The 72,089-nt window shown below is 43.7% G+C and overlaps 1 protein-coding gene across 1 annotated transcript; it reads left to right on the top strand.

Annotated features, from left to right (window-relative positions):
* Nucleotides 1-37,107: 37,107 nt before the first annotated feature.
* Nucleotides 37,108-60,008, top strand: vstm2b (V-set and transmembrane domain containing 2B). The gene is made up of 5 exons (XM_038969503.1): nucleotides 37,108-37,180; nucleotides 37,916-38,103; nucleotides 38,945-38,974; nucleotides 39,696-40,095; nucleotides 59,920-60,008. Exons 1-5 carry the CDS (start codon nucleotides 37,108-37,110, stop codon nucleotides 60,006-60,008), a joined length of 780 nt encoding a protein of 259 aa, XP_038825431.1.
* The last annotated feature ends 12,081 nt before the right edge of the window (nucleotides 60,009-72,089 follow it).

Here is a 72,089-nt window from a genome sequence, read left to right as displayed (position 1 = left end):
CAAGAAGTTGAACGTGTTTTACAAGCCTTGTTCTGATATATGAACATAGGAGTGTCGATACAGCCATCACTCGGGCTGCGGTGTCTCTCTCCCTGTCTCTCATCGACATCACGATTAATTAATAAAGGTTCATCAATTACCTCTGTTATCCACCCAACTGTAGAGTGCATCAGCATATATTCACAAGACTTAAACTAGGCAGAGCAACTTGTCAACTGTTATTATCATGATTTTGTATTGGTACTGGAAAGCAAATGTCTGTATTAGACAAGAAAAAACAAATGTATTTTCAGAACAAGCAAGACCTTTTAGTGTGGCGCTACAAAATGAGGCAGAATAACAATTGAAACCCCAAAAGTGAAGCATTTTTTTCTCACATTCCTAGACATACAGCTTTTCATAAACGTTCCTATTGATTTCTTTTTTTCGCCAGTGAAATACCTCATTTGTGTGTCAGAGCATCCTTGAAGAACACTTCTTTGTCTTTTTAGATGATTGTAGTCTAGGTAAGCTGTGAATCCTATCTTTTATAGACGTGGACAGGGAAGCAACTGGGAGCTCTGTGGTTGAGACTTCCTGGAGTCTTTTCATGGTCTCTTGAAGAAGACTTAATAGTACAGAAACCTGTATGTGAGAAGAGAGTGAAGATTTGTGAAACATTAGCACAGCTCTTTACAGTACTTACGGATCTTATAACTAACTTCACTTTGGCCATTTCGTACTGGACCTTTTCCATACCTTGTCCCATACCATGTCCATATTAGCTGACGAAGCATATTCACAGGCAGTATGAAATGTGTTCACGTGTTCAAGTGTTCACACTTCAAAGTAACGTACACATTCTGTATCAATGTTAGGGTACAGTATGAAAACAATTCCTCTCATTACGTAGTCTGTACACTTCAACGGTTGCAATGTACTCATTCCCACAGGTCCTGGTTATAGACTAAGTGCACAGGATGGAAGGACTGAAATCAGGTCTTATTTATGCAGTCGCTATATCCACCGGCCATTGAGTGGAAATGCACCAGCGGCGGGATCACCGCTGTTATTCCTTTCCAGGTTTATCTCAGAAGACACTTTTCATTCTCCGCAAGGGCCTTGATTTACCCCGCAGTGGTTAGCCGCCAAGAATGATGGGTCGTGCATGCAAATAAAGCTGCGGTTTAAAGGTGACCAATTGAACCCTCTCTCTCCCTCTCTGTCTTCCTGGTTAGAACAGAAGGCACGGCTCGTTAGTTCTGCAGCCTGCCTGGACCCATTTCATTCAGGAAACTGCTCCGTTCCAATGACAGAAAGCAAAGGATTGATGGATGGGACATATGACAGCTGGGGACCATGACTGTCCAGACAAAGAGAAAGAGGGAGACTGATGCAGTTAGACCTTTTAACAAATATCTATGTATTGTACTTGTACTATCTCTCTAAATGTACTCGTGTTCAATTCGTAGAATTCATAGAAGTCTGAATTACTCAAGGACCCTACTCACACAGCCTGATTCTTTTGACCGTTATAATCAATATGTCTATTTGTGGTGCTCACTTCACTTAGGGGCATGGGCTAATGGTGTTGCTAGTCTTTCCTGATTACGTTGTCCCACTCAATTGCGAATTTCTGTAAAGTGCTTTTTATTCGCCACCACTAGCATACTGTTGAAACCTGCCTTGAATGTGTCATGAATAGGTGATTTTCTGTATGCAATGGTAGTTTATGACATATAAAACGTATTACAAAGCTTTAATTACTTGCTATTATTATACAAAACTATACACCCATACACGCCCACACACAAGGCTGCTTGTGTTACTCCTTAAAGCCTTGAGGTTCTGCGTGTACTGTCAGAAAGGCAGCAGGCCCTGACCTAGCAAGGCCCTTCTGTGCGGAGAGGAACCCACACACATTCCTCAGACACCACACAAGCCTCTGTCCTTTTCAATTACCTTCCTCGCTCAACCTAGCACATAGCCAGCCAAGCGGAGCCATACAGGAGAGATTATGATGGCAATCTAATTGTATCTCAATCTTTTCTCTCACCCAAAGCAGAGGTGGAACAAAACAGAGAAGAAAAATGGCAGTAACAAAGCACTGTGGACTAGGGGAAAATAACTGGATATCCATATATGTGTGTCGGTTGTGTGTAGTGAGGAGAATGTCTGAGTGAGCTGTGGGGTATTCGGAGGGAGGCTGCTAGGGAAGAGAGACGACCACTGATGAACTGTGGTGTGTGACGGTAAACTTGAAGACACCTCGCTGAATGTATACAACATTAAGGAGGAAGAGAGCAGGAAAACCTCCCTGGCAGGTGAGAGAGATTACTACGGATGAAACAGGATCGAGACTTGTGCAGAGGTGACGCTTGCTACGGTATTTGAGTGGTTATGGGTTGTTAAGGGTTAGCCGCTGCAGTGAGATGTAAAAAGGGGGCATGCCAGCTTGGACTCTACAATGTTGAGGGTATTGTCGGCCATTTATTTGGACATGCAGGGGGTTGATTTGCCATTATCCTACTTCATCTGCATATTATACCTCAGGTTGCGACTAGGATCTTGTACTATATTGAATAGGTAATGCTACCTTTACACTGGTACAGGGAACACTTCCTGTGCTCTCAACAAACTGAGATATTATCCAGCTTTCTTATTGTCTACAGTACTACAAATGTCATTACAATTTCTTGCACATCCTACGAATAGACAGTTACAGTACGGCATGTACTTGGCCGTGTATTTGGAAGTTTGGCCAAAATTATAGACTGAACAAGGGAGTAACTTTGGGTGGCCAATGTTGGTTTACTGTGAGGAAAATCAATAGCCGTGAGTCAATGTCCAGTAGCTTTGAGCGGTCATGGTGTTTCACTTGACCTTTAACCTCTCAACAGTCCAAAACCTCTGGCGTCATTTACATCTCTATTATGAGATGTCACAATAGCCTAGGGCTGTGACCCCTCCTCATCTCAGAGCAACAGTGTTGACCAAAGCATTATCTATAATGGGCAAATATTTGAAATTCTCCGCCCCCCTCATGTTTGAGAATCAGATAAATGAGATTAGTACTACGGCTGTACGTGGAGCTGGAGGAGCTCAGGGAGATACAGTCATTTATCAGAGTACTACTATATTATTAGCCTATTGCTTCATGATTAATATCTACAACCCCTCATTAAACAGGATCAAAATATCCCCTCTTCTGTTCCAGAAAACGCACGTGTAGCCAACCAATGTTCAGGCAACTCCAAGTGTGAATTTACAGTGTAGCTTTACTCCATTAACAATCATCATTAACCATGTGAAGAAAAAAAAACATCACTGACCTCCAGACCAGAAGCACTGGGTTCTGTTAGTTCTGAAGTACACAACAGCAAAATAGAAACTGTATTCTGTTTGGGTTTATCTAGTTGCCTGTTTGACTCAGAGCCTGAAGACAACGAGTAAGAAAGGCAAACATTGAGATCATTTGGATGACACAAACCATGAAGGAGAAGAAATTAGATTTTTATTCTGTGCAGCTATGCTTCTAAATACTCATCTTTATGGTAATGTGTGCCTAAGCCCAAGTACCTCCGTTTAATTAAGAACAGACAAAGGTGTGTTGTTTTGCATTCCTACATTTTCCTTACTATGGATGTTTTTAGTTTCCTTTGTTTTCTCATTCAGATATGGATCAACTTTGTGGCGAATTCAAGCATGACAGATAAAATAACAATGTCTTTTTAAGACACGGTTTCTTATCCTGGTCCTTGGGACCTACATGGGTGAACAATTTTGTTCTTACCTATGCAGCACCTAAACATTAAACTGATCATCAATCCCTTGGTTAGCTGAATCAAGGATGGTTCGGTAACCCTTCATTTTACAGCCCGGTAATTACTAGGTAATAAATAGGCAAATACCTAGTAACAAAAATGTAAAACATGGTAACTATTTCGTCCCAAATGTACTTATTAGGAACCAAGCAAGTACTACATACTTACTTTGTAAATACAAAGTAACAAAATGTAAATATATAGCATCTTTTTAGTCCAAAATGTTAGTATTGAGGACCTTATAAGTAAGGACAAGGTACTTACTATGTAAACACCTAGTCACAACATCTGTGATATTTCATTTATTTATTACCACATACCTACCACATAAATACCTTCAAGTCAATCATCCTGATAAAGAGTGTTAGTTGACCTTCAAGTATCTGGTATTTACATGGTATTAGCAACCGCTTCATTGTTAGTAGGTATTTATCTAGTTGTTACCTAGTAATTAGTGGGCTTAAGGGTTACTGATGGTTCTTGTATTTTCAAGAGTCCACTAGATGCATCAAAATCATTACATTGTGGCCGTTGGATCATATTCAAATCATAGGCTATGGTTAGGACACTTGATATGAGGTCTCCTTGCACAGCGTGTGATATTTTTGCAGACAATACCAATAATTAACTCTCTCTACTTAGAAATGTTAAGGCAATTGAGAAATTCTGATGCAACATTGGGCAACCTAGTGGCACAATCGCGCAGCAAATTAAGTTACATCATAAATTTAGCATAGAGCAGCCAAACATAATTAAAATGGTTCAAGTTAAATACTTTTACCCGTGTTTCTCACATGTGTTACACAGCTCCACGCATATTCAGACCAATTCCAGAACACAAAATGCCTCTGGCCATTACGATCCGTGCAAGAATCTCAAAACAAACATCTTAAAGTTTGTTCAAAAACATGTTTTGGACTTTTTAACAGTAAATATGCTTCAATGGGATTCCAATTAGCACAGACTTTACTGGGTAGAGTTGGCACAGCCTGGGCAAGAGACACCCAAACCAAAGCAAATCCATAGACACAACACCATCCCAGTCATAAATGGGGTAGGTGGTGGGTAAATTTGAACTGGAGTGACTAATTCAACATTGTATTTTTTATGGAATGATTTACATAGCTAAATCGGGTGGATTGATTAGGAGTGACAGGTTACCTGAGATTTGTTATGCTTTCTTGAACTTGAATTAAGACTTGAGAGAATAAGTTCATTGAAAGGGAAAATGAATGTAAAATGTGTGTATTGGTAAGAGCAAGAGAGCATTTAACAGTGAAAACCTTTCCATCATATTTACATGACATCATCTGTCAGAACACGACTTCAAAATAAGTAAGAAATGGAGATGTGGTGAACAGCTAAAAGGTGTGCCTTTCCAAATGCAGTATTTCCATGTGCTGTCAGAGACCATCAGGGATAGGTAAAACAAAGAAAGCAATTAAACACATTTAAAATGCCTTTAGCGATTCACTGGATTCTCTCCCCTCCACTACCTCTCTCTTCATTTCCAGCACACAGACAAGCACCAGCTTTAAATGTAGATAGCGCCTTGGTTCCAGGATACAGTACATTCAAAACCAAGAATGCCTTAGATAACTGCAAGCTCTGTGTCACTGTTACTACAAACTGAGAAATCAGAGCTGAATTACATGTATTATGAGTCCTGCATTATGTATGGTATGTATGAGTTATATATGAGTTATGATGAATCAACCCGGATTATAAGCAATGCTACAAGTTCGTAAAATGATAATGTCTTGAATCGACAGCGTTTCCCGTTTTCTGTTGTGTTGCATACATAGATGTGCATCTCTTAACCAGGCTCATTATGCCCCCATGATTACTCTATTTATCATTACCTGTCACACTTTATAATGGCAAAAACCCTTGCTCATAATCGAACCATGAAAGAATTTAGTAATATCTTCATGTAAACTTGATCAAATGAGACCAGGAAGTTTCGCAAAATCATTAACCTCTTATGGCTGAGATCGGCTAAGATCCCGTTAACGGGATCAATTTGACAACAGCCAGCGAAAGTGCAGGGCGCCAAATTCAAACAACAGAAATCTCATAATTAAAATTCCTCAAACATACAAGTATTTCACACCATTTTAAAGATAAACTTGTTGTTAATCCCACCACATTGTCGGATTTCAAAAAGGCTTTACGACGAAAGCACACCAAACGATTATGTTAGGTCAGTACCTAGTCACAGAAAAACACAGCCATTTTTCCAGCCAAAGAGAGGAGTCACAAAAAGCATAAATAGAGATACAATTAATCACTAACCTTTGATGATCTTCATCAGATGACACTCATAGGACTTCGTGTTACACAATACATGTATGCTTTGTTCGATAAAGTGCATATTTATATCCCAAAATCTCAGTTTACATTGGTGCGTTACATTCAGTAATGTTTTGCCTACAAAACATCCGGTGATTTTGCAGAGAGCCACATCAATTTACAGAAATAGTCATCATAAACTTTAATATAAGATACAAGTTTTATGCACAGAATTAGAGATATACTGCTCCTTAATGCAACCGCTGTGTCAGATTTCAAAAAAACTTTACGGAAAAAGCAAACCATGCAATAATCTGAGTACAGCGCTCAGACAACAAAACCATGTTGGAGTCAACAGAAGTCAGAAATAGCGTTATAAATATTCACTTACCTTTGATGATCTTCATCAGAATGCACTCCCAAGAATCCCAGTTCCACAATAAATGCTTGATTTGTTCGATAAAGTACATCATTTATGTCCAAATACCTCCTTTTTGTTCGCGCCTTTAGCCCAGTAATCCAAATTCATGAGGCGCGAGCAGACGAAAAGTTCAAAAGTTCCGTTACAGTCCGTAGAAACATGTCAAACGATGTATAGAATCAATCTTTAGGATGTTTTTAACATAAATCTTCAATAATGTTTCAACCGGAGAATTCCTTTGTCTGTAGAAATGCGATGGAACGCAAGCTAACTTTCACGTGAACGCGCGTGGTCAGCTCATGGCACTCTGCCAGACCCCTGACTCAAAGAGCCCTCATTCCCCCCTCCTTCACAGTAGAAGCATCAAACAAGGTTCTAAAGACTGTTGACATCTAGTGGAAACCTTAGGAAGTCCCACTGTATATTCGATAGGCGATGAGTTGAAAAACTACAAACCTCAGATTTCCCACTTCCTGGTTGGATTTTTTTTTTTTGCCTGCCATATGAGTTCTGTTATACTCACAAACATTATTCAAACAGTTTTAGAAACTTCAGAGTGTTTTCCATCCAAATATACTAATATGCATATCTTAGCTTCTGGGACTGAGTAGCAGGCAGTTTACTCTGGGCACCTTATTCATCCAAGCTACTCAATACTGCCCCCAGCCATAAGAAGTTTTAAGTTGACCAATTATTTTGACCAATTACAAAACGGCATAGAAAAGTGAGTAAAGCCCATGTTATTTTTTTCACTGCACATAGATCAACTTAATCCGGATCAACTCTCCTTCTATTGAAATAGATGTAAAGGTATTTTGTTTGAGTTAGCCTTTATCTTGCTCAGGTCTCTGCCTCCAATTGGCCTTTTCAGCTTGAGTACCTCTGAAACAATCAATGAAATGGACAGATTGAGGGGAGCATGTCGATATGGAAGGTGGGTGGACCAGGGGCTGAACAACTCAATGAGGCAACAAGACTAGCCATCAGCCATCACCTTCACATACTGTACACCAGCAAGAAATACAAAAAAAGAAGATATTCTCAAGGTGTGTGTATTGTCAACCATTTATGCCGCAATTTACTTTTGTTTGTCAAAATATAGGATATTGTTTAAACTCTCAGACGACTGTGGCCTTCTGTTTGATTAAGAAAATATTAGCATCATAGACAATACTGCTAGCATTGAGCATTGCATGACATCCACGCTCATATCTTCTTTACACGGTACTCCTATCAAGTGTGTCTGGAGAAGAGAGACATAATAGCATAATATAGTTTAAACCATTTTTCATAAACGCACATGCAACCATATTCAGTTTGGCGTCTGGCAGAAAGGACTATATTATCCACTTTTGCAATCATGACTAGACTGAAATGATTGCATCTTCTGGAGAGTTTCAATTGTTTCTGCACCATCCTCTATGCAAAGAGCGTTCAATTGCCTTCAGATCTTTATTTGCAATGCGCTCTGTGTGCTGTAGCTAATACTTCCTTTGAACAAGAGCAAAGAATATTTGTCTTTTAGATACATTTTCAGGACATCGGAAAGTTGTGTCAATTTTAGACTATTGTGTGCGTTTGTAATACATAATCCTTGTCACCTGCAGAGTTTTTATATTTACTTAATTAAACAACCATTATTACTATCAAATGAAGAAAAGCATAGTTTATCTTAATTTTTTTTTTTAAGTTGTTGCCTGTTGCTCCAAAAAGTCCCTACCCTCCTTCTATCCTCTCCTCTATGCATGGATGCCGACATTCTACAGTAGGTGACATACAGGAAAGGTTTCTGATGGGGTAGGGGGGAATCTTTTGTGAGATTAGGGATGCAATTACAGTTGAGGCCCTTGCTGTGACATACACACATATAGCGTAGTGGAGTGACAGCAGGGTGGGGGTGCTGACGCGGTGACAAATGAGCCAGCCACAAAAACTCTCGCTCACAGCTAGTAGCAATAACCTGGAATAATGAAGGATGACCTTAAAGCTCTCACCCTGAAATCTTCACGTTGATTACGCTAGCAGAGAGGCTAAACTCAGTCGGCGCTGATGCGTCAGCCTCACTGAAAAAACATTGCCTCACTACACTACTGTAAAAAAAAGGGAGGTAAGCCAGAAGAACAAGAGGTTGTTTCAATTTTACATTGTTGACTCATGTATTGTCCCATTACGGGCTCTTTATGCACTGTATTGTCCTCCATTCAGTCCTAAAATCGACGCTGTTATAGGCCTACTTCCTAGCTGCAACTTGCTTGGCCCAAGAACCAACCAGTGTGAACCGAATGTTTTTAAACCTCAATGAATGAACAAATTGTTTGGACTTTCAGAAGTTGGATATGCATGACATGTTTTGACGAAATCTGACATCTCATTTATGTTGTGTAATGGTGGTACCCTGCAACAAAGATGAGTCATTAGGATGTCACAAAATGCTTACCTAAAGTCGTCAGGACGTTGTGTCATGGTCCAGAGGAAGTTTTGTCTCCTTCTCAGTTTGTTCCGGGACGTCCCCAAGGACAATATTAGGACGTCTCAGGACTTTTTGTCATGGTCCACCCCCCCCATAATAAAAAGATTACCATCAAAATCCGTCAGTTTAAGATAGAGACATGGGCTGCTTCTCAATACACCATATCCGCCTATGTCGGCCTTCCACCGAGCTACAGCGGTGTTTGTCAGACTAAGAAACATACCAAAAATTGGTCTTCTCACGAAAATGTCTGTAGCATACCAACATCGGCGGATGCGGTGGTTTGAGACAGCAGCCCATGCAAAAAAAACGGAAGTCTCTAGCTTAAACAGACAGACTTTGATGCAGTTTTTTTCATTATGTTAGTTAGATTGCTTGAATTGGGTCCTAAGCCTTTAAGTGAGACTACTCTGAAAGATTAGCTAATGAAATGCATTGTGTCGATGAAGAAACAGTAAAGCTCAAACTTTCCTCAGATTGCTAGGTGGTGCCAGCAGGTAGAGAGCCCTCTTCTCAGCAGCTTTCCCAAAGAGCCGTGTTTTATAGGAAATGGGAGTGGAGAAAAGAGACAGTACTAAGCAATGCAGTTAATTCTCTTCAGGGTTTATTGCTCGACCTCATTAGAAACAATAGACCTTTTAAAGGCTTTTAAATGCCCAGTTAACTGGTGATACAAATGATCAGTGTCAAATATCTCAATGAAAAGAGGAAAAATCTGCTGATTAAGACTAGTGATAGATTCTGAGTAGAGGAAAGGAGAATACAGAGGCTGAATACAGAGTGCACAAAGGGAGGAGGAGAGTAAGGTGAAAGTGAATTGGAACTTTGGTGTAGAAAGGAGACAGGGACAAGTAAGGACCTTCTTTAGAAACAAGGAAGGACATTCTGTATCCACAACAAAGAATACACCGTGGGTATTTTCTAACTGTAATTCACAATATTTCACCCAAGGATGACTCCAAGGCACACAGACCAACATGTTCACGTCCTTTTCACCACACGGTGAAATGTTGAGTCAGCCTTGCCTTGCCTTGCTGAGATGTTCGTCCCTGAGTGATAATGTTAGCGTGAACATGTAGAGGTTGAGTTCGTTTTGGCGTGAGGACATCCTGTCAGGTAGCTGTATATTTAGCTCGACTGTCACAATAGAAAAGCTTATTTTTACATTTTGTACCAGAGATGAGCTTCTGCTGACCGGTGCCAATGTGGCAGGGCCGGCATTGACTCACAATCGCCTCCCGACGTATAACTATCTAGGAGAAATATTGAATATAGCAGGGTACTGCTGGAGACCAGCCTGCCCACAACAGATAGAATGATCTAATTGGAAAAATGTGTAGAAAGATAGACAGATGTTGAAGATCAAATAAAATGTTATTTGTCACATGCTTTTTAAACAACAGGTGTAGACTAACAGTAAAGTGCTTACTTACGGGCAAGGGTGTGCCGAGTACTCGGACAAAACGAGTATTGTAACAGATATGGAGAATTTTCCAAATACGATTATGACACAAGTATTTTTTTGCAATTATCTGTATTCGGGGAAAAAAAGTTATTTTTAACTGCCAGAACGCATCTCTCTTTTCCTCAAACTGTGTGAAGCACTGTGTGCTCCAAACAACTATGGGCTAGTTCTGGTAAAGAAACTGGCGAGGTTTCAGTTGGGCCTGCTGCAACGATTGGATTAGAAAGAGCCACTCTCCGTCTGCTCTCATTTCCCAAGACAGACACATGCGCATGGCTGTTTCAGACACTCACAGTCACGTCTCAGGGCACAAGTCACCCCTTCTCCAAACATCATGTACGAATCAGAACCCGTATCTCATCATCTAGTTCTTTTCTGTAGACTTTCCTGAGGCCATTTGGTTGTTTTTGTCTGTCTACTTGGTGCTGTTCAGCAGGCCTACATTGTCTGTCTACTTGGTGCTGTTTAGCAGTCCTACTTTCTCTGTCCGTATAATTATTCCATTGCTGACGACGTCTGTCGTTTTGTAGTGATCCAAGCCCATGCTTCTTCCTATTATTATTTCTTCTTGCATGTTTACAGAGCAACAGATCATAAGAAAATAAAATTACTTATGTAGATAGTTTAGTTTGATTGTACAAATGTTGTGGCATAAGTGTCGGGAGAGAAACATTTTGCTCCTCTCGAAAGTGAAACAATATATTGGGCAAGTGAATTAGCCAATCTTCATCTAAATCTGTGTCTGGAATAAATGCAGGCAGTAGTAGCCAGCCATGCATTAGGGTATATATTAATCTATTCCATTGATAAGTAGGCCTGCGCGGACCAACTGGCAAGTGGCTTCACTGACATTTTCAACCTCTCCCTGACCGAGTCTGTAATGTTTCAAGCAGACCACCATAGTCCCTGTGCCCAAGGAAGAAAAGGTAACCTTCCTAAATAATTAACACCCTGTAGCACTCACGTTTGTAGCCATGAAATGCTTTGAAAGGCTGGTCATGGCTCACATCAACAGCATCCTCCCAGATACCCTAGACTCACTCCATTTTGCATACCGCCCCAACAGATCCACAGATGACGCAATCTAAATCGCACTCCACACTGCCCTTTCCCACCCGGACAAAAGGAACACCTACGTGAGAATGCTGTTCATTGACTACAGCTCAGCGTTCAACACCATAGTGCCCACGAAGCTCATCACTAAGCTAAGGACCCTGGGACTAAACACCTCCCCCTGCAACTGGATCCTGGACTTCCAGATGGGCCAGTCGTGAAGACAGTCGTGAAGAGGGCACGACAAAACCTTTTCCCCCTTAGGAGACTGAAAATATTTGGCATGGGTCCCAAGCTCCTCAAAAGGTTCTACAGCTGCACCATCGAGAGCATCCTGACTGGTTGCATTACTGCCTGGTATGGCAACTGCTTGGCATCTGATCGTAAGGCGCTACAGAGGGTAGCGCGTACAGCCCAGTACATCACTGGGGCCAAGCCTCCTGCCATCCAGGACCTACAGTTGAAGTCGGAAGTTTACATACACAGGTTGGAGTCATTAAAACTCATTTTTCAAACGAAAATCAAAAGAAATCAGCCAAAACCTCAGATAAAAGATTGTAGACCTCCACAAGTCTGGATCATCTTTGGGAGAAATTTCCAAATGCCTGAAGGTACCACGTTCATCTGTACAAACAATAGTACGCAAGTATAAACACCATGGGACCACGCAGCCGTCATACCGCTAAGGAAGGAGACGCATTCTGTCTCCTAGAGATGAATGTACTTTGGTGCGAAAAGTGCAACTCAATCCCAGAACAACAGCAAAGGACCTTCTGAAGATGCTGGAGGAAACAGGTACAAAGTATCTATATCCACAGTAAAACGAGACCTATATCGACATAACCTGAAAGGCCGCTCAGCTAGGAAGAAGCCACTGCTCCAAAACCGCCATAAAAAAAGCCAGACTACGGTTTGCAACTGCACATGGGGACAAAGATCGTACTTTTTGGAGAAATGTCCTCTGGTCTGATGAAACAAAAATACAAACTGTTTGGCCATAATGACCATCGTTACGTTTGGAGGAAAAAGGGTGAGTCTTGCAAGCTGAAGAACACCATCCCAACCGTGAAGCACGGGGGTGGCAGCATCATGTTGTGGGGTTGCTTTGCTGGAGGAGGGACTGGTGCACTTCACAAAATAGATTGCATCATGAGGAAGGGAAAGTATGTGGATATATTGAGCAACATCTCAAGACATCAGTCAGGAAGTTGTAGCTTGGTCGCAAATGGGTCTTCCAAATGGACAATGACCCCAAGCATACTTCCAAAGTTGTGGCAAAATGGCTTAAGGACAACAAAGTCAAGGTATTGGAGTGGCCATCACAAAGCCCTGACCTCAATTCTATAGAAAAGTTGTGGGCAGAACTGAAAAAGCATGTGTGCAAGGAGGCCTACAAACCTGACTCAGTTACACCAACTCTGTCAGGAGGAATGGGCCAAAATTCACCCAACTTATTGTGGGAAGCTTGTGGAAGGCTACCCCAAACGTGTGACCCAAGTTAAACAATTTAAAAGCAATGCTACCAAATATTAATTGAATGTCTGTAAACTTCTGACCCACTGGGAATGTGATGGAAGAAATAAAAGCTGAAATAAATAATTCTCTCTACTATTATTCTGACATTTCACATTCTTAAAATAAAGTGGTGATCCTAACTGACCAAAGACAGGGAATTTATACTAGGATTAAATGTCAGGAATTGTGAAAAACGTAGTTTAAATGTATTTGGCTAAAGTATATGTAAACTTCCAACTTCAACTGTATATAATAGGCGGTGTCAGAGTAAAGCCCATAAAATTGTCGGAGACTCCAGTCACCCAAGTCAAATAGTGTTTTCTCTGCTGCCGCACAGCAAACGGTACCGGAGCACCAAGTCTATGACCAAAAGGCTCCTTAACAGCTTCTACCCCCAAGCCATAAGACTGCTGAACAATTAATCAAATGGCTACCGGAAGATTTACATAGACACCTCCCTACTCGCTGTTTATTATCTATGCATAGTCACTTCACCCCTACCTACATGTACATATTACCTCAACTATCTTGTACCCCCGCACACTGACTCGGTACCGGTACCCCCTGTATATACAGTGGGGCAAAAAAGTATTTAGTCAGCCACCAATTGTGCAAGTTCTCCCACTTAAAAGATGAGAGAGGCCTGTAATTTTCATCATAGGTACACTTCAACTATGACAGACAAAATGAGAAAAAAAATCCAGAAAATCACATTATAGGATTTTTTATGAATTTATTTGCAAATTATGGTGGAAAATAAGTATTTGGTTACCTACAAACAAGCAAGATTTCTGGCTCTCACAGACCTGTAACTTCTTCTTTAAGAGGCTCCTCTGTCCTCCACTCGTTACCTGTATTAATGGCACCTGTTTGAACTTGTTATCAGTATAAAAGACACCTGTCCACAACCTCAAACAGTCACACTCCAAACTCCACTATGGCCAAGACCAAAGAGCTGTCAAAGGACACCAGAAACAAAATTGTAGACCTGCACCAGGCTGGGAAGACTGAATCTGCAATAGGTAAGCAGCTTGGTTTGAAGAAATCAACTGTGGGAGCAATTATTAGGAAATGGAAGACATACAAGACCACTGATAATCTCCCTCGATCTGGGGCTCTACGCAAGATCTCACCCCGTGGGGTCAAAATGATCACAAGAACGGTGAGCAAAAATCCCAGAACCACACGGGGGGACCTAGTGAATGACCTGCAGAGAGCTGGGACCAAAGTAACAAAACCTACCATCAGTAACACACTACGCCGCCAGGGACTCAAATCCTGCAGTGCCAGACGTGTCCCCCTGCTTAAGCCAGTACATGTCCAGGCCTGTCTGAAGTTTGCTAGAGAGCATTTGGATGATCCAGAAGAAGATTGGGAGAATGTCATATGGTCAGATGAAACCAAAATATAACTTTTTGGTAAAAACTCAACTCGTCGTGTTTGGAGGACAAAGAATGCTGAGTTGCATCCAAAGAACACCATACCTACTGTGAAGCATGGGGGTGGAAACATGCTTTGGGGCTGTTTTTCTGCAAAGGGACCAGGACGACTGATCCGTGTAAAGGAAAGAATGAATGGGGCCATGTATCGTGAGATTTTGAGTGAAAACCTCCTTCCATCAGCAAGGGCATTGAAGATGAAATGTGGCTGGGTCTTTCAGCATGACAATGATCCCAAACACACCGCCCGGGCAACGAAGGAGTGGCTTCGAAAGAAGCATTTCAAGGTCCTGGAGTGGCCTAGCCAGTCTCCAGATCTCAACCCCATAGAAAATCTTTGGAGGGAGTTGAAAGTCCATGTTGCCCAGCAACAGCCCCAAAACATCACTGCTCTAGAGGAGATCTGCATGGAGGAATGGGCCAAAAGACCAGCAACAGTGTGTGAAAACCCTGTGAAAACTTACAAAAACGTTTGACCTCTGTCATTGCCAACAAAGGGTATATAACAAAGTATTGAGATAAACTTTTGTTATTGACCAAATACTTATTTTCCACCATAATTTGCAAATAAATTCATTAAAAATCCTACAATGTGATTTTCTGGATTATTTTTTCTCATTTTGTCTGTCATAGTTGAAGTGTACCTATGATGAAAATTACAGGCCTCTCTCATCTTTTTAAGTGGGAGAACATGCACAATTGGTGGCTGACTAAATACTTTTTTGCCCCACTGTAGCCTTGTTATTTTAATTTTATTGTGTTACTTTTTTATTATTTTTTACTTTAGTTTATTATGTAATTATTTTCTTAACTCATCTTGAATTGCACTGTTGTTTAAGTGCAAACACCGGGGCCTCGCTGCGGTGGCGGTCAGCACTGGCCTTCTGCCGCCCTTCGGCCCATTTAAGATACCCGTGGGCGGCCTCCCAGGTCTCCCTTGAGCGTCTCACCCAATCGTCCACCACAGGAGCCTCGGTCTGGCTCTGATGCCATGGTACCAGGACCGGCTGATAGCCCAACACACATTGGAAGGGTGACAGGTTCGTAGAGGAGTGGCGGAGTGAGTTCTGGGCCATCTCTGCACAGGGCATGTACTTCGCCCACTCCCCTGGCCGGTCCTGGCAATACGACCGCAGAAACCTACCCACATCCTGGTTCACTCTCTCCACCTGCCCATTACTCTCGGGGTGAGTAAAAAGGCTGACCGAGACCCCCAAACGTTCCATGAACGCCTTCCACACCCTGGACGTGAACTGGGGACCCCGATCAGAAACAATGTCCTCAGGCACCCCGTAGTGCCGGAAGACGTGAGTAAACAGGGCCTCCGCAGTCTGTAGGGCCGTAGGGAGACCGGGCAAAGGGAGGAGACGACAGGACTTAGAAAACCGATCCACAGGATCATGGTGTTGCCCTGTGACGGTGGCAGATCCGTCAAGAAGTCAACCGACAGGTGTGACCAAGGCCGCTGTGGAACGGGAAGGGGTTGTAACTTCCCTCTGGGCAGGTGCCTAGGAGCCTTGCACTGAGCGCACACCGAGCAGGAGGCCACATAAACCCTCACGTCCTTGGCTAAAGTGGACCACCAGTACTTCCCACTAAGACATTGCACCGTCCTACCGATCCCCGGGTGACCAGAGGAGGGGGACGTGTGAGCCCACCAAATTAGCCTGTCTCTAACCTCCAGCGGAACGTACACCCGTCCAGCTGGACACTGTGGTGGAGTAGGCTCAACACGCGATGCTCGCTCGATGTCTGCATCCACCTCCCACCTCACAGGTGCCACTAGACAAGAAGCCGGGAGGATGGGCGCAGGATCGATGGCCCGCTCCTCTGTATCATATAGTCGAGACAGTGCGTCTGCCTTAGTGTTCTGGGAGCCTGGTCTATAAGAGATGGTAAACCTAAATCGGGTGAAAAACATGGCCCACCTTGCCTGACGAGTGTTCAGTCTCCTCGCTGCCTGAATGAACTCTAGATTACGGTGATCAGTCCAGATGAGAAAAGGGTGTTGAGCCCCCTCAAGCCAATGTCGCCACACCTTCAGAGCCCTGACAATAGCCAGCAGCTCCCGATCCCCCACGTCATAGTTTCACTCCGCCGGGCTGAGCTTCTGAGAAAAGAAAGCACAGGGGTGGAGGTTCGGTGGCTTACCCGAGCGCTGGGAGAGCACGGCTCCAACCCCAGCCTCGGACGCGTCCACCTCCACTATGAATGCCAGAGAGGGGTTCGGATGCGCCAGCACGGGAGCCGAGGTAAAAAGAGCCTTCAGACGACCAAAAGCCCTGTCCGCCCCAGCCGACCATCCCAGACGCACCGGCCCCCCCCTTCAGCAGTGACGTAATGGGAGCAGCCACCTGCCCAAAACCCCGGATAAACCTCCGGTAGTAATTGGCAAACCCTAAGAACTGCTGCACCTCCTTTACCGTGGTTGGAGTCGGCCAATTACGCACGGCTGCAATGCGGTCACACTCCATCACCAACCCCGATGTGGAAATGCGATACCCAAGGAAGGAGACGGCCTGTTGGAAAAACAAGCATTTCTCAGCCTTGACGTACAGGTCATGCTCCAACAGTCGTCCAAGTACCTTGCGCACCAGAGACACATGCGCGGCGCGTGTAGTGGAATAGACCAGAATATCATCAATGTAAACCACCACACCCTGCCCTTGCAGGTCCCTGAGAATCTCGTCTACAAAAGATTGGAAGACTGCTGGAGTGTTCTTCAACCCGTATGGCATGACGAGGTACTCATAATGGCCGGATGTGGTACTAAACGCTGACTTCCACTCATCTCCCTTCCGGATACGCACCAAGTTATATGCACTCCTGAGATCCAGTTTTGTGAAAAAACGTGCTCCGTGAAATGACTCAATCGCCGTGGCAATGAGAGGTAGCGGGTAACTAAACCCTACCGTGATGGAATTTAGACCTCTATAGTCAATGCACGGACGCAGCCCTCCCTCCTTTTTCTTCACAAAAAAGAAACTCGAGGAGGCAGGTGAGATGGAGGGCCGAATGTACCCCTGCCCCAGAGATTCAGATATGTATGTCTCCATAGCCACCGTCTGCTCCTGGGACAGGGGATACACGTGACTCCTGGGAAGTGCAGCGCCTACCAGGAGATTTATCGCACAATCCCCTCGTCGATGAGGTGGTAATTGGGTCGCTTTCTTTTTACAGAAGGCGATAGCGAACAGGGAGAGGAGTTACCTTCGGTAGAAGTCGTGACAAAGATGAACTACAAAACTTATTGTATGACCTCTAATACACTATATTAGGCCCAGCCTTTGGAACATTGGTTTTCCTAGATATGGCTACTATATTGTGATCACTACATCCAATGGATTTGGATACTGCTTTAAAGCAAATTTCTGCAGTATTAGTAAAGATGTGATCAATACATGTTGATGATTTCATTCCTGTGCTGTTTGTAACTACCCTGGTAGGTTGACTTATAACCTGAACCAGGTTGCAGGCACCAGTTACAGTTTGAAGCTTTCTCTTGAGTGGGCAGCTTGATGAAAGGCAGTCAATATTTAAATCACCCAGGAAATAAACTTCTCTGTTGATATCACATACATTATCAAGCACTTCACACAAGTTATCCAGATACTGACTGTTAGCACTTGGTTGTCTATAGCATATTCCTACAAGAATGGGCTTTAGGTGAGGCAGATGAACCTGTAGCCATATTACTTCAACATTATTTAACATGAGATCTTCTCTAAGCTTTACAGGTATCCGATTCTGAATATAAACCTCAACACCTACACCATTGGCATTTCTGTCTTTTCTGTAGATGTTATAACCATGTATTATTACCACTGTATCATCAGAGGTATTATTTAAGTGAGTTTCAGAGATAGTCAGAATATAAATGTAATCTGTTACTAGCAAATTATTTATGTAATGAACCTTGTTTCTTCAGCTACATATGTTAACGTGGGCTACTTTTAGCACTTTCTGGGATGCTTGATTGTATTCGTTGCTTTACTGGGAAGCTTAGCAGAAGTAGACATGCTTATGTTTTTTTATGTTAGTGCAGGGTGAGCTGCACACAGTGGACTTCCTACTAGGGCACACCACCTCAGTGCTAACAGTATAACTTGGGTTCATAGGCACATGATTACTGCATACAATAGCTGTAGGATCAGCAGAGACATTCAGGGCAGTTAGGTTACTTACATTGTGTCTTCCAACGCCCCTGGGTTAATGTACAGTACATTTGCTAAACTATTATGACAACTCAGCGACACAATGGTAGGGATTAACTGAGCTGGGCTTGGGTAATTGATAAGTCATTGTCTCAACGCAGCCTTCTAATGCTGTGAATGGATCCAGGAACCCACATTATTTGGGTGGATCCTATCCTCCTTATAAAATGAGCTTTTTTTCCAGAAGGTATCAAAATTGTCAATGAATGTTACACCCACAGAGCTGCAATAGTTCCGTAGCCAGTTATGGAGGGCTAAACGTCTGCTGAAACATTCAATGCCACGATTTAGGGAGGGCACAGGGTCAGATATTATGGGGTGTGTGTTAGTGTCAAGCAGAGACCCAATCAGTTCTTTAAAATTCATCTTTAGCTGTTCTGAGCTGCCCTTCATAATGTCATTGAATCCCACAATTATCCCGGACAAGAGCGTAATAAACACAGCTTCAACAGTGCTGGATACTTTTGTTAGCTATTCCAGGCGAAGCAGGCTCCATTGCAACCTAGCTAATTAGCTTGCTAGTTGGTAGCAGGTTTTGAAACAAACACTTATGAGAAAAATACCAAATGAAACAAAATAAAACTTTTGAAACAACAGCCCGAAACATCAAGTTGAATTGCAGGAGGTATCCGAGCTTGTGACAGTAAAAATAACATGGCTATATACAGGGAGTATCAGTACCGAGTCGATGTGAAGGGTTACGAGGTAATTGAGGTATCTATGTACATAGACAGTAGGTAGGGTTAACGTGACTAGGTAACAGGATAGACAATACACATTAGTGGGTAGCCATTTGATTAGCTATTTAGCATTCTTGTTTAACAGTCTTATGGCTTGAGGGTAAAAGCTGTTCAGGGTCACATTGGTTCCGGAGTTGGTCCACTGTTACTGCTTACTGTGCGGTAGCAGAGAGAATAGTCTACAGCTTGGATGACTGGAGTCTTTGATCATTTCTTGGGCCTTCCTCTGACACACCTGGTATAGAGGTCCTGGATGAAAGAGAGCTCGGCCCCAGCGGTCCAGTGATGTACTGGGCTGTACTCATCACCATCTGTAGTGCGTAGCGGTCGAGTGCCTTGCAGTTGCCGCACCAAGCGGTGTTGTTGCCTACCCCCCTTCCCCCCTCCTCGTCAAGAAGTCCAGGATCCAGTTGAAGAGGGAGGTATTCAGTCCCAGGTACTGGAACTTGGTGATGAGAATGGAGGGGACTATGGTGTTGAATGCTGAGCTGTAGTCAATGAACAACATTTTAACATAGGTATTCCTTTTGTCCAGGTGGGTGAGGGTAGTGTGGAGTGCATCATCTGTGGAAATGTTGGGGCAGTATGCGAATTGGAGTGGATCCAGGGTGTCTGGCATGATGTTGAGGATGTGAGCCATGACCAGCCTTTCAAAGCATTTCATGGCTACAGACGTGAGCGCTACCAGGCGGTAGTCATTTAGGCGCTTTTGAGCACGGGGACTATGGTGGTCTGCTTGAAACAAGTTGGTATTACACACCGGGTCAAGGATAGGAGGAAAATGTCAGTGCAGACACTTGCCAGCTGGTCAGTGCATGCTCTGAGTATGTGTCCTAGCCCCTTGCGAATGTTAGTTAACCTTTTTAAAGGTCTTACTCACATCGGCTACGGAGAGCGAGATCACGCGGTCGTCCTGAACAGCTGGTGCTCTCATGCATGGTTCAGTGTTGCTTGCCTCGAAACAAGTTTAGAAAGCATTCAGCTCATCTGGTACGCTCGTGTTGCTGGGCAGCTCATGGCTGGGTTTCCCTTTGTAATCCGTGATAGATTGCAAGATTGCAAGCACTGTCTGATTTGCCAAAGGGAGGGTGAGGGAGGGCCTTGTATGAGTTTCTGTGTGTGGAGTAAAGGTGATGTAAAGTTTTGTCGCCTCTAGTTGCACAGGTGACATGCTGGTAAAATTGAGGTAAAACAGATTTTAGCTTCCCTACATTAAAATTACCTGCCACAAGAAACGCCGCCTCCAAATGAGAATTTTCTTGGTGGCTTCTGGCCCTATACAGCTCGTTGAGTGAGGTCTTAGTGCCAGCCTCAGTTTCTGGTGGTAAATTGACAACTACGAAAAATATAGATGAAAACTCTCTTGTTAAATAGTATGGTCTGCAGCTTATCATGACTCAGGCCATAAAAACTAGAGATATCCTTAACATTAGAGATCATCCACCAGCTGTTGTTAACAAAGAGACACACCCCTCCTCCCTTTGTCTTACCCGAGTCTGCCGTCCGGCGTTCAAATTCCTTTTTGGAGCCCAGGATTACGGCCTGGTCTGGAGTAAACAGAACGTCTATAGTATTCATTGAACGTTAAAGTAGACATTTTTATCCAAATTGGGGTTAGTGATCGCTCTTCTGATGTCCAGAAGCTGTTATCGGTCAGAGGAAATGTACAACAAAGTTAAGATCAGCGTAAAAAATAAACACATGAAAAAATACCAAAAATTGGTCAGGAGCCTGTAAGACAGCTTCTGACACTACAGCGCCAACTTGCTTCTAGAACCTTTACATTCGTTATTTACCCTCTCCCCAGCTCTTGGCAATCTTCTCTACTGTCTTCCATTTCCCTCTCCTCCCCCTGTCCACCTCTGTTGTTCCTTTTACTCTCCTCTCTTCTCCTCGTTCTCTCATTGTTCTGTCCTCCTCCCTCCCGTCCTCTCTGTTCTGTTCTGTATTGCATGGCCCTGTGTACAGGCTCCACCTGGAGCCTCCCAGCAGTCCACACCATATGCTGCCTGGCCATGCACTCTTCATATAAAAATAAAAATAATATTGAAAAATAGAATTACAGTAAACCATGTAAATATAGTCTTAGAAATTAGCTAGTCATAAAATGTCATAGTTAGTAAGGTGTTACCAACCTTTTGAATATTCCAGTAGTTTAATTTCTCACAACCATTGGGAGCCCAGCATTCAGAGAACCTTTCATATTGTATGAATTGTGGCGCTAATATTCCCAAACTATCCCTAACGTGATACTAGGTTGAAATGTGTGTTGGATATAGTATATCGTAGTGTTTTGATACATTTTGTGGGCTGTGGAAGGGGAGGACAGTAACCTGTTGCCACAGCAATTGTTTTGACAATAGTGTGGCCTGATAAACCTTCTCCAGCACCCAAACTGCACACGTATATCAGTGATGGATATGGTGGGAATAAGAGGTCTTTAGTCCCATAATGCTGATCTTTGCCTCATCCTCCCTCAATCCCAGCTAAAATATAAGTGTAAAGGGACGGCATCTGCAATCTGGTCCATGTACAGGCAGGGAGAGCCTAGTAGTTATCTTCCTGATGGAATGGATTGCACTGAGAGGGCAACCGTTGATCTCATATTCTCTTATTAAATAATTGACTGATATATTAATGGGATCTTGTCCCAGCAACAGAACCACATCATTATTCTCCTCCCTCTCTTTAATACTACATATAGAGAAAAAAAATCCATTGCTCTCTTTTCTCTCTCTGTCCTGTCACTCTCTTTTTTGAAATTGCATGGCAGGAACATTTATCAAAATATAATGTATGCTTTGCTTCTCCATCATAATCTCAGTCACCATTAACAATAAAAACAGCGACTGGAGCCAGGTACAGTATTGACCAGCGCTTCCCAGAGTGTAATGTCTGTTCAGGTCAGTTGATATTTCATGGCAAACTTTCCAGCAAGGAGTTGGCAATCTGTCCTGCCACATCTGATTCTTCATGGAGAAAAAGCTACCTCTTAAGTGCTTTATCACAAACTCTGTAGAATGGTGTTGCTATGGTTACTCTTAAATCACAAATACACGCTGTCCCATTTTGCCATTTGTTATAGCATCATATGTCTACTCACCCAGACTATTGTCCAGAAAGTACAGTACCAATCATAAGTTTGGATACACCTACTCATTCAAGGTTGTTTTTTTACTATTTTCTACATTGTAGAATAATGGCAAAGACATCAAAACTATGAAATAACACATATTGGATCATGTAGTAACCAAAAAAGTGTTAAACAAATCAAAATATATTTTATATTTGAGTCTTCAAAGTAGCCACCCTTTGCTTTGATGACAGATTTGCACACTCTTGGCATTCTCTCAACCAGTTTCACCTGGAATGCTTTTCCAACAATCTTGAAGGAGTTCCCACATATGCTGAGCACTTGTTGGCTGCTTTTCCTTCACTCCGCGGTCCAAATCATCCCAAACCATCTCAATTGGGTTGAGGTCAGGTGATTGTGGAGGCCAGGTCATCTGATGCAGCACTCCATCACTCCTTCTTGGTCAAATATCCGTTACACAGCCTGGAGTTGTGTTGGGTCATTGTCCTGTTGAAAAACAAATGATAGTCGCACTAAGCACAAACCAGATGGGATGGCGTATCGCTGCAGAATGCTGAGGTAGCCATGTTGGTTAAGCACCCGCACACCATCACACCTCCTACACATGCAGAGATCATCCGTTCGAACCAAAAAGGTGTACAGTCAGCGTTAAGCTGCCCAAGCCTGAAAGATACCTGGAGACTGTATGCAGCAGCTTCTGGCCAGAATGCATTGCATTGAAAATCACTCAAAAAATAAACAATCCATATCATCAAACTAATGCAGTTGGAATTCATACAAAATAGTTTACAGACAGGCTTCACATCAATATCCAACGATTGAGTTCTGTTCCGTTACCCATCACATACAGTATACAGTATTGTGGATATGATATGGGATAGTTCTAAATGGGTCACAGAACAGATCTTGCAATCCAAGTATCCCAGCTAAACCTCACTAACTAATACTTTATACACTGAGTGTATAAAACATTAGGAACACCTTCCTAATATTGACTTGCACCCCCCCCCCCCCCCCCCCCCCCCCCCCCTGCTGCCCTCAGAACAGCTTCAATTCGGCGGGGCATGGACTCTACTAGGTGTCGAAATTGTTCAACAGGGATGCTGGCCCATGTTGACTCCAATGTTTGACTGGATGTCCTTTGGGTGATGGACTATTGTTGATACACACAGGAAGCTGTTGAGCATGAAAACCCAGCAGCGTTGCAATACTTGACACACAGAAACCGGTGCACCTGACAACTACTAACATACCCCATTCAAAGGCACTTAAATCTTTTGTCTTGTTCATTCACCCTCTGAATGGCACACATACAATCCATGTCTCAATTGTCTCAAGGCTTACAAATCTTTATTTAACCTGTCTCCTACCCATCATCTACACTGATTTGAAGTGGATTTAACAAGTGACATCAATAATGGATCATAGCTTTCAACCTGGATTCACCTGGTCAGTCTACGTCATGGAAAGAGTGTTTCTAATATTTTGTACGCTCAGTGTTTAATTTTTTTATATTTTTATTTAACCTTTATTTAACTAGGCAAGTGATTTTTTTATCGTTTTTTTATCCCATTGACAAATTCATTATTTCACAGAGTCCATCAGTAATGCTGGCGGCAAGACTGACTCCAGAATCATAATTGTGCTTGTGTTTAACCTGCTAATGATGATAACGTAATGATGACCTGGCAATGGCATCTTCTCTCAACGACGCATAGTAAGGAGGAGAGGAGAGGACGGGTGGAGACTGAAGAGTCAAGTTCTGTTTTTAAAACAGGTTGTGAGACCCTAAAAGCTTTGGGCACCGAGCAAAATGCCCGAAATACTCAGATAAATAAATATGAACCATGCAGAGGTTTTCTTCATCACTTCTTCATCATCTCTCTTTTCCTCCTTCTACTGTTCCCACAACACACTACTCTGAATACTTTCTGGTGTCACACTACACTGCACATTTGCTAGTCTCCATTTTTGGGAAATGGGGATTATGCAGTCTGAAAAGGTCTTGTGCCTAATTATTTTATGATCTGTCTCAATGGTAGAACTGTATGGCGGATTGTGGGACCATTTCTGTTGATGAATGAAGGAAAGCTGTGAATAATTTCAGTGAGAAAGGACATGAGTCACATTTTATCAGCAAGGTTTCATCTGAAGAAAGAGTACAATATAAATGTATGATGATTTCCCCATCCCCTTTGTCTCTCATGTATATTGAAAATATGCCAATCAATCTGTGTCCATGGTAGTCACCTCCACCCCACTGTCACAGCTATACAAATAGCTAAGGTGCACTGCTGGTTTGGCTCCATAGCCTCTATCAAGTAATGAGGCCTGAAATGAAATGCAGTACATTTGGCAATAAATGCTGCCATTTTATACTCCTTTCTGTGCTTTGGTGTGATTAATGAATGTAGAAATGTTCAGATAAAGTTTAGCTCTTTTGGCAGAAAGTCTGCATGTATTTGTTTGTTTGACTAGTCTCTATATAGAATGTAATCTAGTGCACAGTATGTCACACACTAACCTACACTACATGACCAATAGTATGTGGACACCTGCTTGAACATCTCATTCCAAAATCATGGGCATTAATATGGAGTTGGTCCCCCCATTGCTGCTATAACAGTCTCCATTCTTCTGGGATGGCTTTCCACTAGATGTTGGAACATTGCTGCGGGGACTTGCTTCCATTCAGCCACAAGGGCTTTAGAGAGGTCAGGCACTGATGTTGGGCAATTAGGCCTGGCTCGCAGTCAGCTTTCCAATTGATGCCAAAGGTGTTCAACGGGGTTGTGGTCAGGGCTCTTTGCAGGCCAGTCAAGTTCTTCCACGCCGATCTCAACAATCCATTTCTGTATGGACCTCGCTTTGTGCACGGGGGCAATGGCATGCTGAAACAGGAAAGGGCCTTCCCCAAACTGTTGCAACAAAGTTGGAAGCACAGAATCGTCTAGAATGTCACTGTATGCTGCAGCGTTAAGATTTCCCTTCACTGGAACTAAGGGGTCTAGCCAAAACCAAGAAAAACAGCCCCAGACCATTATTCCTCCTCCACCAAACTTTACAGTTGGCACTATGCATTTGGGCCGTTTGCGTTCTCCTGGCATCCGCCAAACCCAGATTTGTCCGTCGGCCTGCCATATGGTGAAGTGTGATTCATCACACCAGAGAACGCGTTTCCACTGCTCCAGAGTCCAATGGCCGCTAGCTTTACACCACTCTAGCCAACGCATGGCATTGTGCGTGGTGATCTTAGGCTTATGTGCGACTGTTCGGACATGGAAACCCATTTTATGATGCTCCCGACTAACAGTTCTTGTGCTGACGTTGCTTCCAGAGGCAGTTTGGAACTCGGTAGTGTTGCAACCGAGGACAGACGATTTTTACACACCACGCGCTTCAGCGCTCAGCAGTCCCTTTCTGTGTGCTTGTGTGGCCTACCACTTTGCGGCTGAGCTGTTGTTGCTCCTAGATGTTTCCACTTCACAATAACAGCACTTACAGTTGACCGGGGAAATTCTAGTAGGGAAGAAATTTGACAAACTGACTTGTTGGAAAGGTGGCATCCTATGTCGGTGCCACATTGAAAGTCACTGAGCTCTTTAGTAAGGCTATTCTACTGCCAATGTTTTGTCTATGGAGATTGCATGGCTGTGTGCTCAATTTTATACACCTGTCAGCAACAGGTGTTGCTGAAATAGCAAAATCTACTAATTTGAAGGGCTGTCCACATACTTCTGTGTATATTGTGTGTATGATTGTAATTATGTACTATTGTTCAGCAATATACAATGTTAGAGCGATTTCTGAGTAACTGAGACTCAGGGAACTCTCACAACAGTAGGGGATCCCAGTTAATCGTATCGAAACAATGACTAATCAAGATCAAACTTGGCACTCTCTCACCTGTATCTCTGTTTGTCCAATCTTATTGAACTCAAACAATCAACGCAATATCATCGATTGTCTCTTGCTGCATGTTTGCCATTGTAATTCGTCTATGATTTCATATTTTGGCAAAGGAAATAATTTTGTGAAGTATCTCTTCTTGTTTGTCTTATTCTCAGAGGCACAATTTGCATAGCTGAATTGCTGCAAAGCTTCCACCTGTCAGTTTGGTCCTTGTTTTTCAGAGGGAACAACATAAAAGGGAAAACAAATTAACAATTAAGATTAATAAACCAATTAGGCACATTTGGGCAATCTTGATACAAAATGTTGAACAGAAATGCAATGGTGCATTGGATCAGTCTAAAACTTTGCACATACACTGCTGCCATCTATTGGCCAAAATCTAAATTGCGCCTGGGCTGGAATGATACATTAAGGCCTTTCTCTTTTATTTCAAAGATGATGGTACAAAAAAAATACTAAACAATACATTTTTTTCTTTGTATTATCTTTTACCAGATCTAATGTGTTACATTCTCCTACATTAATTTAACAATTCTACAAACTTCAAAGTGTTTCCTTTCAAATGGTATCAAGAATATGCATGTCATTGTTTCAGGTCCTGAGCTACAGACAGTTAGATTTGGGTATGTCATTTTCGGCAAACATTTGAAAAAAGGGGGCGGATCCTTTAAGAGAATGAGTGAAACAGTTTCATGGTTTTTGTTTCGTTTTTTTCTTTTCTGAAACTAATAGGTGGATAACGTTGCTCAGGTGCACAGTCATTCTTGACTTTCTATATTTATTTGCATTGATAGCCATTCCCAGTATTTGAGAGCTAATAACTAATCTTCTTCTTTAAACTCAGCAAAAAAAGAAACATCCCTTTTTCAGGACCCTGTCTTTCAAAGATAATTCGTAAAAAATCCAAATAACTTCACAGATATTCATTGTAAAGGGTTTAAACACTGTTTCTCATGCTTGTTCAATGAGCCATAAACAATTAATGAACATGCACCTGTGGATCGGTCGTTTAGACACTAACAGCTTACAGACGGTAGGCAATTAAGGTCACAGTTATGAAAACTTGGGACACTAAAGAGGCCTTTCTACTGACTCTGAAAAACACCAAAAGAAAGATGGCCAGGGTCCCTGCTCATCTGCGTGAACGTGCCTTAGGCATGCTGCAAGGAGGCATGAGGACTGCAGATGTGGCCAGGGCAATAAATTGCAATGTGAGACGCCTAAGACAGCGCTACAGGGAGACAGGACGGACAGCTGATCGTCCTCGCAATGGCATACCACGTGTAACAACACCTGCACAGAATCTGAACATCACACCTGTGGGACAGGTACAGGATGGCAACAACAACTGCCTGAGTTACACCAGGAACGCACAATCCCGCCATCAGCGCTCAGACTGTCCGCAATAGGCTGAGAGAGGCTGGACTGAGAGCTTGTAGGCCTGTTGTAAGGCAAGTCCTCACCAGACATCCCCGGTAAAAACTTTGCCTATGGGCACAAACCCACTGTCGCTGGACCAGACAGGACTGGCAAAAAGTGCTCTTCACTGACGAGTCGTGGTTTTGTCTCACCAGGGGTGATGGTCGCATTTGCGTTTATCGTCGAAGGAATGAGCGTTACACAGAGGCCTATACTCTGGAGCGGGATCGATTTGGAGGTGGAGGGTCCGTCATGGTCTCTGGCGGTGTGTCACAGCATCATCGGACTGAGCTTGTTGTCATTGCAGGCAATCTCAACGCTGTGCGTTACAGGGAAGACATCCTCAACCCTCATGTGGTTCCCTTCCTGCAGACTCATCCTGACATGACCCTCCAGCATGACAATGCCACCAGCCATACTGCTCGTTCTGTGCGTGATTTCCTGCAAGACAGGAATGTCAGTGTTCTGCCATGGCCAGCGAAGAGCCCTGATCTCAATCCCGTTGAGCATATCTGGGACCTGTATCGGAGGGTGAGGGCTAGGGCGGTTCCCCCCAGAAATGTTCGGGAACTTGCAGGTGCATTGGTGGAAGAGTGGGGTAACATCTCACAGCAAGAACTGGCAAATCTGGTGCAGTCCATGAGGAGGAGATGCACTGCAGTACTTAATGCAGCTGGTGGCCACACCAGATACTGACTGTTACTTTTGATTTTGACCCCCACTTTGTTCAGGGACACATTATTCCATTTCTGTTAATATTTACACATGTTAAGTTTGCTGAAAATAAACGCAGTTGACAGTGAGAGGACGTTTCTTTTTTTGATTTTACATTTTGTCTTCTCCCTACTCCGCTGCTCTTATCCGTTTTTAGAATCATACTTTGTGCCAAGTTAAGCTATACAGGGGCCTGCCGCCATCAATATAAATGCAAATAAACCGTGGGGCACCGAGAGGCCGTGGTGTGGTTTTGTGATGATAATATTATACTTTTGCCTCAGAGGAAGTTGCAAGACTAGGTATTGAGCTGCAGATGAGGGCCAGGCTTTGAAGTTCTAACACATTATCCCAAGTGGAAACACATGAAAAGGAAATGATTCTTTAGCGGGAAGATCATAAGGCCTGAAAGAGACTCCTTTTTATTTCACCAAGACTGGGAGGGGGCCACAAACAATGAGATTTCAAGTAAACAGTGCAAAGGAGGGTCAGCTTTGTACAGTATTGTAAATAGTTGTGTCTTTGGCGCCTGTATTTATTTTGCACTCTAACTGGGGGCTATGGAGTCAAACGAGTCAAAGAGTCATGTGCTGTGGTGTGTAGATTGAGATGTAATGCATGGAAATGCATGGAAAGCTATTTGCATTCATTGCTTATTACATGTTAAACCTATCACTGCTCTCTCATACGCCTCCTTCTCCCACGACTTGTCATGGACATTCTCAGGACATCTTTTTTCTATATTGACACAGTAACGGAAGATATAAAATTGGACACTTCCTAGATTGAGGCCTAGCCATGATGTATTGTTAGCCAGAGGCGGTGGGTTATTTTTGCCGATTCAGGCGGTTTTGGCAAATAACCTTGTGGAAGGGTACCCACCATTAGTGTGGTTACATGGGATTTTACAGCATTGAGAGGTTCCAATCATCAATAGTTATCACCAAAATCACTGATCAATTACACCAGCACAAAGGGGCAAACCTAAAATGCCCGTCATTCTATGCATACAGGTATTCTACCTTCAGCTCTAATAAGTTAGTCATCATAATAGCATCTTAAAACTGCAGTTTGATCTTTCTGTTCAACTAGTGATGACCTTATCTGTGAGAACGTAATTCAAGCCCTTACATCTCCTCAGCAGTTTCATCTCAGATCTCGTTTCACCTGAAAATAGGACAGGACATGGACAACAATGTCACCCGAGAAATGATATGTGTATTTTGGTGTCTTATTTCACCTAATTATCAGAACATTGTTAGACTATCGCCGTAAGGTGTGATCTATTAATGAAAGCAGAGGACACAGCGGGCCAGGTCATGTTTCAATTCATGGTTATATAAGAATCACGTGAAGTACCACAGCAAATCATTTTCACAAATTGGATCGCTGAATATAATCTCAATGAAGCCTGTCTGACTCGGATCAAAGAAGTACTGGTGACTCAGGAGTCTTCAAAATCCCACTTAGAGTGGCACAACACAGTGCTCTCTACACAAATCATATGTTTAGTACACGCTTAGAACAACAACAACTAGATGTTAAACACAATTTAAGTGTGGGCATAACTCTTTGAATACAGTTAGTCATGTGGATACTTTGAACTTGCAGAGAACTATAGTTTGAGGGAGAAAGAGCTGGGAGAGAGTGCTAGTTTCCACAGAAGAATGCGTGGGTATGTAAGGAGATTGACTAGAACCTGGAAGATAAAGAGAGACAAAGATGGATGGGGTAAAAGAGTGCAAAGACAGAGACAAATAGTTAAAAGTGGGATAGTGTGAAAGAGAGAGGGATAAAGGAAGAGGGAAGAAAAGACAGTCTGCTAAACAGAGTGACAACTCCTTGTATAATGCAGCGGCGAGGAGCCTGCTGTTTTTGTTTCCCCATGCTGAGAACAAATGGTAGTAATCAGGGACTCTCCAACTGACAATAAATATCAGGATGCGTTCCCTCGCTCAGAAAACAGAGGAGAAGGAGAACATAAAGACATTCGAAAAAAGTCTTGCCTTACTTCTCTGAAAAGAGACGCACTAAAAGCCACTAAAGTTGCAATTTCAGAAACTGGTGTGCGACATAATGTTTGAAAATAACATATAACGCTATAAAGAGAAAAGCAGTGGTGATGGTTTGTATTTCTGTTGTCAATATTTCTTTCTCTTTGTGCTGCAATGTGACAAGGCCTTTTTCTAGACAAGGCCTTTATTGTGACTGCGAACCCAAAATATACCAATTTTAGTAGGACTAATAGCTAGCAAATTGAATGTCAAACACATTAAAGAGAATGAATACCATGAATTCAAGGTTTTTCATGAAGGACACACTTGTATGTCTGTATTTAATATATTGAACCAAACGGAGAGGTCAAAAACACTGTTGTATTATGAAGGCTTTGGAAAACATTGAATCTTAGTGTGGTATTCCAACAATTGCAGATAGCGGCTTCCAGATAACACATTATCAACCACAACCACAGTGTTCCTCCTACCCAGTCATGATGAAATAACTTCCGTATCTACTTGATCAATGTTATTTAGAGTGTCTTCATGACTAATTTCTAAAACCTCTGAGAGACTGGACTATTTTCTCCCTCCGCTTGCCTCAGTCTGTCGCTATGTCAACATGCTTTTGTTCCCCTTCCTCCAGTAGTTTGCTGTGATTAGGGGATGCACAGCGGGGTGCTGGCAGAGCCTCTCCCCACGCTTAACCAAGGTAATTGACTGCCTGTGAAGAGGCCTGCTGAGTGCACCGGGAGAAAGGGTGCCTTTCCCACACTGCCCGCTACCTAAACCTTTTATTATCCCGAGTCCACTGCTTCCTGTGCCTTAAAACTGTCATCTTTTAATTTCCACCTAATCAAAGGTGCTTCAGTGGGTTATCTTTTTCCTGGAGCCTGTGGCATATTCAAGGGAACAGAAGAAACAAGGAAGCCGAAAGGGAGAGTTTATTTCATAAAAATTAAAATGACAAATTTTTTTACTCCCTCACTTCACTATTTCAAAATGGCCTGTGTTTCGTAACAAGGCTTCATTCGAATAATGAGTCTCCATTCTTTCACGTTGAATGAGCTTTCGCTGGCGACTTCACTGGTATTTCTATATGAAAATACAGCTAATTCTCTGGAGTCTATTGACATTATTGCATCTCAAAGTCATCTCCCTTTCAAAATATTTGCTTTGACAAGGAATGGACCTCATCATTTAGTCTTATCTCGGCAAAATCCAGACTGCGCATCCACGTACAGTGAATGCATGGAAACCATCACCGTGATAGTGCTGTGAAAATGCTTTAGTTGTTAACATGTAAATGAATCATGACAGTTACTGTATCTTGAAGGTATGCATCAATCTCTCCTCTCGACTGATATCCACCGGTCTCTCTTTCTCAACGGAGCTGGGGATTTGAGAAAGTGTACATTGTTGCCTACTGCTGATGAAATGCCTTTGCTATTTTGTGTGTGAATGTGTGTTGTTGAGTTCAACAAATCAAATCAAATCAAATGGTATTTGTCACATGCGCCAAATACAACCGTGAAATGCTAACGTGCAAGCCCTTAACCAAAAATGCAGTTTTAAGAAAAAATAAAGTAAAAATGGAAATATAACAAATAATTAAGGTGCAACAATAAAATAACAGTAGCAAGGATATATACATAGGGGTTCCGGTACAGAGTCAATGTGCGGGGGCGGTAGTTGAGGTTAGTCGAGGTAGTTGAGGTAATATGTACATGTAGGTAGAGGTCTATGACTAGGGTGGCTGGAGTCCTTGGCAATGTTTTAGGGCCTTCCTCTGACTGAAGAGGAGTACTCTCAATTTAAAAACAACCAATGGTGTTGTTCAATTCTGCATAACAAAGAGAACAGGACACCTTCCGCTGACAGTGTATCAACAGTCAGGGTGTGATGTGTGACACTCGAAATGATTAGCTCTCTAATCCTTAAAGCTGTACACAAAAATCTTGTGTTATGGAGACATATACAAGCTGCTACATTGTTTTTTTCTCTCTCTCTCATTCTCTCTCACTCACTCGTCCTCAAATCTAACATCCTGCAATGAAATCTTAGAGAGACAGATTCTGTCTGGGAATTGTGTCGTCCAATATAAAGTAAAGAAATTGAATTTGGTGAGGTCAGGGATAGAATATATAACGCCAAACAACCAGTAAGATATACAAGCCTATTCAAGAGAGAGATACAAGGCTACTACTTGTTTATTTTTATGACACACACTGGATACAGTGGACAATACTTATTTGAATTGTATTTGGTATATAATGGATTTTCTTAACTATAAAGCTGTCTTTTTTTTCCATTCCATGGCTGTTTTAATAGGAATGATTAAAATGTGCAGATTTGCACAGGAGAACAGAGAATGTAATTTATTTTTCTACTAATCTGGCTCATGGTCAGCACTGAGTTGTCCCAAGGTCAGTCAGTGTCATAGTCTTATCACTGTTCGGGAGTATATAGGGTCTTGAGATTGGAGGACATGGTCAGTGCAATATTAGTGTAATGGTCGTCCTACTAGAACCTCTGGCTGAGTCTTCAAGAGGAAGTCTATGTCCATATTCGTATTCTAAGCAAATGAAAAAACCTTCAAATGCATGCTACAGGATAGTGATGATGATGATGATGATGATGATGATAATAATAATAATAAATAAATAAAACAAATCTGGAAATGCATCGAGATGGAACAAATTCCCCCCCAAAAATACCACAATCAAGGGAATTAAAATGTAGGTCAACTCAGGTAAAATGAAAAATATTAAAGGCTCTATCTTCCGTAAAATGCACGAACAGCAGGATTGAGAACGCAGCCGTGTTGCGTGAAGCTGCACGACTGGATTGTCTGCGTCACATTAATATCATATATTTGAAATGAATAAGACAGGAAGCAGCCTCCATGTCACACCGAGGCACCGTTCCCCCTGATACTGTAGCACCAACAGCCAGCCATGCAGTAAGGTCATGAATTACTAAACATGATCCTTGGCTAAATGTAAGAGACTGCACATCTGCGGATGATTGCCTGACACAAGCAGGCTCCTCATATGGCTCATTCACCACCTTTGATGGCTTCCTGTGGAAAGAGCTATGTCTCAGCTATGTCTCTGTAAACTCAGCTATGTCTCAGCTATGTCTCTGTAAATTCAGCTATGTCTCAGCTATGTCTCTGTAAACGCAGCTATGTCTCAGCTATGTCTCTGTAAACGCAGCTATGTCTCAGCTATGTCTCTGTAAACTCAGCCATGTCTCAGCTATGTCTCTGTAAACGTAGCTATGTCTCAGCTATGTCTCTGTAAACTCAGCTATGTCTCAGCTATGTCTCTGTAAACTCAGCTATGTCTCAGCTATGTCTCTGTAAACTCAGCTATGTCTCAGCTATGTCTCTGTAAACTCAGCTATGTCTCAGCTATGTCTCTGTAAACTCAGCTATGTCTCAGCTATGTCTCTGTAAACTCAGCTATGTCTCAGCTATGTCTCTGTAAACTCAGCTATGTCTCAGCTATGTCTCTGTAAACTCAGCTATGTCTCAGCTATGTCTCTGTAAACTCAGCTATGTCTCAGCTATGTCTCTGTAAACTCAGCTATGTCTCTGTAAACTCAGCTATGTCTCCGCTATGTCTCTGTAAACTCAGCTATGTCTCAGCTATGTCTCTGTAAACTCAGCTATGTCTCTGTAAACTCAGCTATGTCTCTGTAAACTCAGCTATGTCTCTGCTATGTCTCTGTAAACTCAGCTATGTCTCTGTAAACTCAGCTATGTCTCTTTAAACTCATTTGAACTCATTTAATCTCATTCAGCCACGTGTGCTCTAATAGGCCAAGAATGTCTTACTTAGTCTTACGAAGAGGAATGTTTTGATCAGCACACAGATGCAACCAGGAGAGCCTCTAATAGAATTGTTACTCGTTTTACAGAAATAGAGAATTAATATAGAATTTACTGTTTTGTTTAATTTGTGAAAATTAACCAATTGCTGATAGAGATTGTGACTTGGGAGCCCTTGCAGAAAAAAACACTTGGGTAAATGCAGAGGTCAATGCTCATAACATATGAGCAATACATTCTGTCCTCCTCTGGCCCACGATGGGTGTTGATGAAACAATCAATAGGCCTTATTTGAGGTCAGCCCTACATAATGGCTGGTTTTGATGGTGTGGATCTCTAGCGACGCTGCTGGGGGCTCGGAATGCTGAAGATCATGATCCATCTTGGGGAATCAGTGGCTCGACTCAAGCTGCCCTTTGTTATTCAGCTAAGGCCACTCATCTATTGATATTTCTCTACTGTCAAATAAGACCAGGGACTTGCTGTTCCGTGTAAAGACGTTTTACAATGAGGTAATCAATAGCACAGTTTGACAATCCCCCTTGATTGGATAAACATATTAGCATTCATGTGCTTTCAAATATAAATATTTTTCCTGGTTCATCTAGTACATGTTTTTACTGTATAGTTTGAGCATGGGGCATTTTACAGTTTGAGCACGCTCACAAACCACAGTGTGGCCTAGAGCCTTCAAACTCAACTCTGGACCCCGAAGCCAGGTCCACTGCTTATTTTGATTGTTCTAATCAGGGACTGATTTAGACCTGGCACACCAGGTGGGTGCAATTAATTATCAGGTAGAACAGAAAACCAAAAGGTTCCGAACCTCATAGGGTAAGAGTTGAATACCCCTGACCTACAGTATGTGTGTGCAAGTACAAGTGTGTGTGCAAGGCCTGCTGTAAATTATATTATGAGCCCCTAAGTGCATGTAAAGGGGTTCTGGTTAAGGAAAGAGAATGTCAGTCTCCTGACACTAACACATTCTCAAGGGACAGCACCAATGCTGCCCATTGAAACAATGAGGCCATCAGAACTGAAATGAACCTTCCAGCATAACCTTGGACTTTTGACTCTTTATTCAAAATGAATTGAGCGCTACTGTTAAAACTAGTGGAAACATCGCCCACAGCCTGATAAAATAGAGTCATCATTTCCCACAGCAAACCCTTTCTCTAGCTCTCATGTCCTCTTCTCCCAATTCTCTCTGACTCTAGCACTCTATACTAGCTTTGGGTGAAGTGCTAATGGGAAGAATTCAGTGAACAAGCAATGCATTATTGGCAGCTAGGCAGCTGGGAGAGCCGTTTTAGGATTCAGCCAGGGGATCAGTCTGCTGCACCATCCAGGCATCTCAGAAAGACCCTAGATTAAAGCAATAATGGTGGCACCGAGTATGGACCACTTGGTGGCACACATTCTTAAAGGTCTGTGTGTGTGTGTGTGTGTGTGTGTGTGTGTGTGTGTGTGTGTGTGTGTGTGTGTGTGTGTGTGTGTGTGTGTGTGTGTGTGTGTGTGTGTGTGTGTGTGTGTGTGTGTGTGTGTGTGTGTGTGTGTGTGTCACAGCAGGCTGGTCACACCAATCATCACAATCATCAAACCATAAACCGTTATGACATGTATTGGGTGACATTGACATAGTTCCCTATTTATTTTCAAAGCAAATAGCACAACATGATTAAATAGGAGCACGACTGTGTTGAATGGTTCAATATCATAGTGAGATTGATTTTAATCCGAATTACCACATTGTCTGTTTGAGGGAATACGGATTATCCCGGTGGTTATAATACCAGAGGCTGTGCGACAGCTGACCAATACTGCAACAACAAAAGTATAAAGCGCTGCAGTTTTTCTGTAGGCCTATTTTTCACATTAAATAAATACACATCTCCGCTCCTGCTAATTTTAGAGTGGCTTGTTGAGTTTGGAGAGAAAACAGCATGAATCATCTTGATTCTATATGTTTTAAGGGCTGGCATTTCGTTTGGACGTCAAGTTGTGAGAATTGTCCTCATAGGTTGTGCCGTTCGTTGATTTGAGGGAAGGGTTGATTAGGTTTCAACGCGCGTCAGGCTATCGGTGGCGTCGCGCGCATGCCACACTAAGTTAGTGGGTTTGGAAATGCTAAAGCGCCTCCTCACTGATATGCACTCGCACACAAAGCAGACGGATCCGCTCGCGAAACTGGGAACTATCTACTGATCCTCCAGGTCTTAGTACAAAACACGGGACTCTCGTCCTCGGCAGGTCCTCTTTATGGGAGCGGACACAAGGATGGTTATGTAATGGGTCTTGGAGAAGTGCCCGGGAAACCGTCCCTTCATGTGGAAAGCAGAATGAGCAGGTTTCTTTCAGCCGAGAAGAAGTTTGGTTTCGACCTGAAGCACATCAGGAAATAAGAAATCACAGTTATAAAGGGATAATAACAGAATATAGAGCAGCTGCAGAACATTCTCACTTATCAAGAGAGGGTATTCTGGTTCGCACCTTTGGATTGTACGTTTTTCGCCTGGCTGGCAGGAAAACATATTGGAGTACGTTATTTGGATCTTGTGAAATATCTTGAATATTTGGGAAAGCTAACGAATTACCCAACAGATCAGAGACCAACGCTTGCCCATCATGGAAATTGAAATGTTGATGTTATAAAGATACATTTATGGTCAAATGACCGTCTTTACGCGCTCTCTAATCTAACTACCCTAGGATATCTATGAGATGGAAAAACGGGGACTCAACGGCGTCCTTTATTATTTCCTTCTTAATGCACCCTTGTTATTCTGTGTAAATGGTAAGTCAACTTTGTTAGTCGTGGCATGCCGTGCTTTTGATGGTGAACACACTTGCTGTCAATCGAACAGCCCATGTCGTTAGATTTGGGATTTCAAGCTGTTGTGATATGGACCGGACCGGGTCATTATTTGAAGTCGAGCGCATTATTATGCTGCAGTGACTTGGTCGTTATAAGAAAAAACGAATTACGTTGTCGATTAAATGATACATGGGTGAGAGAATAGATTGATAGGATTCAAGTATTAGACGCACACACGTCAAGACTGCGCTTCAGCAGTTTTGCATAATGTCCACATTTCCTCACTTATGCTAAGCCTAATGCAAGATGAACATGGTCTCTCAAAACACGTAAGGCAACAATAATTAGTATTCTCATAGTGACCAAATACTTGTATGTATTCCGTTACAGGTTATATCAAACGCCATGGTCATTTCAATTCACCGTACACAGTACACAGGTCACATGAAGCCAATACGCCTAGTTGTGTAGGCTACCTTTGCGTCATTGCTTCATTGTCAATTTTATTTTAAGTCTTAAACTATTATAAACTGATATTTAAATTGAATGGCAACCTGAACATGATTGTATTGCGAAATAAAGAAAATGTGGAAACGGATCTCACTAAAACGCATGTCAGTTGTCTGTCATGAGGCTACGTAATCTCATACCTTTGTAAATGTGTTATTCCAACATAGTAATATCACTCTATACTTTCTCTTTTCTCAATGTTAGCTACGTTTACTGAAGTGCCCAAAGATGTGAGTGTCAGTGAGGGAGAAGACGTTGAGATGCCGTGCGCCTTTCGGGCCATCGGATCATCGCCCTTCTCGCTTGAGATCCAGTGGTGGTACCTAAAGGAGACAACACCTAAAGAACTTGCACACGAACTGCAAATAAGCGCTCCGGCGAACAGAGCCAAGGTAATGCTGTCCCCATGACTGGGAGGGCAGGTTGGGCTGCTCCCGGGCAACTACTGAGAGGGGCTCTGTTTAAATGTTCGAAGTTGCACCAAAAGTGATTGACACTTACGGCTACGGCTGTGTGCAATCTGGCCTTTCATGATGGCATCGCCATATGTAAGACATATGTCACTATTTATTTGATGGACTCGATTACAACATGTTTGCCGACTAAAAGCATGTGAAAGGATATACTGGAGATTATAAACACTGTGTGGCCATTCATATTAAAGAAGGAGGTGTGTATATTGGGGTGAGCGGGAGGGGGTGCGTCACACCTAATGATACAAATGGCACTTGTTTGATTTTAAAATTAGTTCAGGGAGAGTTCTCATGCATGCAGCGGAAATGCCCACGTTGGAATATTCCATAATGCTGTTGGATAACTGTGACATGATTACGCAATCTGTGCCTTTGTTTCAATCGACTCAGGGACACAGAACAACCCCATCTGTAGTTTCTGCTCTGTTATTGAAGCACAATAAACATGCACTGGAAAACACAAACGATCATTTATGACAGCTCGAGAGTTAATACAGCTGTTGCTGTCCATGGTGTCGATGTCAATGCACGCTGTTTCGGGCAGGTTTGGGAACAACGCAACTGTTGCTGTCCATGGTGCTGATTCCAATGCGCGCAGCTGTAGAAACAATTGTGCAATGTCGAAAGCTATTCAAAATTGCACATGGAATTCCAATTGTGTTGAAGCTCATATCCTAAAGTGTAATTACTATTAACGAGAGTATTATGCAGTCTTGTGTCTCTGGCTGACCATAACACTTCGACAAATTTCTGGTTTCAGGTCACTCAAAAGGATGCCACAAAAATAAGCGTAAGTGTTTGTGTTTCCTCATATCCAGCTGAAGCATTCACGCTAAAACTTTATCATAGTGTAGATATCTATCTGATTTCTTCAAATGTTGTATATGGCTGCACAGTTAAGTCCCATAATGCATTTGAGTAATAACATGTTTATTAACGTTGTTCAAGATCATAGGGCTAGTCACATCATATGGCCAAGTGGTGCTATGGAGGTCGATGGACAATATTTTAGCACAAGCTATGGTGGTAACTGTCCACGCCTCTGTTGCAAGTGGGCATTTTTCCAAGCATCGTTTTTTCTAGACTTACGACTCCATTTTGTACAGTTCGCTCAAACCTGGCTGGCTCACCATTATCATGTCGCCTTTATAATATAAATATAGCCTAATCTTGTTTTGAAATGTATCCAGAGACTTGCCACACAACAGGCAGCATTAAATCTGCCATGTTTAGGCCCACCACTAAACTGCGACATTATTGCATTTTCCTGCCGAGCGGCAAGTTATTTCTCTATTGAGACTGCGTCCACACGATTAAGATTTTTGGGGGGATTATAGGCCTTTAGGATTTAGGCTATCAAACCCATAAACCCTCATCGCGTGCTACATATGTGGCAGTAGTCTAATGGGTGGCCGACATAGTCTCCTTTGATATAGACATATTTATTGTCGAAACCAACAGGTTATATTGTGCATGTAGCAATTTCTCCCTTTCTCTGTTTCTCTTTGTAGACTGTGAGGGTGCAGGGCAGCGCCATATCTCACAGGCTTAGTCTCTCCAAGGTGAGAAAGGAGGACGAGGGGGTGTACGAGTGCCGAGTTTCCGACTTGTACTCCGACGAGACTCAGGAATACAAGGTTCAAGCCACCCTCAGGGTGATTCCGCGTGATGGCATGGTGGCCGAGGAGGCCGTGTCCCACATTCAGAATAGATGGCCACTGAGGAACAGCAAGGACGCGGTGGCCGGGGGGCGGGCTACCTCTGAGCCGGGTCAGGGAAAGCCTCGTGTGCCTCCTCCGGCGGGAAATGGCCCCCTCCCCGCCAGCACGATGACCACCGCCTCTGCAGCAAAGTCCTCTGCTTCGCCAAGGCCCGGCAATGCGGCCATCCTCCGACAGCAGCACGGAGCTGGTAAGTTAAAGTGCAACAGTGACACCTAGTGATACAAGGGTAGAAGATGGGGAGTTTGTGTGTGTTGCTCCTCCATCTCCTGTCAGACCATCAGGAGCATGTAATTCAGATCGGTGATTTACCCTCTTTGAGTGAATAATAAATTACACTGACATTTTTATTGTCATTGAATAATATAATGTTATTTACAAATAATATATTTGATGATGCTTGTGTGGAGAACACAACCTGTTACATGTAATTATATTGCTTCACAGGGCAGGGTTTCTTACGGGGAGGTATTCTTTCTGTCATCATACCTTAATAAAAAAATGAATTTATCCATGCTGGGACATATCTACCTATCTTGTCACCAGTTGAGACATTTGATTTTGCCAGAGGTCATAGTCAGACTATGGAGAGTGAGGGAAGGTGTGTATGTATATGCAGTAGGTATCATAAATATTCATCCCCTTGGATTTTTTCACATTTTCTTGCGTGGCGTAGTGGGATTGAAATGTCATTGTCGTTGATCCACACAAAATTCTCCATTATGTCAAAGTGAAAAGAATGTTAACAAATTAATAGGCCTACAAATTAAATAACTAAAATATAGTTGTTGCACAAGTATTCACCTTTTTGTTTAGGCAAGCCTAAATTAGTTCAGGAGTAAAATGTAGCTTAGAAAATCACATAATAAGTTACATATCTCACTCTGTATGAAGTAATACGGGTTGACATCATGTTTTAATGGCTAACCCTTCCTCTGTCCCCCACATACACCATATATAAGGCTCCTCAGTCAAGTGTTGAATTTCAAGCACAGATTCAACTACAAAGACCAGTGAGCTTTTCAAAAGCCTCGTAAATGTCACGCACCTTCAAAATTGAACCCAGAAGCAGACCAGGACAAGGAGCGTAGGAAGAAGGTGAGTATTTATTTACAAGAAAATGTGAATGGGTAGATATATCCGGGTGGCGTAGCGGGCATCGGTGGTGAATTGATGGGAGTAAATAGGTGAATCCAATGGAGTAGCGGAATCCTCCGTCGACCAGGCGGGAATGGGGTGAATGATCCGGGTGAGTAACTGAAGGCAAAACAAACGGAGGTAAGTTCAAGGCAAGCAATACGTAAACAAAAATAACAAAACAAATACTATCCAACTGGAGTCTGATACTATGGCACCACATACTATTCATGGCTAACGATCCGGCAGGGAATGGATGTCAGGTCAGAGCTTTCGAAGGGAAGAGGTGATGATCAGGACAGGTGTGCAGATTACTGATGGGATACAGGTGCGGGTGAACATCAATCTCCCAACAAGCTAATTCGCCCGGCAACCAGACAGGGTGCGTTCCAGGACACCGGAAACACACTCCAGGACAGAAACACAGGCAAACACAGACTCAGGAAGCGGGATTCGTGACAGTACCCCCCCTCCGACGAACGCCACCGGGCGGACTACCTGGAGCGCCAGGGTGGAGGCGGTAGAAGTCACGAAGCAGGTTGTCATCAAGGATCTGACGCCGAGGAATCCAACTCCTCTCCTCTGGCCCATATCCTTCCCAATCCACTAAATACTGGTACCCTCGACCCCGCCGTCTGGAGTCCATGATGCGGCGCACCGTGTAGACAGGACCACCTCCGATCATCCGAGGAGGAGGAGGACGAGGAGGAGGAGGCAACAGAGGACTGAGGTGAACCGGCTTGAGGCAGGAGACATGAAAGGTGGGATGTACTCTAAGTGTTGCAGGCAACTTGAGTCGAACCACAACAGGATTAATGATTCTCTCCACTACAAACGGACCAATGAACTTCGGTGACAATTTCCTCGACTCAGTCCGTAGAGGAAGATCCCGTGTAGCCAACCAAACCTTATCTCCGACCGTATAAGCTGGGGCAGGAATACGGCGACGATTCGCCTGGATCTGATACCGGTCAGAAACCCTAAGGAGAGCCTTCCTGGCCCGATGCCAGGTCCGGTGGCAACGACGAATGTGGGTCTGGACAGAGGGAACCGAGAGATCTCTCTCCTGAGAAGGAAACAAAGGAGGTTGGTAACCGTACAGGCACTGGAAGGGAGACATCCCAGTAGCAGATGAAGGGAGAGTATTATGGGCATACTCGACCCAGGGTAATTGAGAGGACCAAGAGGTGGGATCAGAGGAAACAAGACAGCGCAGCGTGGACTCCATCTTCTGGTTGGCTCTCTCCGCCTGACCATTAGATTGAGGGTGAAATCCAGAAGTGAGACTGACTGTAGCTCCAATGGCCAAACAGAAGGATCTCCAGACAGCAGAGGTAAACTGAGGACCACGGTCAGAAACAATGTCACAGGGCAACCCGTGGACCCTGAAAACCTCCCTAACCAGGATCTCGGACGTCTCAGTGGCAGAAGGCAGCTTGGAGAGGGGAACAAAATGAGCAAACTTGCTGAATCTGTCCACAATGGTCAGAATAACCGTGTTACCATCAGAAGGGGGCAACCCCGTGACAAAGTCCAGGGCCAGATGCGACCAAGGTCGCCGGGGAATAGGAAGAGGGTGAAGAAGCCCAGAGCTGGGCCGATTGGTACTCTTATTCTGCGCACAAACAGGACAAGCGGCAACAAACCTCCGGGTATCTTCTCCCATAGCAGACCACCAAAATCGTCTGCGCAGAAGCGCCATAGTCCGAGCAACGCCAGGGTGACAAGCTATCTTGCTGGCGTGGGACCACTGAAGGACAGCAGAACGGACCGACTCGGGTACGAACAACCGACCGGGTGGACCGTTACCGGGCCCGGGCTGCGTCCGAAGGGCCGCCATCACATCCTCCTCTATCCTCCATGTAACGGCTCCCACGACAACATTCTGGGGAAGAATCGTCTCAGTCTTGGCCCCACTCTCCTCCGTCTTAGAGAACATCCGGGACAGGGCGTCCGCCTTCCCGTTCTTCGACCCAGGTCGGAACGTCAGGGAAAAATTGAAACGTCCAAAAAACAAAGCCCACCTGGCATGACGGGCGTTGAGACGTTTAGCCGATTGCACGTAAGCCAGATTCTTGTGGTCAGTCCAGACCACAAACGGTTGCTCCGCTCCCTCCAACCAGTGACGCCACTCCTCCAAGGCAAGCTTCACAGCGAGAAGCTCCCGGTTACCCACATCGTAGTTTCTTTCAGCTGGAGAAAGACGACAAGAGTAGAAAGCGCAGGGATGGAGTTTACCGTCAGTGGAGCTACGCTGGGACAGGATGGCGCCCACCCCCACATCAGAAGCATCCACTTCCACAACGAACTGACGGGAAGTGTCAGGTTGAGAGAGAATCGGGGCGTTGGTGAATCGGCTCTTCAAGTCCAGAAATGCTCGGTCTGCCTCAGGAGTCCAACAGAACTTTCTGGTGCAAGACGTCAGGGCAGTTAAAGGGGCGGCCACCCGGCTGTAATCACGGATAAACCTCCGATAAAAATTCGCAAACCCCAGGAATCTCTGGAGCTGCAATCTTGTACCGGGCTGGACCCAATCCCGAACCGCCCGAACCTTCTCTTGGTCCATCTTGATCTCTCCCCTGGATATGATGTACCCGAGGAAGGACGTCGTGTGGGCGTGAAAATCACACTTCTCAGCCTTCACGAACAGACGGTTCTCCAATAGCCGCTGCAGGACCTGCTTGACATGCAGAACGTGGCTAGAAAGCTCCTTCGAGAAGATGAGGATATCATCCAGGTAAACGAACACAAAAATACCAATCATATCTCTCAGAACGTCATTCACCATACTTTGGAACACAGCAGGAGCGTTGGTCAGTCCAAACGGCATCACCTGGTACTCAAAATGTCCCATAGGTGTATTGAACCCAGTCAACCACTCGTCCCCCTCCTTGATCCGAACCAAATGATAAGCATTACGTAAATCAAGCTTCGTAAAAACCGTAGCACCCTGTAAGGAATCGAAAGCCGAGCTCATCAAGGGCAGGGGATACTTGTTCTTAACCGTAATATCATTCAAACCCCGATAATCAATACACGGTCGAAGAGAGCCATCCTTCTTGCTCACAAAAAAAAATCCTGCTCCCAGAGGTGATGACGATGGCCGAATGAGACCTGCAGCTAGAGACTCCTTGATGTAGGTCTCCAAGGCCTCACGTTCAGGTCGAGAGATACTGTATAACCGTCCCTTGGGAAAAGCAGCTCCAGGAAACAGATTAATCGCACAGTCATAAGGTCGGTGGGGAGGAAGGGACAGAGCCTTTTGTTTACTGAATACTTCACCCAACTCGTGATATGTTTCTGGAACCAGGGACAAATCAGGAGGAGCAGAGTCACTGACCTGACTGGAAACAGCAGGAGAACAGGCAGTCCTAAGGCAGTTAGCATGACACTCAATGCTCCAACTAGTTACCTTACCCGTCACCCAATCAAACGAGGGATTGTGTTCCTTCAGCCAGGGGTAACCAAGAACCAGAGGAACATGGGGCGAGGACAGAATGAAGAAGGAGATAAACTCTGAATGATTCCCCGACACCAACATCTTAACCGGTTCAGTCCTCATAGTGATCCGTGCCAGACTACTACCGTTCAGAGTGGTTGCTTCAATGGCTTCCGGCAATTGCTCCTTGGAAAGCCCCAGCTGTTCCACCAAGTCGGCATCCATAAAGCTGCCATCGGCACCTGAATCGATAAAAGCGTTCATGTCTAAGCTCTGATCCTTATTCATAAGGGTCGCAGGAAAACGGGGTCTGACAAGATCCTTGAGAGATTGAAACTGGCTCGCTAAAATTCCTCCCAAAACTAGCGAGCCGGGCAGTTTAACGGGCGCTGTGGACAAGCGGAGATGTAATGTCCCGAGCTACCACAGTAGAAACAGCTATTGGTCTCACGTCTACGTTGGCGCTCCTCCTTAGTTAGCCCGTGTCGCCCCACTTGCATTGGTTCAGAATCTGGTGGCAAGACCCCTCCACTAATTCCGTGTGGAGAATAACGATCAATACGTTCTGGTTCACTTCCTGAACCGAATGGTAACCGAGTTGCTGATTGATTGGATGGGCCCCACTGCTTCTCCCTCCTTCTCTCTCGGACTCTATTATCTACCCGAATAGATAAAGTGACCAAGCTGTCTAGGTCACTAGGCTCTGGATAAGATATCAGCTCGTCCTTAAGTTCCTCCGACAACCCCTTGTAAAAAACCGCTTGTAGTGACTCCTCATTCCAACCACTCTCCACAGCCAATGTCCTGAACTCGATCATAAAATCTGCCACACTGCGAGCTCCTTGGCGAAGAGAGAACAAACGTTTAGCTGCGTCCTTACCTCGGACTGGATGATCAAAAAGCTTTCTCATCTCTCCCGTGAACTCCTGATATGAAGCCGTGCAGGTTCCCTGTCGTTCCCAAATGGCTGAAGCCCATTCCAGAGCTCTTCCACGCAGCAGTTCAATAACAAAGGCTATCCTAGCCTTGTCAGTGGCGTAAGAATGGGGCTGTAGATCAAACACTAACCCACACTGCATAAGAAACGAACGGCATCTTCCCAAATCCCCTTCATATTTATCAGGCGTCGGTACCTTGGGTTCACGGAATGAAACCTCTCCAGACACGGCAGGTGAGATGGGTGAAACAGGTGGTGAATGAATCGCCGGCAAACTGAGCTGATCCTGGATTTGTGTCAAGCTAGCAGATAAGTTCTGGATTGAACTCGCTATCTCCTGTAGCGCCGTATTGTGTTGTCCCAATGTCTTCCCCTGCTGGGTAATGGCATGGCAAACGGAGTCCAGGTCCGCTGGGTTCATCCTTGGCCGGATCGTTCTGTCACGCACCTTCAAAATTGAACCCAGAAGCAGACCAGGACAAGGAGCGTAGGAAGAAGGTGAGTATTTATTTACAAGAAAATGTGAATGGGTAGATATATCCGGGTGGCGTAGCGGGCATCGGTGGTGAATTGATGGGAGTAAATAGGTGAATCCAATGGAGTAGCGGAATCCTCCGTCGACCAGGCGGGAATGGGGTGAATGATCCGGGTGAGTAACTGAAGGCAAAACAAACGGAGGTAAGTTCAAGGCAAGCAATACGTAAACAAAAATAACAAAACAAATACTATCCAACTGGAGTCTGATACTATGGCACCACATACTATTCATGGCTAACGATCCGGCAGGGAATGGATGTCAGGTCAGAGCTTTCGAAGGGAAGAGGTGATGATCAGGACAGGTGTGCAGATTACTGATGGGATACAGGTGCGGGTGAACATCAATCTCCCAACAAGCTAATTCGCCCGGCAACCAGACAGGGTGCGTTCCAGGACACCGGAAACACACTCCAGGACAGAAACACAGGCAAACACAGACTCAGGAAGCGGGATTCGTGACAGTAAAGAAGGGCAGTGATTGGCAGATGGGTAACATTAACAAATTAGACATTGAATATCTCTTTAGACATGGTCAAGTTAATAATGATGCTGTGGGTGATGTATTAAACCACTCAGACACAACAAAGACACAGAGGTCTTTCTTAACTGAGCTGTAGGACAATATGGAAACTCCTCCGGGATCTCATTATGAGGCCAATAGTGATTTCAAAACAGCTACAGAGTTCACTGGCTGTGAAGGGAGGAAACTGAAGATCGATCAGCAACATTGTAGTTAGTCGACAATAATGTCCTAAATGACAGAGTGAATAGAAATAGAAATAGAAAAGAGTGTGGCTGAAATAGTGAATCCACTCATTTGAAGGGGTTTCCACATACTTTTGTATATATACATGATCAACAAATCAAAGTATATTTTAGATTTTAGATTCTTTAAAGTAGCCACTCTTTGCCTTGATGACAGCTTGCACACAATGAGTAGGTGTGTCCAAACTTTTGACTAGTACTGTATACAGTTGAAGTCGGAAGTTTACATACACCTTAGGCAAATAAATTTAAACTCAGTTCTTCACAATTCCTGACATTTAATCCAAGGAAATTCCCTGTCTTCGGTCAGTTAGGATCACCACTTTATTTTAAGAATGTGAAATGTCAGAATAATAGTAGAGAGAATGATTTATTTCAGCTTTTATTTCCTCCATCACATTCCCAGTGGGTCAGACGTTTACATACACTCAATTAGTATTTGATTGGCATTGCCTTTCAATTGTTTAACTTGGGTCAAACGTTTTGGGTAGCATTCCACAAGCTTCCCACAATAGGTTTGGTGAATTTTGGCCCATTCCTCCTGACAGAGCTGGTTTAACTGAATCAGGTTTGTAGGCCTCCTTGCTCGCACAGGCTTTTTCAGTTCTGCCCACAAATTTTCTATAGGATTGAGGTCAGGGCTTTGTGATGGCCACTCCAATACCTTGACTTTGTTGTCCTTAAGCCATTTTGCCACAACTTTGGAAGTATGCTTGGGGTCATTGTCCATTTGGAAGACCTATTTGCGACCAAGCTTTAACTTCCTGACTGATGTCTTGAGATGTTGCTTCAATATATCCACATAATTTCCCTTCCTCATTGTGCCATCTATTTTGTGAAGTGCACCAGTCCCTTCTGCAGCAAAGCATCCCCACAACATGATGCTGCCACCCCTGTGCTTCACGGTTGGGATGGTGTTCTTTGGCTTGCAAGCCTCCCCCTTTTTCCCCCAAACATAACGATGGTCATTATGGCCAAACAGTTCTATTTTTGTTTCATCAGACCAAAGGACATTTCTCCAAAAAGTATGATTTTTGTCCCCATGTGCAGTTGCAAACCGTAGTCTGGCTTTCTTATGGCGGTTTTGGAGCAGTGGCTTCTTCCTTGCTGAGCGGCCTTTCAGGTTATGTCAATATAGGACTTGTTTTACTGTGGATATAGATACTTTGTACCTGTTTCCTCCAGCATCTTCAGAAGGTCCTTTGCTGTTGTTCTGGTATTGATTTGCACTTTTCGCACCAAAGTACGTTCATCTCTAGGAGACAGAACGCGTCTCCTCCCTGAGCGGTATGATGGCTGCGTGATCCCATGGTGTTTATACTTACGTACTATTGTTTGTACAGATGAACGTGGTACCTTCAGGCGTTTGGAAATTGCTCCCAAGGATGAACCAGACTCGTGGAGGTCTACAATTTTTTTCTGAGGTCTTGGCTGATTTCTTTTGATTTTCCCATGATGTCAAGCAAAGAGGCACTGAGTTTGAAGGTATGACTTGAAATACATCCACAGGTACACCTCCAATTGACTCAAATGATGTCAATTAGCCTATCAGAAGCTTCTAAAGCCATGACATAATTTTCTGGAATTCTCCAAGCTGTTTAAAGGCACAGTCAACTTAGTGTATGCACAATTATGACCCACTGGAATTGTGATACAGTGAATTAAAAGTGAAATAATCTGTCTGTAGACAATTGTTGGAAATATTACTTGTGTCATGCACAAAGTAGACGTCCTAACCGACTTGCCAAAACTATAGTTTGTTAAGAAATTTGTGGAGTGGTTGAAAAATTAGTTTTAATGACTCCAACCTAAGTGTATGTAAACTTCCGACTTCAAATGTATATACACACTATCTATACAAAGTATGGCCTTACTGAAGAGCTTAGTGACTTTCAACGTGGTACCGTCATAGGATGCCACCTGTTCAACGAGTTAGTTCATCAAATTTCTGCACTGCTAGAGCTTCCCCTGTCAACTTTAAGTGCTGTTATTGTGAAGTGGAAATGTCTAGGTGCAGAAACGGCTCAGCCGTGAAGTGGTAGGCCACACAAGCTCACAGAATAGGACCACCGAGTGCTGAAGCGAGTAGCGTGTAAAAATCATCTGTCTTCAGTTGCAACACTCACTATCGAGTTCCAAACTGCCTCTGGAAGCAACATCAACACAATAATTGTTTGCCAGGGGAGGTTAATGAAATGGTTTTCCATGGCCGAGCAGCCGCACACAAGCCTAAGATCACCATGTGCAATGCTAATCGTTGGCTGGAGTGGTGTAAATCTCGCCGCCATTGGACTCTGCAATAGTGGAAATGTGTTCTCTGGAGTGATGATTCACGCTTCACCATCTGGCAGTCCGACAGACGAATCTGGATTTGACGGATGCCAGGAGAACGCTACCTGCCCGAATACATAGTGCCACCTGTAAAGTTTGGTAGAGGACGAATAATTGTCTGGGGCTGTTTTTCAATTGTCTGGGGCTGTTTTTCAGGCCCCTTAGTTCCAGTGAAGAGAAATGTTTGGTACTTTTTACCCCTTTTTCTCCCCAATTTTGTGATATCCAATTTGTAGTAGTTACAGTCATGTACCATCGCTGCAACTCTCGTATGGACTAGGAAGAGGCGAAGGTCGAGAGCCGTGCATCCTCCGAAACACAACCCAGCCAAGCCGCACTGCTTCTTCACACACTGCCCGCTTAACCCGGAAGCCAGCCACACCAATGTGTTGGAGGAAACACTGTACAGCTGTTGACCGAAGTCATCATACATGCGCCCGGACGCCACAAGGAGTCCCTAGAGTGCGATGGGACAAGAACTTCCCAGCCGGCCAAACCCTCCCCTAACGCTGGACCAATTGTGCGCCACCTCATGGGTCTCCATTGGTGGCCGGCTGCGACACAGCCCAGGATCAAACCTGGATCTGTAGTGATGCCTCTAGCACTGCGATGCATTGCCTTAGACCGCTGCTCTACTCGGTAGGCCCGTGAAGGGAAACCTTAACGCTACAGCAAACAATGACATTCTAGACGGTTCTGTGCTGCCAACTTTGTGGCAACAGTTTGGGGAAGGTCCTTTCCTGTTTCAGCATGATAATGCCCCTGTGCACAAAATGAGGTCCATACAGAAATGGCTTGTCGAGATCGGTGTGGAAAAAATTGACTGGCCTGCACAGAGCCCTGACCTCAACCCCATCGAACACCTTTGGGAAGAATTGGAAGGCCGACTGCGAGCCAGGCCTAATCACCCAACATCAGTGCCCGACATCACTAATGCTCTTGTGGCTGAATGGAAGCAAGTCCCTATAGCAATGTTCCAACTTCTAGTGGAAAGCCTTCCCAGAAGAGTGGAGGCTGTTATAGCAGCAAAGGGTGGACCAACTCCATATTAATGCCCATCATTTTGGAATGAGATGTTCAAAGAGCAGGTGTCCACATACTTTTGGTAATGCAGTATATACGGTGCCTTCAGAAAGTATTCAGACCCCTTGACTTTTTCCACATTTTGTTACGTTACAGACTTATTATAAAATTATTAACAGAAAAATAAATCCCCATCATTCTGCAAACAATACCCCATAATGACAAAGTGAAAACAGGTTTTTAGAAATGTTTGCTAATTTATTAAATACGAAAAACAGAAATACCTTATTTACATTAGTATTCAGACCCTTTGCTATGAGACTCGAAATTGAGCTCAGGTCCATCCTGTTTCCATTGATTATCCTTGAAATGTTTCTACAACATTGGAGTCCACCTGTGGTAAATTCAATTGATTGGACATGATTTGGAAAGGCACACACCTGTCTATAAGGTCCCACAGTTGACACTGCTTGTTAGAGCAAAAACCAAGTCATGAGGTCGAAGGAATTGTCCGTAGAGCTACGAGACAGGATTGTGTAGTGGCACAGATCTGGGGAAGGGTACAGCATCACGTCTGGAGGAAACCTGGCACCATCCCTTCGGTGAAGCATGGTGGTGGCAGCACCATGCTGTGGGGATGTTTTTCAGCGGCAGGGACTGGGAGACTAGTCAGGATCGAAGCAAAGATGAACGGAGCAAAGCACAGAGAGATCATTGATGAAAACCTGCTCCAGAGTGCTCAGGATCTCAGACTGGGGCAAAGGTTCACCTTCCAACAGGACAACAGCCAAGACAACGCAGGAGTGGCTTTGGGACAAGTCTCTGAATGTCCTTGAGTGGCCCAGCCAGAGCCTGGACTTTGAGCCTGGACTCAATGCTATAATCTCTGCCAAAGGTGCTTCAAAAAAGTACTGAGTACAATGGTCTGAATTCTTACATGCTGACCAGACCGGACACGTCACGTGCGCGAGCGTCGCACAATAAATTTAGAAATCCATGTTATTCAATTATTGCACCCACACTGCTCACGCGCGCCAACAAGCGTCTGCGATGCCAAGGGCTAAAATATAACTCCTTTCTATTTCCGACGCAGATCGTGCTGAAAGTTCTGCCTCTCCCATCTCCTCATTTGTTTATAGAAGCAGGTACCCACGTGCCTTCTCCTCATTGGTTATACCCACGTGGGTGATTGAAAGACTAACTGTTTTCCGGTAGTCGTGGTAAGACTATGAAAGTTTAGATGCCGATCACCATATAAAGTTCAAAGATAAATAAAATCCAGATGTGGAAAGCTCTTAGAGGCTTACCCAGAAAGACACACAGCTGTAATCGCTGCCAAAGGTGATTCTGACATGTATTGACTCAGGGGTGAATACTTATCTAATCAACGTATATTTAGTGTTTTATTTTTCATTCATTTAAAAAAAATATATGGAATTTTCATTTCACTTTGACATCAATTACCAAAAAAATACCAATTAAATTAATTTCAATCCCACTTCATAATGCAACAAAATGTGAGAAATCCAAGGGGGGTGAATACTTGTGATTTTCCACTATAGAAGCTGCAGAGGAGAGTGACAGGTTCTTGCCTTTATAGTGTCCACCATATAGAGAAAGATATTATGAAGATGTGATTCACAATGGCCATGGAGATGAGGTCTCCTCATGATCTCCACACTATAACGCGATAGCGCCTTAAAGCAGCCCCTGGAGAGAGCGAGCAGGGGGCTATCTCACACGCCAGACTCGCTATTGATCGATGAAGCATACTCCTGAATAATTAAATTTCACAGACTCCGCAGGAGGGTTTAATTCGCTGTTCTGCCATATCAGACTTACAGCTGCTGACGCAGTGGTGGTGCAGCGTGGGAGACATGTCTGGTTGGGGGTAGGGAAGGTGGATGCACACTTATCAGTACGTGGGATCACACTTGTATGTTTATGTGCGTTAGCATGTAACTGTGTGCTGATGTATGTTTTGATTATGTCTGTGTGTGTGTACAGACGGGATGTGAAAGCAGCCAGGGAGACCATGTTCATATCTCTGGTTGGAAGCATGTCTCCAGACTTCTCCTCCTCTTTCCTGGCTATTGCTGTCAGTGCGTTGGTGGTTTGCAGGGTGACTAAGGGGGTAATGTAGAGCAAGGCCCTCCTCTAATGATAGGCTGTTGCCAGGATTCTGGCTTCTTTACACGGGGGTTGTCTCTCTCCTCAAGGAACTCCTGATGGGAAGTGTTCCGAAATACTTTAGAGGCCCTTGGAGGAGACATTGTGGGAAGTTTCATTCTCTGTTCCTTCCCTATTGTGTCTATCGTAATCAGTGTTGTGTCTGCTCGACGTGTGCTGTGGCTTGTCGGGATGGCTGTTCTCCCCTTGCTGTGGCTTTGTCCTCAGGGCAGAGGAGGACAGCTGGTGGGGCCATAACTGGAGGAGAGGACTCCAGAGGAAACAGCTACACAACTCTACCTGTGTCCTCGAGTGCAGTGCTTCGCCTCTGCTTCCACTACTAGTCCCCGACTTCTTATTCAGTAATATCATCCAACAACATGTACATCTAAATGTATGCTTGAAGCCAATGCCATCTACAGAGCCTTGAGTTCCATTGAAAATGGAATCAACAGAGTTGTGCAAATTGGTCATTTGGAAGCCTACATTTACTTCTTCTACATGTTAGTCATTTAGCAGACTCTCTCATCCAGAGGCCAGGGATCCATTTGGTCTTCTCTATGTGATTCTAATCCCTTACTTTCTGAACGAAGCTAACTGCCAACCGAGGGGTAATAATGCTGAAAACACCAAGCTAATAGAACGGCACCATGCTGTTAGTCCTCCTCATGTTGGACTGTTCAGAACACGGATGCTGCCATCCTGGACATGTACCGTGGACGTGACACTAGCCTGGAGCACGTTAAATGGCCTTCTCCTAGGAACTGGCATTGTGGATCAGCGTGCTCGGCCAAACCCTGTCCTTAGCGAAGCGAAACAGAGGCGGCCATTTGGCGAGAAAAATCAAACAATACCGTTGCCAGTTCACTGATTCCCCCCTCTCTCTCTCTCTCTCTCTCTCTGTTTTAACATGACCCCCATTTTCTCCAAAACACAATACAATAGAGGCAGGATTCTTGTCCACGTATTTAATGTAGCAAAAATGACATTGAATATTTTTCGACCAAATGAGCAGTTACTGCCTTTTTACTTGGTTTTGATTTATTTTTTATTTTATTTAACAAGGCAAGTCAGTTAAGAACAAATTATTATTTACAAAGATGGCCTACCCCGGCCAAACCTGGACGAAGCTGTGCCAATTGTGCACCACCCTATGGGACTCCCAATCACGGCCAGATGTGATTCAGCCTGGATTCAAACCAGGGACTGTAGTGTCACCTCTTGCACTGAGATGCAGTGACTTCGACCGCTATGCCACTCTGGAGCAGAATAATGCTCTGTTTAGATTACAAAACGAGGTTAGGCAGCCATTGTTAGGGCAATTGGATTGACTGACCAACATTCGTATATACGTCATACTGAGCAGTAATACTTGTATGCTCCAGTTCTAAATAATGATTTAGTATCGGTAAAACATCATCATCTGAGGATCAGAGGTATTACAGACTGACCTCTGGGCTTGTTGTCTTAACATGATTGTCCAGGACAGAGCAAGGCAAACTCACCTGTTGAATTATGAGAATCTGATGCATATTATTTTTCATATATAGCAGCGCAAGGCTGATATATTCCTTCAAATTGTCTGGTCAGTATTTGCTTCTCTGTCTCTCGTCATGTATCTCTGTCAGACTAAATCAAATACAGTAAATCAATCCATGTAAAAGTGCCTCCCTGACACGTTTACATTGACTGTGGGAGACAGAATTTTTTCTTGGCTTTTTTATTTCTTTAAGTGAACCCCTCAACATATTTGTCAACAGATTGTGAAGGTTAAAAAGCACCCTGGCATATTTGAAAGATTGGCCCTCCCTTGTCGTACCACAATAACAACAGTTGAGGGGAAAAATGTGATCTGGCCCGCCTCTCGGAAATGCGTGCATCTGTCACTTTTCTGCAATGTCATCTGTCTGAGTGGCAGAAACAATTAATATTAAAGGGGAAATGCCACGGGCATGTGGCAGATAAGCTGGCCCCTCAGCACACTGTCAGGTGTCTCAAATTGCCTCTCAAATTTTCATTTTTCATCTGGGGGTTTGGTGGCCTTGCTGGGATAACAGATCAACTTGCAGTGTACCATTCTCCAGTGCTTCACAGGGAACCGGATTGATGGTCCCATGGAGGATCAGTGGCTAACACTTTGGGGATGGTGGTTGTCAATCATGAATTCACAGTGGAATGTGTGGCGACTGCACAGCTGTGAATGTTCCTCCTGGTTCTCAATTCACTAACAGAAAAACAACAGTGAAATGGAACCTTGTTGAAACTTTAAACTGCGAATACAACCATCCATGGAATCACAAGCTCTACTCCCAGCATTTTCCAACATTAGAAACAGAATATTATTCGAAAGATTTTCATCTCAGAGCATTTCTTTGTTTGTGGCACCTCCCAAGCATTTATACAATAGTGTTGTCCCTTACGTAAAACAATATTTCAGATTAATTTAAAGTATCTCAGTAATTCGGCTCACTTGTTTCACGAATATCAACCTGTATGTAGGCCAATCTGAAAGCCAATTACAATGTGAACCGCTATTACTGAGATCCTTAATTAATCAATCATCAAATTAATTCACTGAAATATTCTAATTAGAATTGTATTGACTATCTATATTGATTATGGACTGCTTGATTAAAAGGAACATTTGGTTAGTGGAAATATTCCACATTGTGCATGTGACTGTGGGAGTTAGTTCAATAATGTTGCTGTCTGTATTATTCACAGTGAAAGTGAGGTGAGAAAGAGAGAGCAATAGGAGCAGTTGACTATGCAATAATATTAAAAACTGTGACTGTGTGCACTCAGCACTTCGTCGAAAGGACTTGCCAGGTGAACTTGTTTGGTATGGAGTGCGGAGGATGGCATCGAGCATGAGGACAGCCAGACAGTGATGATGCAAGAGCTCACTTGAATACACCTACCCAAAATGCAATGGTCTGCTTGCTACTCTAGATTACCTTGATATCCCTTGGCAAGAGTATTTGTCTCTGGCTGGACAGCTGTCTCAATCCCTCATTAAACACCCAGTCTATCGCATCCTCTCTCTCTCTGTGTGTGTGTGTGTGTGTGTGTGTGTGTGTGTGTGTGTGTGTGTGTGTGTGTGTGTGTGTGTGTGTGTGTGTGTGTGTGTGTGTGTGTGTGTGTGTGTGTGTGTGTGTGTGTGTGTGTGTGTGTGTGTGTGTGTGTGTGTGAATATTAACAGGCTGATGTGGCTTTTCAGTTGTCAGTCTCCGCTCTAAGGACAATTATGACAAGTGTTAGGTAACTGTCAGACTGTGTGGGAAGCACTTCACTTCTCCCAATGTGGTGTTGATTGACTTCCGTTGTTGACTTCCATTGTTTGCCTGGCAAGAAGGCACTGTGGTGGTGTTGTCATCTCTGTGACAGATGACGGCTGGACGGTTATGGGGACTTTACATTACTCTATTATTATTGGGCCTTTGTGCTGCGGCCTATAGCTCATCCAAGACCATGAGATAGTGGGAAAAGTGGTAGAGAGGTGGAGAGTTCTCACTTAAATAAGTGGTCACTTTCACCTGTAAGGAAAGACACTACATGACCAATATGGAACAATGGTAGCTGGCAATCCATAATGGTAGAACTCTGTAGCGGTTCTCTTTATTGTAGGTACCCCAAGCAGTCAGAGTTGCAAAACTATGGCGCACTGCAGGGTGAAGTGGTGGAGGAGTACTTATTTGCCTCGCCCTCAGCTTGTATTATTGAACTTCCAAGGCTTTTTGGTTCCATGTGGTGAAGAAGCCTGTTGGAGTTCAACCTCCCCCTAACAAAAGACGTTCACTTGTGACCCGTGTATCCATGAGGACAAACGTAGGCACCAACAAGAGAAAACATCATACAACATCCCTCTTTGTATGTTCAGTCCAGTTAAACGAATAGAACAAAGTCAACCACCTGTGTGGATGCAGTGTCTTTGTTAGCCCGTGTTAATAGTTCCCTCTTTTTTCCTCTGTCTCTCTTTGCAACATAGTCTTTGGTCTTTCTTTTGACTGTATCTATCTGCAGTACGTTGTGTTGCACTCCCCATTGAACACTCCATGCTCTGAAAACGTTTTTTTTTGTTTCTTTATCCACATCTGTGTTTTCAGTCGTTCTGTTTGTCCTCCCCCGTATGCGATTCCTAATCATCCCCCTATTCAGCCGTCTAGCAGATGCCAACCGTAACCTTCGAGAATAGTGATGTCATCCTAATGGTCATTAGTTACAGGTCTACACAGTGCATAGCAGCTACTCGGCAGAAACACTCGTGTCTAACAGAACGATGAGATTGTACCTCTCATCCAAGGGGTTCGGCTTTAGGTAAATTGTCAATGTCTGCTAATGTGTGAGGGAGAGAGAGAGAGAGAGAGAGAGAGAGAGAAATCAAGTGTTGAAATCAAGTGTACACTTCACAGTGCTGGTGTACTAATGACAGTAATTATTGTACGAATAGGGCATGTAGCTGAGTCATAGCTAGTGTTGTACACTGTATGAGGGTGTATTGTTTCTGCTTCACTTTGCCCCCAATGAGCTGCAATGTGATCTCCAAATAATGTGTTGGGCCTATTCATTTGCCAAATTTCAACACCCCCACGTCATACACCACAGATGGCTTTTTAACCCAATGTCCCGGGTTTCAGTTTCCAAATATTTGAATGTGGTGGGTTATATAAAGTATAGCAGACTGTCTGCAGTTAAATAGACTATTGAATTCATTGTATTTTTAAAGGTCGAGGTTACTCTCACAAACCTACATTTCCATAGACGTAAAATATTGGCTAACTGATTTATCTACAGTAGACAGATGATCTTACAGACACTGTGTTCTGAGAGTAAGTGTATGCTTTGATTGATTCAAAACTCAGGAGAGAATCATCTGAACCGCAAGGCAAAGCGATGTCATTCCTACAGAGAGATATCCACTGGTACTAAAACATGGTACAAAGATAAACAAGACAGATCCCAACAGAGTGTCGTGCGAATTTGGAGTTGGAGCAGTGTGTGCTCTTATAAGTGTAAACTTATTTTAAGTGTAAACTTATGTAGTGCTTCCAGTAGGGGGATTAGTGTGGATGGAGTAATGCCTTGGTGTTTGGTTTGGTGACTGCTGTGTTAACGTGCGGAGTGATTCTGGCAACAATGGTCCTGGGAGTAGTTCTCAGGTTTTAGCTGATTCGTGTGGGTTTATTCATGTTGTTATTTTCATGGCTTTTGTTTGATCTTTGTATTTTTACAAAGCTTTACCTGCATTCCGTCTTCAATGAACACCTATATTAATTGTCTGAGTAGGAGAGTGTCTGATAAAGATCACCAGAGATGACACAGGGTGAAACCATTGGTTTAATGTAGTTGTGGATAGAAAATAATGACTTTTCCTTGAGTCTGATGAAGTTGTAGAATATTCTATAGAATAGAGTAGAATTGAACATAGAATAGAAGGGTTCTGTGCCAAAGATTTCGTATACATGTTAGAGCGTGAGAAGAAGTTCTGGTTTCTCAAGCTGTCACGTTCCTGACCTGTTTTCTGTTGTTTGGTATGTGTTTATTGGTCAGGGCGTGAGTTTTGGGTGGGCAGTCTATGTTTTCTGTTTCTATGTTGGTTTTGGGTACCTGATATGATTCTCAATTAGAGGCAGGTGGTTTTCATCTCCTCTGATTGAGAATCATATTAAGGTAGGTGTTTTCACACTGTTTGTTTGTGGGTGGTTGTCTCCTGTGTCTGTGTTTGTCGCGCCACACGGGACTGTCTCGGTTTGTTTGTAAGTTCGGTTTATGTAGTCTGTTCCTGTTTCATGCGTTCTTCGTGTCATGTAAGTTCCTATGTTCAGGTGCGTCTACGTCGTTTGTTGTTTTTGTAGTTTGTTAAAGTGTATTTCGTTTCGTCTTTGTCTTGTTAAATAAATCATTATGAATTCACACCCCGCTGCACTTTGGTCCAATCCTTGCTACTCCTCTTCGGATGAGGAGAAGGAGGAAGCCCGTTACACAAGCAGGGTACCTGAAAAGTCTGGCTTTTCCCAGTGCTAAATGAATATCTATTGACACCAGGTATGAACTTTGAACAGATGTGGATTATTGCGTGACTAAGCCATTTCAAAAGGTGAACTGAGGCAGTCCTCTGGTCCCCACCAATATCACAACTGATAATCCGCTCTGTTTCCACATTTCAATCCCAAAGTGCTTTTCTAATACTAAGGTTGTTATATGTTATCACAATTTCTACTCAGGAAATTATTATTTTTCAACAAATTTAGATTGGATTGGACATTTTAAAGATGTCTGTGACAGCACCTGCCATAAGGGGTGATTGTAAGGGTCTGGTTGGTGCTGAGGTGGGGTGCGTCACGAGGGGACAGGAGCAGTCAGAGCCGGCTGTCTCCAGATAGCCTTAAATAAACACCTGTCATTTGGATCCTTGGTGAGGAGGGTCAGATAAGTGGGGGGTGGGACACAAAAGAAGGGATACAGTTTACAAAGAGGTACAGTGCCAGAGACATAAACAGAGAGCGGATGGAAGGACATGAGAGAGTGAAACAATAGAAGTAGAATGGGGGAGAAACAAGGGGAATTGATGCCAAGATTAGAGCCAATCAGCGAATCAACGTTCAGCGAAATATGGAGAAAGACATTTGGTCTAATGCTTTCTCACTCCCTCCATCTTGTCCTGAATACACTGCAGTTCTGTCTGTGATTAAGACAGCTGGCCTGGCTCCGGGTGAGTCTTGTAAGGCACTGTTAAGCACTTGTATTGCCCTGTTTGCGTGTAGTAGAGTTCATATCTTTGAGTTGATGTTCGTGTGGTCTTTATACCATGTCTTTGGGCTGGGGGATGATGGAAGCGTTGGTGTGTGGATGTGTAGCGGGGCGTGGCCTGGTTGAAAACATGAGAATGGAAAAACAGACGGCTGTTTCACACTAGAGGTGTCACAGAAGCTCCAGCCTCGTTAAACATTGACTCATTACGCTTGTTTCTGTGTGTGTGTGTGTGATGATCTGAAAAATCAATCTGGCCTGCCTTTTGTTTGTAGGGGTCTGTTCCTCGGTGACCGCGTGCGTCCGTTTATGCATGTGTGTGTGTGTACATGAGCATGTGTGCTCGTATGAGAGAGTGTGCGTGTGTCATAATGAAACAGCTTTTAGCCAGCAGTTGCTCTACTGCCCAAACAGGAAATGAAATGTGTCAGACAGGGATTAGGAGCTGAATCCAAGGGCCACTCTTCCTCATGGCCAGGTTCTCCCCGGGATGTCTCCTACCTTTCCTGTACAAAACCATCAGCATAAGTAGATGCCGCCATTTCATGGACTCAAAAGGTAGCCTGGCAATTTGGATGAAACTCTCACCTCTATCTCACCTTTATCTGCAACATGGCAGCAGAAGCGTGAACGAAAGTAGACTTGAGATTTTCCACAACTGCCATTTTGTCAGCCATAATTGTGTGAAATATGGCCCAGGTAATACAGAATTCTACTCCTGGCAGGGAGTTAACAGATATCATGAGCTACTGTGAGCTTCCTTTATTCTGGAGGATCCCCCATTGTTCCCATTCACCACAGCCAGGCATCCATGATACTGTCTTAACACTGTATCTCTCCTCAGTTTCTGTGTGCAGGTTTGATTTGTAGCACAGAGACATTTCAACTGACCTTTCTACCCCCTCTGGTTGTCTTTGTCTGGCCAGGTTCTGGAGCCATTACCACCACTGACCCGTTCCTCTTCATCACTCTCCTGATCCTGCATAAGCTCCTCCCCTTCCTGTTTACCCAATAAGAGACTTCAACCAAACGGCGACCCGAAAGTTTTCACTTTATGTACCAAACAACGAAAGGGAAATATATATATAGATGTATACCGTTATGGCACATCACTGAGGGCGAGGAAACGAATGGCAAAGAGAGGAGAAGAAAGGACTGATGATATAAGGACTGAATGAAAGAGAAGGACAAGACGTGGTCTTCTGACTGGGACTAATGGAGGACACGTCTAAGAACTGAATGTATATGAATTGTATGAGAAGCATGAAACAAGGAATCTATGTGAATAAGAACTTCACAGCTACGTCATACACACAACCGACATCCACTAAACGCTGCATCCAGTTTCCAAATAGTATCTGCCGTGCTTCATGCATGGCTGTTCTTATTTATTTTCGGGTGGATATGTTTTTATGTTTTATTTTCTATTTGTATTATATTTTCAGTTCTATGGATTTTATTTGGAATTCATTTTTCAGGATTTTGAAATGATTTTGATCATATCTGCTTCTGGAAGATTATTTTTTTAATTCTAATAGAGATCCACTCCTCATGTATGTTTAGGTTGATTTGCATGAGCTGTTGAACAGAAACCCATCATGTTTTTTCACAGACGTCGAAGATGGGGCTTTTTTAAATGTTCGGTTCATTCACGGAGACTGTGAGTCTGTGTCGCTCTGTTGCCCCTCTCTCTCATGATTTCTCCAAGCGTCGTTTCATGATGTATACAAATATGACCTTATATATTTTGATTAAATAAGGCACACATTACCATAGTTGTTGTTAGTCACCTTCAATAATGTTTATTTTTATTAAAAGATATGGTGGTCAAAGTTAAGACATTCATTTATAAATACAAAAAAAACAAAAACGTATTGGTATGTTGCCAACACCAATTGAAATAAAAGTTGTTGTTTTTTTTCAATAAAAATTGACATCAAAGGCGTTACATGTGAACATTACATCTATGAATCTTTCTTTGACCATACAGGAAACCATGTCTTAGTGCTCCCTGAAGTATATGGTTGACCCATATCATGAGATTAATCTTTCCATGAACTAGAAGTGAATTAGGTATGTAGGTCACTGTCCAGACAGATCTTTCTTGCCAGTGTGTGCTCCACAAGCGCTAATGTTTAATGAAGCGCCTGTGTGCATCCCTGTCCAAGTGTACCTCCAAAAGTCAGTTGTAGAACCAGTGTCTGAGCTCCGTTGAATCCACGGGAGATATGTGACAGCTGAGCAGCTGTTGATGCTGGCAAAGCAGACGCAAGGTACCACTTGAACGCCCACATTGTCGACTGAGGGTCGCAACGCAGTACCCTGGGAGTAGTGAGCTGTGATGTAGTCTTTCCGGCAGGATAGGCACACATTCAGTGGAAGAATTCTCGCTCGTGTAAGCATGTCTAACTAACAAAACCAAAAAAATGAGTCATATGCGCATCACAGGAGAGAGCAACGGAAACTCCCTACCTAGTCTCCTCTTGTTGTCTGTTTCTCTTTCATCGTTTGTCAGTTTCCCACATTAATATTGGTGGAGAATGGGAAGACTGGTTCCACTTTGAACTTTAGTTTGGCTCCAGACAGTCCTTTGGTCTCAATAGATGTCGAGCAGACATGATATAAACACAAACAGAGCTCTCATTGCAAGTGTTGAATGCCACTGTCTTTTGACATTTGGCAGTTTATTATCTTTCCCTTAAACTATTGTTTTGATTCACTCTTGAGTATGGACTGCATTTGTCCCGAAAATTAATATCACCACTAAATAATAAACAGGTCAGATAGGTAAAAGCTAACAGCAGCAAACCAGCAGCAACATTAAAACATTTTCGGTTTTGTTTCAGTGCCTTTTTAGGGTCTGTTTGCCCATCAAACTAATGAGTGTTTGACAAGGGATTTAAGTGTGTTACACAACATCCGACAAGGCCCTGAGTGCTCTCTACGCCCCGTGAATCATTTCCTGTAAAAATCGCAGCCCCGTTCCCTCTTTTGTCTCCTTCTCGCCCTCTAAAACCATTCTTCTAACCAATGACCGAGGTGGACAATGACATCCAGGGTATTGGATGCGTATTAGGAAGTTTCGCCACATCTCGTTTGCATAACACATTACCGAGTTCTGTAGGGCGAGGCAGGCAGTCAACAAAGAGCCCAATGATTATTCCTCGTCAGTGTCTGATTAATTCTGGCGCACACCCCTCCTCTGCCCGTTATAGACGGGCCGCATTAAAGTGACTAAGCCAAGTAAGGCAGACACTGTCCTGCTCTGTGGACTGTGCATATGGAAATACAACTGCTGCATAGAGAAAAGCACATGACACATACGGATGAGAACATTCTTAAATAAAGAATAGTTAGCGTCGATTTTCTCTGAAGATACTTATTGAGGAACCTTATGTGCCTACTAACAAGCTGTTTCTGCCTTATTTAGGCCGGCCTTAGAATGCACTTGACTCAGTAGTGGTGCCTTCAGACCTTCTCTCCCTTGTTCTATTGGAGCGCAACATCAAATCAAATCAAAACTTTATTTGTCACATGCGCCGGATACAACAAGTGTAGACTTTACCGTGAAATGTTTACTTACAAGCCCTTAACCAACAGTGCAGTTCAAGAAGAAGAAAAATATTTATCAAGTAGGCTAAAATAAAAAGTAATAATAAAAAGTAACACAATAAGAATAACAATAACGAGGCTATATACAGGGGGCACCGGTACCGAGTCAGTGTGCAGGGGTACAGGGTGGTTAAGGTAATCTGTACATGTAGGTGGGGTCGAAGTGACTATGCATAGGTAACTAACAAACAGCGAGTAGCAGCAATGTACAAAAGGGAGGCGGGGGGGGGGGGGGGGGGGGGGGGGTCAATATAAATTGTCCGGTGGCGATTTTATGAATCAGTTTGGTTTATAAAAAATATATAATTTGCTGCATTTACTGGGTCACCGAGAGGTAGAAGTATTACATTCACCATAATCCAGATCAGCCAAAAATAGAAAATTAAATGCAGTATAAACATTTATTTCCATTTACAGTATTGGGCCATGACATAACATTTATGGTCAGGGTGAGAACACATAACTAATATCCTGTGGTGTGAGAGTAAGGTCAAACTCAAAAGTCGTTACAAGGAGCAGCTAATAACTGTTTGTCTGTCTGGAAGATATCCAGCAGATCAACAACTACAAATAAAACACCCCCCAGGCACCAGGCGAACCCCTACTACCAAACCAGCTGAACTAGTTCTACTGTCGCTTTGAAACAGAAAGGGCCCTCTACCATCTAGCCCCTCTGCTGACAACACCCTCAGCCATTAGGACTCCCCTCCACCCTGCCCCCATCCCATCTTGTATTATCCAAATGCTAAAATATGTATTATATTCTGCTGAGCCATCTACTTTATGTTCCTATTCTTATCTTTTATTATTTCTTATTGTTGTTGCATTGTCGAGAAGGAACCTGCAAGTGAGCATTTCATTGGACGGTGTATACCATGTGTATCCCATACATACGACTAATTCAACATGAAACTTAAAACCATCTACTTCCTATCCCGACCCCCCTCCTGACTACTCTCTCCCCTGCCACCCTCCCTCATTGCCTCACTTCCCACGGCCACCCCCCCCCCTCCTTCCCTCCCCTCCTCCCCCGTCCTCCCTCCACCCTAGGTCTGTGGACAGTGCCGTCAACATGGGCCTTCACTACATCCACCAACACCTCGACAACCCAAGGACATGCGTGAGGATATTGTTTGTGGACTTTAGCTCGGCCTTCAACACAATCATTCAGTACCTGCTACAGCACAAACTCTTTTTTTAAATATATTTTTTATTATTATTATTATTATTTTTTTACCCCCTTTTTCGTGGTATCCAATTGTTAGTAGTTACTATCTTGTCTCATCGCAACAACTCCCGTACGGGCTCGGGAGAGACGAAGGTCGAAAGCCATGCGTCCTCCAAAACACAACCCAACCTAGCCGCACTGCTTCTTAACACAGCGCGCATCCAACCCGGAAGCCAGCCGCACCAATGTGTCGGAGGAAACACCGTGCACCTGGCGACTGTTGGTTAGCATGCACTGCGCCTGGCCCGCCACAGGAGTCGCTGGTGCGCGATGAGACAAGGATATCCCTACCGGCCAAACCCTCCCTAACCCGGACGACGCTTGGCCAATTGTGCGTCGCCCCACGGACCTCGCGGTCGCGGCCGGCTGCGACATATCCTGGGCGCGAACCCAGAGTCTCTGGTGGCACAGCTAGCACTGCGATGCAGTGCCCTAGACCACTGCGCCACCCGGGAGGCCTACAGCACAAACTCAACCAGCTGAACGTATCTGACTACCTGCAGGTGGATCACCGACTTCCTGACCAACAGGACACAGCACATTAAGCTGGGAAAACATCTTTCACTCCCCATCTCTCAGTACGGTGGCGCCGCAGGGTTGTGTGCTCTCCCCCCTCCTCTACTCACTCCACACCAATGACTGCGCCTCCAGCCGACTCAATGTCAAACTACTCTAGTTTTCTGATGACACCCCCCCGGTTGGTCTCATCTGTGACGGGATACCGTCTCATCAAGTACCGTGGAGAGGTTGATCGCCTGGTGCAGTCACCACAACCTAGAACTAGACACAGTCAGAACCGTGGAAATGGAGGTTGACTACAGGAAATTACCCCCACCATCTCTCCCCCTCGAGATGAATGGCTCAGCCGTCAGCGCGGCCAAGTCATTCAAATTTCGGGAGACTATCATCTCCCACGACCTCAAGTGTGAGGACAACATCACGGCGGTCACCGAGAAGGCTCGGCAGAGGATGTACTATCTGCACCTGCTGAAGAAACTCAAACTCTCTCTAACAATTCTGGTTCGGTTCTACACAGCCAGTCGATCCTCACCTCTTCTATCGCCACATGGTTTGGGTCTGTGTCTGCCCGCAATGCATCGTCTGGTCTGCGGAGAAAGTCATCGGCTATCACACGCCTCCATCAAGGACCTGCACATCTACAGGACAAAGAAAAGTGTAGGAAAGATCATCGCAGACCCTGCCCACCCCAGACATCCCATCTTTCAAAGACTCCCCTCTGGCAGACGGTTTCAGCCAATCTGACCAAAACCACCTGAACAGTTTCTTCCCCCATACTGTATTCCTCATCAACCCGCCATCGGGCTCATAGGGAATAAGTGACTGCCTCAAACACTAATCTGCGCTATACTACATTGGCACTAGGTACACCTCCACACAGCACTGTATATTTTTGTCACAGCAGAATCCCTCCCCCTGGATACATAGATATACCCCCTTTGTAAATTGTGTATTCCCACTGTAATCAGTCTATACTCTAGGGTTTTTATGTTTTATGGTTACTGTTCTGATATTCAATATTCTGTATGATGTCTATGTGGACTTGTGTCTGTATTCTGTTTGTGTATTGTCTATTGCTGGCAGCACCTTCTCACCAAGGCAAATTCCAGGTATGTGTAAATGTACTTTGCGAATAAAGGTGATTCTGATGTGCAACGTTGCCACAAGGTGTTCTAGAAATGTACACATCTGCTAGAGAATTCCCTGACTACACCGCTCAGGATCAGATCAGTGATGCAGAGGGTAAAGACATGTCAGAAGTCTATTATTTAAATGCAACAGGAATTAATGAGATAGATAAAGACCTCAGAATGCTGCCTGGGGCATTACATAAAGTTTATTTCTCCCCTTAGCCAGTTCTTAGATTTATCAGCAACCAGAGCATACTGCAGCAGATGAGAAAAGGGAGAACAGCAGAATCATGTTCAGATTTTCTGTCATCCTGAAATCAAGGGCTAGTAAGGGCTGGTAACTAGCAAAATTGTACAACGCAGTGTGTGTGTGTGCGTTTGTGTGTGTGTGTGTGTGTGCATTTGTATGTACATAGTAATCCTTCACCTCAAAGATTCAATGTTGTCAGAGATGAAGTATCCTCGTTCCAAGCTGTCCCTCTGATAAAGCAGGGAGCCAATTAAACAGCATGGTCAACAGTGGCAGAAGCACAGTAGGGCATAAACAAAACGTTTCAGCCTTCATGTAAGACAGACAACCTCCCCAGTGCCAGTGTCTAAACCGTGGTCAAATTTACACAGCCATATCAGGCCCAGCCATGCTACAGCAGAACCCATGCCTGAACAGACACTGATGCTACCTGACACTCTCCGAGGATTGTCTGCACCTCAGCCCACAACACCGTGTCTCCTGCTAGCAGGCCAGGGAACAAGACAGCAGAGAAGATTGGTGAACAGCAGGTGCTGCCCTTCGCTTAGATAGACTATTCTCATTTACAATGCTTTAGGCTCTCCTGCAAACCTGGCAAACATTCGTTTATCCACTGTCAGTAGGGCCGGCTATATTGTTGTGGAGAATTACTGACCACAAATGTTATGGAAGGTTGTTGTTGTGAAAACGCTACTGACAGGGTGACCTCATGAGCAACCTGGTCTCAGAACAATTTCCTATTATTTGGTATGTAAATCTGAGACACTTCATTTAGTATGATATGTTACGTTTCTTACGGTATATACTAAGTACCATTTCGTATGATATGTTGCGAATTACAAATCATATTAAATGTTACGAATTTGCAAAATGTACAATATGTTGTGAATTTTAGCTAGGTGGCTAGGTGGCTAAATTTAGCTAGCTGGCTAACGTTAGCTAGGCTAGCAGTTAGGGTTAGGGGTTAAGGTTAAGTTTAGGTGTTAGGTTAAAGGGTTAAGGTTAGGGTTAGGGGAAGGGTTCGCTAGCATGCTAAGTACTGTAGTTGCAAAGTAGTAAGTAGTGTAAAAGTTGCTCAAATTCTAAAGTTGTACATGATGAGATTCGGACTCACAACATTTGGGTTGCTAGATGTTTGCTTTATATGCCCAACCAACCAGCCTGACCAACCACCCTATTTTTGTTTTCGCTTTAAGTAACCATCTGCCTTATGTAACCATACCAAACGCAACACATCATACTAATTTGAGTGTCCCAGATTTATGTTTAACATGTTTAATATGTTACATCTAGACCAGGCTGCATGAGGACAAAGAGGGCGACAGATAAACAGACACGTTTTGTAGTGATTGAGGAGGTGGTGGAGGGAAGGTTTTTTTTAAGCACAGAGATATCACTGAACATCTGGCAGCTCAGCCCAACGGGGAGCTGGTGACATTGAAAGACAGATCCTTGACTAAAGCGCCACAAGCTGATTGGATTGCAGCAGGTTAAACAGGGACAGACGGACAGAAAGCAAAATGGTTCAAAAACAGATCTCTCTGGAAAAAAATGAACAGTGTAGGCCAGATCATTAGGCTTATAGTTTACATGAAAAAAACAAATGTCTGTTCAGCTTGTGCATACTGTATTTGAAACATCTAGCACATTGTGTATGTAAATATAACGTTCAAATCCTTAACATGCATTATATTATAAAGAGAAGAAAACGAGTGGCTAATCGTCCAATGGTGTCACCTCCCCCATCTCTAAACTCACATGCATACATTGAGTAGGACGTGTGGATCGTGTGGATTACGTGCAGGTAGGTATTTATTGAGACAAATCTAGATGTAATGCAATTGTCTTATCGAATTCAAGCCATGGAAATGATTTTCTCTTTATTAAAAAACTCCCTCTCTTATTCCCTTTTTGTCTTTTTCTCCTTCTCCGCCCCCAGACCTTTAGAAATCACACCAGCAGTACACTGGGACAATGGCAGCTACATTCCATAATTCATTCCAAACCTGCGATGTTTCTTATTATTTGACCCTGCTGGTCATCTATGAACATTTGAACATCTTGGCCAAGTTCTGTTATAATCTCCACCCGGCACAGCCAGAAGAGGACTGACCACCCCTCACAGCCTGGTTCCTCTCTAGGTTTCTTCCTAGGTTCTGGCCTTTCTAGGGAGTTTTTCCTAGCCACCGTGCTTCTTCACCTGCATTGCTTGCTGTTTGGGGTTTTAGGCTGGGTTTCTGTACAGCACTTTGAGATATCAGCTGATGTAAGAAGGGCTTTATAAATACATTTCATTTGATTTCTAGAGAACTCATTTGCACTTGTTATTACGCATGGCATTGGGTTCGTGGCGATTAAAAATGTCCTTCTTAGGAAGAGATAGGGGGCGTAAGCCTGATGCATGGTGTGTAGGCTTTTATTATCATGAGTAGCACAGTGGAATTTTTGTCATTATTTGATTATTTACCTTCTGTAAAACACTGCCCAAGACAGATTTCCACCAGTCTAATGTCCATTGCTTGTGTTTCTTGGCCCATGCATTTGTCCTGGAATTTACAGTGGAAATATATAAACTGGAACCAAATAAAATAGATCCCTGTACAATAGCTATAATTTAGAAATATTGTTTTGAAAGTAATTGTAATTCCATTAGAAGGCAAGCATGGGGCATTACATACATACTATAAATACATGGTGTACCGAGTATGTGCACTCTAATCCAGATTTTGAAAAACAGATCAAACTCAAAAGACCTAGGAAAGCCTTATATCCCTGTCAAGCTGATGACTCCACTGTGCAGCCTCTTGATTGCTGAGTGGTTTGAGGAGTGTGATTAGGAACTGTCCATGGTCCTGCACGTGTTCTGGGAACTGCTGCAGGAGTGCGTGTCAATGATCACTGTCCGTGGTGCTGAATAGGTTGAGGGAGCTGCTGCAGCGGTGGTTTCTCACCGCAGCTATCCGTGGGCCTGAACATGTGGAGGAAAACCATAAGAAATTTTCCTGCTAAACTCAAATGTGCATGCTGCCCTATTTCTCCTGCCACTACCTCAGCTGCACAATGGTGGCTAAGCCATAAGGGCTGGTCTATTTATAGACCGACACTTTATCCTTTTCTAAACATATTCTTTCTGGCGACTCATTTAAAAACTCATCCTCTTAAACTCTTGGCAGGTAAAGTGTAGATTCAGGATGGCTGTAACCCAACAGTTGTCACAGATTTGTTTTAGTTGATTTGCATGCGTTCAACTATTTTCTGAGAGATTTGTAGATTTGCACGCAAGATCAGTATACGATTGTTTTGTGCTATGCATTCCTAGCCGTTAGAGATTGCCAGTGTTGAAAGGTACATTCTGTATCAAATGTCAATTTCAACCCCCACACTACCCCTGGATTCCAGAACACATTTATTACCACACAAACGTGTAGACACACCGTCAGGTACACATACACACCACCCAAATGCCTGTCACATTAAATGACCGAACCAAGACAAATCTCACCACTGAAGGAGGCTAGGTCACGAATCTCAATCTCCAGCACCAATGTCTTTCCCTGCATTTATGTTTATGCAATGCTTTGTCTCTATGTAGTCGAGGACATCAATTCTGGCAGGTCTGTAGAGTTTTAAATTATTTCAAATACAACACTTGTCTACCAGACCCCCAATTTCAAGGTGAAAGTGAAACGGCTGTGAATGAAACAAAGTAGCACTTTTATAAAGAAAAAGAGACTGCCTGGCTTGCTCTCCATTTTACCCTCGAGCAATATTTTGCTAAGTGATAATAAAATATAGATACGTACTAATGACGATCGACATGAAACCATTAATTGGTTGTTGAGGATCTACTGTTATTACCCAATCGTTAGAAGGTTTTTAGAGCTTCCCGTCACTCGCTGAGTGATGTTTTACCTAAAGTACATTGGTGATTTATGAGGCAAATCCCTGTGGAGCTACAGAACAGTGGAGAGGGGGGGAAAACTATGAAGGAGCTTGGTGGAGTGATTGAGAGTGACAGACGCAGCATAGCTACAAGATATACTTTACACTCCTCAGCTCTTAAACATAACAGGCCTTTTTATTGTGTGGGGGGACAAAGTACAGGATGGGATGGTAAAGTGCACGAATTTCCATAAACTGTCTATCGAGGAAACAATAGGTTTTCTGAGAGTGGGCTATAAGAAGACCTTGGTGACCTGCATTGCATAAGGAAATGAAAGCTTTTGAGTCAGTCCAAGAAAATAAAGAAGGCTGTCTGCTATATGAAAATGATTACATGTCCAAGTTATCTGGAGAGACCTATGGTCTGTCTGGGTTTTGCAAACATCCTAAGATGATAACAGGCTTTTCAGCAAGTTCTATTCTGTTTGCCACTCACATTATCGAAGATATTGAAAATGGAGACAGATGATCAAGAGGGTCAATTTTATCTCCAATGCTATAAAATAACATTCTCTCCTAAATGCAGCCATTGTGGTGGCCACTGCCATCAAGCAGACTCAGGTTCGAATCAAACTTTATTTGTCACATGAGCCGAATGCAACCTTACCGTGAAATGCTTACTTACAAGCCCTTAACCAACAATGCAGTTCAAGAAAGAGTTAAGAAAATATTTACCAAATAACAATGTAAATAGTCTAGGTTAGGTGAAAGCTTAGAGAATGATGAGGAGAAGGAGGAGGACAACGATGAGAGGAGGATAAGAGGTGGTGGTGGTGGAGCAGAAGGAGGAGGACAACAGCGAGAGGAGGATAAGAGGTGATGGTGGAGGAGAAGAAGGAGGCGGACAACGGCAAGAGGAGGATAAGAGGTGATGGTGGAGGAGGAGGAGGACAACGGCGAGAGGAGGATAAGAGGTGATGGTGGAGGAGCAGAAGGAGGAGAAGGAGGAGGACAACGGCAAGATGAGGATAAGAGGTGATGGTGGAGGAGGAGAAGGAGGACAACGGCGAGAGGAGGATAAGAGGTGGTGGTGGAGGAGGAGGAGCAGAAGGAGGAGAAGGAAGAGAAGAAGGAGGGAGGAGGAGGAAGACATGTCACCGAAGGACATTGGAGTCATTATAGGCAGACAAATGGGACAGGTTCCACCATGAATCCTTAACAGCCCCACTCTTCCTGTCCGTGGGGACAATGATGTCTCGCGCAAAGTTATCTTTGTCCAATTCTTTCTAGATGCTCTCCTCCTTTTCCCTTTTGAATGTATACTCTTGTAGCTAGTCTTTTCTCTTACTGTTACGTGTATACTGGGAGTCGGGAAGCAAGATCAGGAAGTGTATTCAATAACTAAATGAACATAGACCAAAACAAGAAACACCGGTAGCGTACAGACATGAACACTGGAACAGAAACAATAACGCCTAGGGAAAGAACCAAAGGGAGTGACATATGTAGGGAAGGTAATCAGGCAGGTGATGCAGTCCAGGTGAGTCTGATGAGGTGCTGGTGCGCGTAACGATGGTGACAGGTGTGCGTAATAATGAGCAGCCTGGTGACCTCGAGCGCCGGAGATGGAGTAAACTTGACACTACCAGTAGTTCACAGATAAAAATTGTTTTAATTTTCTATCTGAAAATATCTCTAGGTGGTAGTTGATGGTTTATCTCCTCTTTGGTTCTATGTAACCGTCATATCATTTGAATCAAATATTTGCATTTCATTTAACCAGTTTATCAACATTTTCAAAGTTTCATTGGTTTCAGCTCACCATTGTGTGAAGTTTTTGCAAATGTTTGGGATGGAGAAGAGAGGAACCATTCTAACACACACCAGACTGCTTATATGCCTTGTCATGTGATTGGGGAGGATAATATTAATTACAGAAAACAATTGAAGCAGTCAATTTCAGAGAGCCTGTGAGAGGGCTGTGGGCCATGCAGCACACGTTTATGACTTCAACAGGTCGCTTTGCATACTAACTGGCCTGGTTGTGCATGTGCATGGCAGACTGGCTCCCAGCGGCACTCAGCCACACAACCCATGATTCAAACAGAACCAGATCGTACTGGGATTGTGGAGTGCAGCCCAATCTCAGACCTGTTAAAGGTTCATTAGAGCTCACTTACGTCTTATTCTTTTCCCTCGGCTTCTCCCCTATCAACTTGCTAAACCCCCCTCTCTCACTCTCTAACTATGCCTGTTAGCCTCATCGTCTCCCATTTACCCTTACGCCCTGCCTCCACCACCTCATCTCAGAAAGACGTCTCACTGTCTCCTCCTCCTCATCCAGTCTAATAGTGCTGCTTATCTAAGGAACCTGATGCCAACCACCTAAGCATTTAATGAGGTATTTAATTAAGAGGGCATTCATTTATTTCAATATGTATGCATTTATTAAAATCGTAAACTGGCTGAAGGCTT

This window comes from Salvelinus namaycush, chromosome 30 (assembly GCF_016432855.1).
Source record: "Salvelinus namaycush isolate Seneca chromosome 30, SaNama_1.0, whole genome shotgun sequence".
Lineage (NCBI taxonomy): Eukaryota > Metazoa > Chordata > Actinopteri > Salmoniformes > Salmonidae > Salvelinus > Salvelinus namaycush.
Note: the sequence above shows the minus strand (reverse complement) of the source record. Positions and strands in the feature narration are given on the sequence as shown.

Excerpts from the sequence above, each read along its gene's own strand:
- vstm2b (XM_038969503.1), top strand. The coding sequence starts at position 37,108 with ATGGAAAAACGGGGACTCAACGGCGTCCTTTATTATTTCCTTCTTAAT. Across the intron at positions 37,181-37,915 it reads CTTGTTATTCTGTGTAAATG|CTACGTTTACTGAAGTGCCC; the intron begins GTAAGTCAACTT and ends TCTCAATGTTAG. Across the intron at positions 38,975-39,695 it reads AGGATGCCACAAAAATAAGC|ACTGTGAGGGTGCAGGGCAG; the intron begins GTAAGTGTTTGT and ends TTCTCTTTGTAG.